This window comes from Chionomys nivalis, chromosome X, assembly GCF_950005125.1.
Source record: "Chionomys nivalis chromosome X, mChiNiv1.1, whole genome shotgun sequence".
Taxonomy (NCBI): Eukaryota; Metazoa; Chordata; class Mammalia; order Rodentia; family Cricetidae; genus Chionomys; species Chionomys nivalis.
The window spans coordinates 37,938,010-37,993,055 of record NC_080112.1 but is presented as its reverse complement, the minus strand read 5'-3'; the positions used below and the strand labels follow the sequence as shown (position 1 = coordinate 37,993,055).

Sequence of the window (55,046 nt, the reverse complement as noted above, 5' to 3'; positions counted from 1 at the left end):
GAGTTAATGTAAGAGTTTCTTGTTGCTACTACAGAGTGTAAGAGATAGGTCCTTGCAAGAAAGTGGAAGCTTGGCTGTGAATGTGTGCACTGTGGGATACACATCTCTATAATATAGACTTTTAGAGCTGGTCTCTTGTCTTTCAGGCAAGAGAACCCAAATCTACTTGCGTATGTCCTGCCAGGCTATCTAGTTCACCATCATTGCTCACTCATTGCTCACTAGGGTCAATGATGTATTCAATCATTCTGGCCCTATCCCTTACTACAATCCGACTCCACTTTGTTATGAACACACTGGCACTAGTTGTTCCATTTTCCTGACACATAGACTGATCACAGTAAACGTGATTCTTTGAAGGTGATTTGAAGCTTGTGAATTCCCCTCATTTGCAAAGTAGAAATTATATTTTCTTAGCATGGTAGTGTTTGAGGATAGGATATGCCAGTGTACATATAAACAAATAACTATGAATTTAAAATTTTGTTGTAGCCAGGATCTTACAAGCTGGCACAATGGTTTCTGTTCTACCACTATGTGGATTACTGTCTTAGTCAATGTTCTGTTGCTGTAAAGAGGTACCATGACCAAGACAAGTCTGATAATAAAAAACATTTAATTGGAGGTTTGCAGGTTCAGAGGTGTGTCCATTATCATCATGGTCTGGAGCATGGTGGCAGGTACACAGACTTGATGCTAGAGAAGTAGCTGAGAGCTACATGCTGATCCACAGGCAACAGACAGAGAAAGAGACTCTGGGCTTGGCATGGGTTCTTGAACACTCAAAGCCCACCCCCAGTGATGCTCTTCCTCCAACAAAGCTATACCTCCTAATTCTTTTAATTCTTTCAAATAGTGTCACTCCCTGGTGACTAAACATTCAAATATATGAGCCTATGAGGGCTTATTCTTATTCAGACCATCACAATTACCTTACTCTCTCATATGAAAATATTGTTTGGCTTCCTCTCTGCAAAGTTCTTATATGTAGAGCCATGGACACTGATGACACTGGGTTTGGGCTAGGTCCAGAGCAGAGGCGTGAAGGCATGAAGACTAAGTGTGTACATGGGAAGGAGGCTGGATACACATTAGGGCTAGCTAGCACTGCAAGGAATGTTTTTGCATTGTATACCCAGGATTTCCATGCTCATCTGGGAGCATGTGGTTTTTCTAGATGTGTATACTTATTGAGACTCTCTGGGCCTTTGTGTGTCAATGTGTTGCCTGTGTGTATAATGTGTGCTCAATATGTTCATGTATGTTACCCTGGGCTTGTGTGTCCATAAGTATAACTGGATATCTGTGTGTTCTACGATGTACATATACCCTGTGACTTTCCTTAATTTTTCTGTGTGTGTTATTTCCTGTTTCTTCAGACTCTCACCACCAAGGGCAAGGATATGTACACCACTCAAGCGTCTGCCTCTGTCTGTCTGGTGATGTTTACGCCATCCCCATGCTCTTTTCTTTGCGAGACACTGTGGATGCAGGAAACAGGTCTCGCCGGGAACACTGCAGTAAGGAGAATTTCTACTTTTATTGTCCCCTCTGAGTGTGCCTCTATCCCCACCCTCACTCCCAAAATGCCTTCACCAGTGAAAATCAACACGGCAAACGAATATCTGGGGAGGCTAACAGTGTAGGAAAGCGAGAGAGCCTAAGGATCAGAAAGAGACAGCTAAATGGATTGGGGTCGTAGGAAGGGAGCTTCCTTACTGTGGGTCCCGACCCTCCGGACAAGAACCCCACCCCCACTCCCCAAATTGCGCATCGCCTATCCGAGGGGGAGGGGTAGAGGATGCAGTGTGGCGCGTGCGCACTGTATGATTCAGCACCGCGGACAGAGGCTTCGCCCCCGCCACCGGCGAGCGCCAACACCTCCCCAGCACCGAGGGCGGGCTGACGTCACTCGCCAGCCCTCCCCAAACTCCCCTTCCCCACCGCCTTGGTCGCGTCCATGCCACCGTGGGTCCAGTCAGACCGCACCACGAGAGGCGCGAGATAGGGGGTTGCGGGCGCGACCATACGCGCTGCAGCGGCGGAGCCTCGGCGCTGCCTCAGTCTGCTGCGAGCAGCACAGAAGTCGCGTCGTGCCTGAGAGCGCCGTGCTCCTGGGCCCCTCGCGCTCCGCCTCCGCGGCCCACGGACCCACTGCCCCTGGGAACCCCTGCCCCAAACCGCCGCCATGAACTACCTGCGGCGCCGCCTGTCGGACAGCAACTTCATGGCCAATCTGCCGAATGGGTACATGACAGACCTGCAGCGCCCGCAGCCTCCTCCGCCACCTCCCTCGGCCGCCAGCCCCGGGGCCACGCCCGGTTCCACGAGCGCCACTGCCGAGAGGACCTCCACGACCGCACCAGTGCCCTCTCCAGCAGCCCCTAGTCCCGGGTCCTCGGGGGGCGGTGGCTTCTTCTCGTCACTGTCCAACGCAGTCAAACAGACCACAGCAGCTGCAGCCGCCACCTTCAGCGAGCAGGTGGGCGGCGGCTCTGGGGGCGCAGGCCGCGGGGGTGCCGCCGCTAGGGTGCTGCTAGTCATCGACGAGCCGCACACCGACTGGTAAGCCGCTGTTGCGCCTCCTCGAGGGCCTGGGTCCCCAGATGTTTCTACAGCGAATGAGCAATTATAGAGCGTCACTTGTGCGCCTGGTATCTGGCCCCTCACCCAATTACTTCCTTTTAATGATTTATGCTCAACTCTTCCTTTGTGCTCTGCTTTTACCGCCCCCAAACTAAAATGGGTATAAGGAGCAATTATATGTTGCCTAAACCTCTTCCCCAATTCTCATTCCAAAGACCTTTGGCTTCAATATATGCAGAAAGCCATTAAAGGTCAAATGTGCCCTACCTCTGCCCAACTCTTGCCTGGAAGCCCTCTTCCCTACTGAGTCTTATAAACATTTATTCAATACCTGCAGTATAGTCACTGAAGAACCTTTCCCTTGGGGTCTTTGCCTTTAATGACTTCTATCAGCATGTTTTGAGAGCATGATTCACTCCCTGTTGTCCTCACAGCCCTCTCTTCTAAGTGGATCTTGTGGACATATATTCTGTTGATACTGTGTCCCATTCCAGAAGGTTCCTCCAAAGACCTTTCAAACCGTCTAGAAACAGTAATTGAGTAGTGCCTGTTGTGTATTTCACCCCAGTTTCTCATCACAAGCTTTGCCTCTAAAGGATCCTGTGAACCTTGACTGAATGCTTCCTATGCATTCCAAGTGCAGGTGTGCGCTCTCAAGGGTCCTTCTCCGAACGGTCTAAGCTCTGAAGGGTGCGTTCCCTGAAGGCTCTAAGAGACATTAAATGCTTGGCGCGTACCATCCCTAAATGAATCATTTTCCAAGTGTGAATTCCGTGAGCATTTTCAAGCTTCTGTGTGTGATTCACTGCCAGTCTCTCCTCAATGACCTTTTCCTATCATGAACCTAGAAGACATTTATCGAGGGCTTCCTGTATCTCCTGTTCTCCAGACACTTTTTCAAAGGCATTTGGTGGATCCATTCAGTACTGATCAGTTCCCTAAAATGTGAGCCTTGTCTAAAAGTTCTTTCCTTTAGTATATTCAGCAAGCATCTGTTCAATGACAGCTATAAATCCCACTCCCCAACCTTTATCCAATGCATTTTTCTTCAGGGGCTTTCATGAGTATGTACTGAGCACCTTTTGCATGAACGAGCCAAAGATCTTTCCAAAAAAATTCTATGACAAGAGTTAATCCAATACTCAAATATCTAGAAGTTGCTGTGGGCACAATTTGGGTCACTTTTGCCAAAGGCTTTTTCTTTTCATCCTTCCTTAGGTTATTTATTGAGCACATGCTCTTCACCTTCTCCATAAAAATTTTCCTTGCATGAAAGGAGAACTGCTTGCCTAGATCAAGTTTCTGCACCCCCTTCCCCTTTCCATGGGGCTTTTTCTCCAAGGATCCGGTGCACACTTATCAAACAATTCTGCATTCATCCCTAACCTTCCTCACCAAAGATCATTAGTGAATAGTAAGTGAACACTAATTTCTTGTCCTCTCTGAGCTCAAGTCTGACGACCTTCCTCCAAGACCCTTTCCTCCAGTGGCTCCTAGAAGCATTTATGGAGATCTCCTGTGTGTTTATACCTGCTCCTCAGCTACCTTACCAGCAGCGAATGCAGTCAGCACCATGCAGTACCTGTTGTGTATATGGAGTACATTTTCTTTCATGACCCCTAGAAGAACCTGCCCTCAACCACAAAGCCTGTCCTCCATGTTTTCTTCCAAGTCTTCTTATTATATACCCAGAACCCAGTATATAAGGATTAACCCTTTCCCATTCACTTTAGTACCCCGTAGGATTCTCTCTCCCAACCTTAAACTCATACACCAAAAGACGGTTAATGTATTTAAACCAATCAACACTTACTGAGAACCAACTGTCTGAGTCATCCCCAGTCTCCTCTTTCAAGATCTCTGCAAGTTATTGCCACTGCCTTAAGAGCTCACTCTCCAGAGCTCTGTTTCAGTCAAAATTTATTGAGTTCCATCTGTTTACTAATTTGATCACCCCTCCCTCATAAGCCTTTATCATACCATCCTTTCTATTTAAGCCCTTTAATCCATTCTACAGATATATATTGTATACTTTCTATGCAACAGAATATGAGATGCATTTGTTAGGCACTTCTCTATACTAGGAAGAACCCTCCCTTGGCTCCCCTTTCTTCTAATCCCAAACACTAGCTTAATTTCCTATAACTTTCCCTACTTATCCCCATAAGCATTTAATGAGCACATATTGTATACTTTGAAGAACACATTTCCCCAGCTTGAAACCCAATTTCCCCCATTATTCTGACTAGATCTAGCCCCTGACACACATTATGTGAGCACCTTCCCAGCAGTCCTTCCCCTCACCCATCAATCCAGAAAGCACTTATTAATTTCTTGCTGCATTCTGTTCAGGTAACCACATTCTCATGGGTGCGGCAGGCTGCTCCACTTTTTCCCCAGCAACCCTTAGATGTGTATTGATCACAGTTCATGATGCTCCCCTAGGTACTGTCATTTTGGCTCCATTTGCTTTACTGAACTCAGCAAACATTAATGAGGCCTGTACTCCATACTGGTAGATGTTCCTTCTCTGCTCCAACCCTACAGACAACTATTTAATTGCTTTTTCCCCAGCTTTTCAATTGAATGTTGTTGTCCATTCCCCTTTCTATAATTGCAATCTAATATCTTCTATTTTTCTTCTAATCTCCAATAAACATTTATTGAGTACTTACTGAACTCAGCAAAAGACTAGTCCCCTTCCCTTTAGCATCCCAGAATCCCTCATTTAATCCAACAACTCCTTCAGTGTTTTTCCTCTAGGCGATTTGACAAATATTCATTTAGTGTCTGCTAGGTATGTAGTGACATTAATAAAAGGAGAGCGCCTAGGTATACCAGGCTCAATTTAGGAATAGAGGAATTTCAGACTAGCAGAGCCATAAAAGCTTCGAGGATTTGAGGTAGGAATATAAGAGGAGTTTGGCAATTTTACGATAAATGCATACCTATGTATAGCCTGGTGCCATCTCTCCAGTCTTTCTTCACCACTCTTCTTTCTTCCTGAGCCTCCATGCTTTGAAGTTGCATCCTTCAAGATGAGAGGATTTAATTTTTTAATGTTTTGAGGCATGGTCTCCCTATGTAGCCCAGACCGGCCTTAAACTTGTACCTCATAAGAGCTAGGTTTTACAGGCATCTGCCTCATCTCTCCTTTTTAGAGATAATTTGGTCCAGTGTTTTTCCATCTGTGGGTCACCTTCTGCCCATGACCAGCATTCTACTTTCTTCACAAAGCAAGATAAATGAAAATAGAGAACAGAGTAAGCAATTATCAAATAAGACTATTATTCCAATAATATATACAATATATTATGTATACTATATACTATATGTGATATAGATTACATATTGCATTGCTACCAAATGACTTTATACTGTATAATACATCTACAAGTATAGGATTTTCTTCACAAAATGCAATGAAATAGAACAGGAAATACAAAACTGCATTGCATATAGTGATTATTTGCCAAAACTTTTTTTGAGAACCTTGCTATGTAACAACTCAGGCTGGCTTCAAACTCATGGTCCTCCTGTCTTCATCTCCCAAGAAATGAATTTCTAATGTATAGGGCTATGACTGGTTGAAACTTTAATTTCAATTATATGTGTATGCTTATGTATATTCTACTATACATCCTAGAGACATGTATGATATATATTTTATGTGCTATATATTATATAAGGCATATCGGAATCCTGTTTGTCATAAAACATATGGGTCTTATATAATATATGTGTGTATATATAGCATGAGTTATGTAAATATGTATATAGTGGGTTATGTAAACTGTGTTTCTTATTATGGCTTCTTTTCTTAGATAGACTTCCCTGGAGACACACCCTTCACCTTCAGCTAGCACCTCTGTTGGGCTCAATGGCTTACTTGGTGGGTGATCCATTCCTTCATCTTTGAAGGATCCCTGAGCCTGTGTCCCCACACCTGACTCAGACTCTGGCTGCTTCCTTCCCTACTTACCATGAAAACTGAACAAGGAGTTCCAACAGATGCCAAAGTGGATGGCCTGGTGCGCCAAATCTGCTCCTTACTGCCCCCAATGTGTACAACAGCCCTATCTCCTCCTTCCTAGCAATCAATGTTACATTCTTCTGCTAGTGGCTTCTCTTTACTTATCAAAAGATACCTGAAGCACCCAGGTGGTGATCATAGCTTAGAGTTTAATGGGATTCTCGCTATGTCCCCTGGTAATAGTGTTTCCTGCCCCCCCCCCGGAGAACCAGGACCTCTAACCTTGCAGAACCCTGAAGGAACAGGAAGCACAGATTCCAAAAGTGGATCACTGGGATTGATGGTAAGCTGGGCTATTCCCCATTGTGACCTCTGACTTCCCAGACTCATGTGCTCTACCTATTAGAAGAATAGCATAAAGAAGGGTCATGGACTGAGGGTTTGCGCTACCTTTAGGAAGGTAATGCACATTCTTACATGGTGTGTTATGGAATCTCACTGGTTGGTTCCAAAGACATAAGCCACTTTTGCACCTCTTTGCCTTCCTTTACCTTGTTATGACATATGTACTTTCGTTTGCTGCAATGTTATATAGGATCCCAAGTATTCTTTAAACCCTTGGACAGCGGTGCTTGCTACTAGTCAGAAAATGAAAAGGCAAACTACACATGAAAATCACTAATCAAAACGGATCACTATTCTTTCCAACATAGAGGCCCAATGCAGTTAGCTTGTACCAAGTGGCTGGTTAGTCTTGAGGTATGGTGTCATATCAAAGATTCAGTGTTGATCTCTCTTGCTGGAAGACTGGAAGCTCCACATATAGCTTTTATCTCTGCTGCTGCTGCTGCTGCCATTTCATTCGTGCACTCATCTGCTTGCACTGGAATGGTTCATTAAAGGTTGGCTGACATCATCTGGCTGACTCATCCTTTCTACTTGGTTGCCTAGTACCACTGCTATGGTGGATGAAGCTTAGTGGGTGTTAGCACACAGTACAAAGATCTTCACTCCTCCCTTATTGCCCACTCCCATATGTTCACACAAAGATCAGATACCTCAGATCTCCTTGTCAAGATCTTCCAGTTATTTTTCTTCCTTTCCCCTGAACAACAAGACAAGCTACTCAACATTGTCCATAAATATATGACTTTATAAGTTGGTGTGTGTGGCCTCACTCAACTCATAATGAGCTGTTTTGGGCACACAGTCACTTGGTGTCCTGTGGTCAAGCATTCTGTCTTTGTCAGAGAGAAATACTGCAGTAGAATCTGTTCCTCAGATAGAATAAAATTTAGCCAGGCATGATGGGTGCACTTTCCTACAATCTGAAATTAGGAGGCTATGGTGAAAGGATCAGTAGTTTGATACCAGCCTGGGCTACATAGTAAGTCTCAAAACAAATGGGGCTACATACTAGCCTATCTCAAATACAACAGGCACAAAGGCATCTAAACCCCTACTACAGATGGCATGGCCTAGCTCCAGAACCCTGAGAGTCTCATACTCAGGCTTCCCATGGGCTCCACAATGCATCCACCTCCATTACTGACACTCCTGGTATCAGAGGACTTGCCAGGTCAAATGGCTTAAGTGGCAGGACTGTTTGTACCATATCCTAGATCTGCCACAAAGCCCTCTTATGCTCTTATCCCTACTCAGAGCTGGCAACTTTACATGTCACCTGAAATATGAGTCCAGATGTAGAATATGATGTTTCCAGAACTTGAAAGAAGTCTGCCTGATGTCTATTTTCACAGTAGAGGGTGTGAAATGCAAAGCTTTGCTCTATTCTGTGGAAGTGTTGTTCTGGCATACTTTTGGTCACTGAGTTCCTAAACCTATGGTTTCTCTCCTGTCCTCTATGTAACCTAGAACAACCTGGAACTCACTAGGTAAGCTAGGCTGGCCTTAAATTCGTCATCCTCCTGCTTTAGGCCTCTGACTGCTGTGCTACCATCCCTAATTCAGATCACATGTGTCTTATCAAAGCAATATGCTAACCATCTCATATTCATCTTGCATAATCAGTATGATGTAACTGATATAATGGTCCAATGTGATATTCTGTGGGATGTCCAGATGGTCCGGACTTCTTTGGACTATATTATAGTGTAGTTTGAGAGAAATAAAATAGCCCTCTGGAAAAAACATCAACAAATACTGTCAGAACCACATGAACTGTCTCTGGTCCTCTTTTCTAATCAGAATTAAAGAAGTACATTTGGCAAATTGATGGCTGCCCATCATACCTGATACGTTATTTTTTTTTCTTACATCTTTTTGAGACAGGGTTTTGTTAGAGGAGGTCGCTCATCCATTTCCGGCTGCCCTGCCCCAAAATATTCACACAGAAACTGTATCAATTACAACACTGCTTATGAAATAAGCTTATACGTATTTCTAGCTCACTCTTATAGCTTAAATTAACCCATCTCTATTACTTTATATTTTACCACGAGGCTCAAGGCTCATGGCCTACCAGCAAAGTTCAGGCTAGTGGTTTCGTCGTTCTCCTCTGGCGGCTCCAAAGCTTCTCCCTGACTCTACCTACTCTCTCTCTCTCTCTATATATATATATATATATATATATATATATATATATATATATATATATATATATATTCCAGCCTGGATATATTCTGTTAAGGTATTGGCCAAAAGCAGCTCTTCTTTATTAACCATTAAAACAATATACAGAAGGATTTCCCACACCAGGGTTTCCCTGTAGCTTTGAAGCCTGTCCTGGAATTAGTTCTCGTAGACCAGGCTAGCCTTGAACTCACAGAGATCCATCTGCCTCAGCCTCCCAAGTGCTGGGTTTAAAGGTGTGCACCACCACTGCCCAGCATCTGATACCTTATTAATCTATAATGATGATAACATGTCTGGTATGGTAACTGCAAACTGAGGTACAAATTGGTGACATTTTCAGCAGTCTACAAGAATTTTGTTCAGTCTCCTCAGAGACACAACTGGTTAACTAAATAGAGATATGATGAGACACGTACCCTTGCATCCTCTCCAGATCTTTCTGATTGGCCACATTTTCTACCATATCCTCCAGAATGTATACAACATTGCTTTTGATTTGCTGTTGTTTTTTTTTTTCTGTTTTTTTTTTTTTCCAGTGCTAGGGTTGAAACCCAGGACTTGCATATTAAGCAAGTGTTCTGCCACTGAGCTATAAACCCAGCCCTGATTTACAGCTTTGGTAGGTGCCATATTAGAGACTTCTATTTGGATTTCTCTGCAATATCTGTTATCCCACTGGATTCAGTCATGGAAATGAACAATAGGAAGTTTCTGGGTCCAGGGGACTTACTGTGAGCAGGATCTAGTTATTAGTCAATTTTCCAGGGTAGTAATTGGGAGTGAATCTTGAGCAGGGTAGGCAATGACTAAGGTACCTACTTCATTCAAGGCCTTGTGCATCATCCGCATCAGAGGGAGGTTTCTATGTAGTCAGAGTGAGTAGACTACTTCTGCCAGTATAGTGGATTCAGGCAGGTCTGTAAGTTCAGGGTATTTAACTGAATCTATCGATGAATCCTTGTCCCAAGCCTTAGTGTACCACTCCTGTCCTATCCACTATACTTAAATCCTGAGCCGGGTCCTCCCTTCTGGCTGCTCTCTGGCTGCAGATTACGGTTTCTTTTAAAAGAGTCAGGGGGCATCCTCTGCCTTTCATATTTTGCCTTGAATTGGCAGTTATTCACTGTATCAGATTTGTCTGCAGTTAACCAGTGCCATTTAACAAACAGTTACCCCAATATGATTATCATTTTCCTCACATCTGTCAAGGATATTTCACCAGATGCTTCACTTTTCTCCACCAGATTCCCATTGTAGTCCACCATCAGGAAAAGTCACTGCTTCTTCCATACACCAGTGGGTTCATTGTGTCACTTTTCATTACTCAAGAAAAAAAATAACATTTTTAATCTTTTGCCATTGTGACACCTCCAATGTCATAGACCTGCCAGATAATATGGAATCCTCCTTACAGTAAAACTGGGCTTGCTAAAATGGAAATTGTATGACTGCAGTATATTATGGCCTATCTGTACTACATCTCCTAACTAAGGATGTTTGCTTCCAACAGGGTGCTGAATGACCCAGCTATAGAATCCTGTTAAGAGTCTTCTTCTGGCCAAGCATGGTGGTGCACACCTTTAATCCCAGCACTCAAGAGGTAGAGGCAGGCAGTTCAAGGCCAGCCTGGTCTACAAAGTTAGTTCCAGGACAGCCAGAGTTGCTACATAGAGAAACCTTGTCTTGGCGGGGAGAAAGTCTTGGGCTGGAGAGATGGCTCAGAGGTTGAGACCACTGGCTGTTCTTCCAGAGGTCCTGAGTTCAATTCCCAGCAACCACATGGTGCCTCCCAGGTACCTATAATGAAATCTGGTGCCCTCTTCTGGCATCCAGGCATACATGCAGGCAGAATACCGTATATGTAATAAATAAATAAATGAATCAAAAAAAAAAGTCTTCTAGTTTGACTCCTACCTATCTTAGGCCACCATCAGGTCAGAGATGTTCCTAGGGGGTGCTCTGGAGTTGAGATGTCCCTTCAGAGTCAGCCCAGAATGAAGCAAAAAGACTAGTCTTAGTTAGGGTTATCATTGCTATCATGAAACACCATGACTAAAAGCAAATTAGGAAGGAGGAGGTTTATTTGGCTTACATTTCCATATTGTAGTCATGGCAAGAATTCAAAGAGGGCAGACTATGGAGGAATGCTGCTTACTGACTTGTTCCCTAAAGCTTGTTTGGTCTTCTTCCTTCCTCCCTTCTTCCTTCCCTCCCTCCTTCCCCTTCCCTCCCTCCCTCCCTTCCTTCTTTCCTTCTTTCTTTATTTAATTAATTAATTCTTTCTTTCTATTTTTTTAACTTTTAAGCATTTTTTTAATAGTCAAATGCAGTGGTCTAGTTCCTTTCAGCTCCTTTACTGCAATACCAGTTCAACCTTCTCTGCCTTCTTGTCTGTGATGTATCTGCTACAGTAAACCTCAAACTTCACATTCTCCTCCTCCTTCTTGTTTGTTTGTTTGGTTGGTTTTTGAGACAGGGTATCTCTGTGTAATAGCCCTGGCTGTCCTGGAACTCACTTTGTAGACCATGCTGGCCTCAAACTCACAGAGATCCACCTGCCTCTGCCTCCCGAGTGCTGGGATTAAAGACATGTGCCACCACTACCAGGCCTCCTTGTTCTTCTTGATATTGATGATTTTTTTCATCCTTTTTCTGGGATGCGAGCAGAAAGTTCTTGAATTCCTCAATTTTCCGAGGCATGGGAACAGGCTCTCAGCACTGTTGACCATGCTCAAAATAAAAAAAAAAAGTGGCAGAACCAGAGTACACAAAAACTAGCCTGCTTTCTTAGAGAACCCAGGACCACTAGCCCAGTGGTAGCACTCTCAACAGTGGACTGGGCCATCCTACACCAATCACTAATTTAAAAAATGCCCTACAAGTTTACTTTCAGCCCAGTCTTATGAAGACATTTTCTCAATTGAAGCTCCCTCCTCTATGATGACTTTAGTTTGTGTCAAGTTGACATAAAACTAGCCAGCACACCTTCATACCCGCTTTGAGACCAGAAATAGGCCAGGTTAAGCTCAAGAAATTCAGTGCTGCTGGGCATAATGACTCATACCTTTAATCCAAGCACTTGGGAGACAGGCAAGGAGGGAGGGAGGAAGGGAAGGAGAGAGGAAGGAAGGAAGGAAGGAAGGAAGGAAGGAAGGAAGGAAGGAAGGAAGGAAGGAAGGAAGGAAATTGTGTGTTATCTTGGCCAAGGCAGTTGCCTTCAACAAAAGACAATTTTCAGTGGAGACAAAGCCATGTGCTGTTAAAAGAACCAAGACTTGTTGGCTCCAAAGAGGAGGCTGATCAAATCACTACAGTAACCCCTATGCTTATTGTCAAAAAAAAAAAAAAAGAAATACCCTGATACCGACACAGAAAGAGACAGAGAGAGACAGAGACACAGATGGAGGGGGACAGAGAGATCAAAAGAGAGAGATAATACAGAGAAAAAGGAAAAGGAAACAACTGTTATTGAGTCCTTCACACCAATGGTGCCAAAAGGACCCATTTGTGCAGTGTATAGGTGTCAGAGTTGTTGACTGTGTACATGCTAGTGACCAGTGTCCCTAGGAATGGCTCTTCCTTTCATCAGCCTTCCATGAAAATCCTGACCTATCTGGGTCAGGCAGTGGTGGTGCACGCCTTTAATCCCAGCAGAGGTCAGCGGATCTCTATGAGTGTGAGGCCAGCCAGGTCTACAGAGTGAGTTCCTGAACAGCCAGGGCTACACAGAGAAACCCTGTCTCAAAAAAGAAGAGGAGGAGGAGGAGGAGGAGGAGGGGGAGGGGAGGGGGAGGGGGAGGGGGAGAGGGAGAGGGAGAGGGAGAGGGAGAAGGAGAAGAAGAAGAAGAAGAAGAAGAAGAAGAAGAAGAAGAAGAAGAAGAAGAAGAAGAAGAAGAAGAAGAAGAAGAAGAAGAAGAAGAAGAAGAAGAAGAAGAAGAAGAAGAAGAAGAAGAAGAAGAAGAAGAAGGAAGGAAGAAGAAACCAGAAGCCTGCCTGAGAGAAGAGAGAAGAGTCTGCTAGAAGTTGAGCTTATCTGGGTGGGGCTAGAGACAATGACAAAGCAATTTGTGATGTGCCTGCTGCTGCTGCTCTTACTCATCCACAGTCACATTCCTCCCTTCCCCATCATTGCTGGCTACAGCTTCTTTACAACCAGCTGCAGCCTGCACCTCTCGATTGGCTGCTCCTGTTCAGATGCAACTGTTCACCCATAGCTGTTGGGTCCCCCACAGTAGATGACATTCATGATCAAGGTGCTGTTTCATAGTAAAGGAGAGAACAGAGAGACACTTTGGGCCCCTGAAGACACAAGCACCAAAACACACACAGGAAATGAAACATAACACACCACAGGCAAATATCATGTATTTATGCTCTCTGAGGTTTTTGGTCATTTAAAGACACCCCCCCCCCATGCAGTTCAAAGTCTATTACAAATGACACAACACCGTTCATTTTCCAAAGCTTTTACTGGAACATTTACAACAGTAATGTCATGAGACATTATAATCATATTTTGGGACATGCCTGCTTTCTATAGTTTAAGAACACAGCTCCCCCCCCACAAAAAAGAACACAGTTCCCAACATCTTTTACATACTTTCAAAGAGATTACAATAGACTTCATTGTTCACAAAGTATTGTCAGTTTATTTTTGGAAACTATTACAATTTTAAAGTATTATGTGTTTTCTGTACCATCACTGAAAGGAAAAGGGTTCAAGGGACCAGCCTAGATATGGTCTTCATGTCTGAGTTCCAAACTTGATAGATGTACCCTTCTGTATTTCTCTCCAGGGCAAAATACTTCAAAGGGAAGAAGATCCATGGAGAAATTGACATTAAAGTAGAGCAAGTAAGTTGAGCAGATGGGCTTGGAACTCCACTGTCTGTGCCTCACTTACATGATGAGGGCGATTCACTGATTTTGTGTGTGTGTGTGTGTGTGTGTGTGTGTGTCTTTTCCAGGCTGAATTCTCTGATCTCAATCTTGTGGCTCATGCCAATGGTGGATTCTCTGTGGACATGGAAGTTCTTCGAAATGGGGTCAAAGTTGTGAGGTGAGTATGAAAAAGACACACTGGTGTTATTGTAAAAGGTATAAAGGACTCTCCTGTGGGAGAGTCACTAACTCCTTATGCATCTTCAGTGAACAAAATTTTGGGTGTAGCATGTGGTGGTAGGGTCTAAATAGCCAAGGAAATAGCAGACCACAAGGAAACTTTTCAATTATTCATTCAACAAACGTTTATTAGCATCTACTTCATGCTAGGTACTGTCCTCAGCACTTGACACTCAACTGATATTTATTTAGCACCTACTGTATGCCAAGAGCTCTTCTACATGCCGAGTGACCTAGTGGTGAACAAAACAAAACACCCCACAAAAATATAAAACCCTTCTGCCCTTAACTTGTTCTATAAACAGATAATAAGAAAATGTAAAATCACAAAGCAAAGCCAAGAACAGTAAAGCAGATGTAAGGCTTTTCGGAAATAATGGGATTTGAATTTTGGATAGGGTGGCCAGGTAACATAAGAAACAGTTGAGAACTTCAAGAAGAAGGTGAAGGGAAGATCCCTGTAGGCATACTGGGAAAAATATTGCAGACAAAGGAAAGAGTTCACATATCCCCTGAGGCTACAATCTATTCTGAGCAGCATACTTGGAAGACAACTGGGAATCTGAGAGACTGTGACCAGGGAGATGCCAGAGCTTAGTGGGTAGAGTTGCAAGCTGACCTTCAGCAAATAGAAAAGTTTGAAAAGAAATCAATCACCAGATGGGGAAAGGGTGGAAACAATGCTCTAGACAGAAGGATCAGCTTGTGCTAATGGGCAGAGGAAAGAAAACACTTTGAAATGTCCAGAAGCTATGGATACTTAGTATTTAGAAGAGTAGGGGAGTCCTGGCTTGTAGGGGAGTCCCTACCCACTCAACATTTCCTATCCCTGTCCCTAACCCAGGTCTCTGAAGCCAGATTTTGTGCTGATCCGCCAGCATGCCTTCAGCATGGCACGCAATGGAGACTACCGCAGTTTGGTCATTGGGCTGCAGTATGCTGGAATCCCCAGTGTTAACTCTTTGCATTCTATCTACAACTTCTGTGACAAACCCTGGGTGGTAAGTTACAAGAAAAGTGCTACTGGAGATGGAATTGCTTGTATGTACATGTGGGAATCTGGAGCCACTCTCTTTTGAAATGTGAACATATTTAAAAGCTTAATATGTGAGTTAGCTTTACATCACTGTAACAAATACCTGAGATAATCAACTTGCAAAAAATATGGTTTATTTTAGCTCAGTTTTCTTCTTGGAAGGCAGAGGCAGGTGGATCTCTGTGAGTTCGAGACAAGCCTGGTCTACAAGAGCTAGTTCCAGGACAGGCTCCAAAACCACGGAGAAACCCTGTCTCGAAAAACAAAACAAAACAAAACAAAACAAAACAAAAAAAAAAAAAAAAAAAGAATGATTGATTATGTATACAGTGTTCTACCTGCCCACCAGAAGAGGGCACCAGATCTCATTATAGATGGCTATGAGCCATCATGTGATTGCTGGGAATTGAACTCAGGACCTCTGGAAGAGCAGACAATGCTCTTACCCTCTGAGCCATCTCTCCAGTCCCTTTAGCTCAGGTTTCAGGGTTATAATCCATGATATATTAGCCCTGTTGCTTTGGGCAAGTCAGAGCATCATGGCAGAAGTGCACAGTGGAACAAACCTACCTTTCTTGTGGCCTAGAAGTAAAAAACAAGAGAGAGAAAGAGGAAGAAACCATGGAGTTATAATCCCCCTTGAAAGTACCCCCAACAATAACCTAAAACATCTTAGGTCACACCTATTATAGTTTCCAGCCCCCACAACAGTATCACTCTGGGCAATAAAGTTTTAACACATGAACCTTGAGGATATTCCAGATCCAAACTAGCACTTTGGGTCCCCATTTAGAGACTCCCCTGATGTAAGAAACTCACTGATCTATGTCTCCTGGTTTTCATAGTTTGCCCAGATGGTTCGACTACACAAGAAGCTTGGAACAGAGGAATTCCCTCTGATTGATCAGACTTTCTACCCCAATCACAAAGAGATGGTAAGCCTGGGAGAATAGAGTGGGAAAGAGTCAGAATTACTGCAATATTTCCAATGGATGTATTGGTAATATGATATCTCAGTGTTATAGGTAGAAACTGTAGAGCACTGGGTCTCAACCTGTAGGTCGTGACCCCTTTGGAAGTCACATATCAGATATCCTGCATATCGGATGTTTACATTACAACTCATAGCAGTAGCAAAGTTACAGTTATGAAGTAGCAATGAAATAATTTTATGGTTATGGGTCACCACAACATGAGGAACTGGATTAAAGGGTTGCAGATTAGGAAGGTTGAAAACCTCTAGTGTAGAAGAATGAAGTTGCTTTGTGATTAAGTCTGTTATACAGGTTGAGCAGCCTTTATCCATAATTCTTGGAAATCATAAATGTTTCAGATTTCAAAGTTTGGTGGGATTTTGAAATATTTGTGTCTGTATAAGGTATTTTGAATATGGGACTCAAGTCTCAAAAATTTATTTATTTTTATTTTATGTACATGTGTGATTTGCCTGTATGTGTGTCTGTGCACCACATTCATGTAGTGCCCACAGAGACCAGAGAAGGGTGTCAACTGTCCTGAAATTGGAGTTACAAACAGTTATGAGCTGCCATGTGGGTGCTAGAAACTGAACCTCAGTCCTCTCTAATCTTTGAGCCATCTCTCCAGCCTAGGACCTGTTAATTCTGGAATTCACAAGAGAAAAACCAGTTCTACTATTTTGAGCCAAATTTGAAGCAACATTTAACTAAATACAGCCAATGATGAACTTTGGTCAGGACCACCCTTTGGAATTCCCAGCTGAGTGGCCATGAGACACAGGTTGTAGGGGCTTTAAGGACAAACCTATACGGCCACCGTATTTTCCCATGTGGCTTGACTATTATTTTCCAAGAACTACAACTCCCAGCATCCCAGGAAGTCATCTGGTCCTTGAGCAGGTGGGGCTTACAGGTTAACTTTAACTTTGGGTTTTAGGGACCCAAGTCTAAACATGAAATTAGTGTTTCACATATACCTTATTCACATAACTCAAAGTCACTCTTATATAATATTTTAGTAAGCTTAGTTTTAGTTTTTATTTTTTATTTTTGACTGCTACTTGTCACATGAGGTCACATGTAGAGCTTGATACTTATGAAGCATATGGTGGCACTCAAAAGATTTCAGAATTGAGAATGTTTCAAATTTTAGATTTTTGATGAGGGATGTTCAACAGAAACCACAAATTCCTAAAATTATAAATATTAATTTATTGATTCCAATATTTATTAAATCCTATTTTATATTGTTCACTCTTACCATATTAAATATGTATTTCTACTGTGAGTTAGCAGAATTAACATAATAAATCAGATTACATTCCATGTAGAAATCAAATAATTGTTACTAACAGTGTGAACTAGTCCTCCTGATAGAAATGTTACCCATATTTAAACTAGAATTGACAATAAAAAATTTTCAATAGCAATATTATAAATTACTTACAAATAGAAATTGAATCATTGTTTATTATCATAAAATATAATCATTCTTCATACAAATGATCATGAATAGTACAAATTGCTGTAATTTATATACATTGTGGGTACCAGTATTATAAATTAAATTGAAATTTTTACTAGAAATCAAATAATCAGCCAGATGTGGTGGTATGGGTCTATAATCCCAGCACTTAGGTGGCAGAGGCAGGAGAATTATGAGTTTGAGGCCAGCCTGGCTACATAGAAATCAAATAATCATTGCTAGAATCATCAAAGAGTATATGTTACTGTATCACATACAAATAGGAAGTGTCTGTTTTGAAATAGATTCAAATAGAAACTATCATTACTAATATCTGATATAGCAACTAATATTATAATTTATTGCAATTGTAACAAAATAAGGTTATCAGTATGCATGATTAGTATTTATGTTGGAAATAAATCAAATTGTTAATATTTCAGTGACTATTATAGTTATTGATATTTACCTTATGGTTACTATAAATTGTAAATACTGTGGTTATGAGTCAAATTTTAGTTACAAATAGAAATTGAATTGTTAGCAATCCAATCTAAGTTTAGAACTAATTGCTAATATTTTCCAATGCTACAAATTATATTTACTTACATAAATAAAAATTACCAATTTTATGACTCAAATTATAATTAAATATCAGTGGTAATCTAGCATTATTAATGTATTACTAATATTGCAAGTAGTATGGTTGCTCATAAAAATTAACAGTATATGAATTAGGTTTATTTATAGATCAAACTATTACGTGTTTGTTTTGTTGTTGTTGTTGTTGTTTGGTTTTCAAGACAGGGTTTCTCTGTGTAACAGTCCTGGTTGTCCTGGAACTCTCTCCATAGACCAGATTTGTAACATGGGGACCTGCTTGTTGGGGTTTCTGTCCTGCCCGATTCCCACAGTCGTTAGGTCCCAAAGAATCATACAGAGGTCTGCATAAGTTATAAAACTGATTGGCCCATTAGCTCAGGCTTCTTATTAACTCTTATAACTTATATTAGCCCTTTATTCTTGTCTATGTTAGCCACATGGCTTGGTACCTTTTCTCAGCAGAGCAGGTCACATCTTTCTTCTTCAGTGTCTGGACAGGATTGGGTAGAAAACTTCCTTCTTCCCAGAATACTCATTGCCCTGCCTCTACTTCCTATCTGGTTGTCCCGCCTATACTTCCTGCCTGGCTACTGGCCAATCAGTGTTTATTTAAAACATAATTGACAGAATACAGAATTGTCCCGCACCACAGATTAACGTCAAACTCACAGAGATCTGCCTGCCTCTGCCTCTGCCTCTCAAGTGTTGGGACTAAAGATGCCCTGCCAAAATTTTAGTTTTGTTTTTCTTTTACATGTAAAGGAAAACATTTCATTGGGGTTGGCTTACAGTTTAGAGGTTTAATCCATTATTGCCATGGAAGAAAGCATGGCAGCATGCAAGCAGACATGGTGCTGGAAAAGGATTTGAGAATTCCACATCTGGATCCACAGGCAACAGGAAATGACAGTCCAAACCATTAGTTTTAAGAAAATCTAATTTGTTTATCACCATTATTATTTATTCCACATCCTTTGAAAACCAGTTCAGTAAAATGCCATTATGAGCCTGAACTCCATAGCTGGAATTTCTGTATGGAAATCCTAGCACTACAAAGGATTATCTATTAACACAAGAGATTTTATTTTAAATGTTATGCACCTCAGTTTATTCATCAGTAAAATGCAAATGATATTTCTTGCATTATAGAATTGGTGTGATAGTTAAATTGCCTAATAAATGTAAAATAGTTAAACCTGGTGTATCTTAAGTGCTCATTGTGTTGGTAGAAGTTCTTTTTCTATTCCTAGATTTTTATCATGAAAGGGTGTTGGACTTGTCAAGTGCTTTTGATGTTTTCTTGACATGATCATATAACTTTTGTTCTCTATTCCATGAATATATTATATTACATTAATTGATTTTTCATGTAAGTTGATTGTTTCATAAATGTGTTTATGATGTGTCTGGGTATAAAAAAATTGCATTACTGGGCAAAGCTCACTTGGTAATAGTGTAAATCCATTTGGAATTCAGACAGAATATTGTTAAATATTATGATATCTGCGTTCTTAAGGAGTACTGACCTATTATTTTCTTTTTTAATATAGTTTCGGTATATATTGACAGTATTCTATTCCCTTTTGTTTTGGAGGGAAATGATGTTATTTATTATTTAAATAAATATTTAGTAGAATTCATCAGGAAGACACCTAGTGCAAGGCATTTTTTTCTGTATTTTATTATAATGGGTTATATAAGGCCATTTTCATGCAAGTATATGTTATACTTTGAGCAATCTTATAACTGATTACCCTCCCCTTTACTTTTCTCCCCTTCCGTTAGTTCCCCAGACAATTTTGATTCTACTTTCATGTCATTTACATATATACATATATACATATACATACATGTGTGTGTGTATATATATGCATCTATAAAAAAATCTAGGGCCCACAGAGAAAGCATATGATACTTGTCTTTCTGAAACTGATGTAGTTCCATTAATATGACTGTCTCTAGTTGCATTCATTTTCCTGAAGATGACATAACTTCATTTTCCTTTATGGCTAAAATTTTTTTTATTTCGTGTATAACCACATGTTTATATGCCTCTGTTGAAGGATACCTGTGTTGGTTCCATAATTTAGCTATTGTGAAAAATGCTGTGGTAACTTTTGGATAAATGCCCAGGCATAATGTAGCCAGGTCTGCTTGGAGATAGGTCTATTTTAGTTTTCTAAGATCTTAACATAAGACCCAAAACTCTAAAACTGATAGAAAAGGAAGAAAAAAATATTTTGTTATTGGCATAGACATGCACTTTCTAAATAGGACTCTGGTCACTCAAGAAGTTAATGTCAGCAGTTGACAAATGGAACTTCATGAGGAAACAGTTAATCAAGACAGTCTTCAGAATAGAAGAAAATTCTTACTAGCTGACCAAGAATTGATATACACAATATACAAGGAACTCAGTAATCTAAATATGTCATAAACTCAAATAGCCTGATCAGTAGGTAAATTAATGAAATAAGCAGGCAGTTCTCAAAAGATAAAGTAAAAAACAACAATAAACATGAAAAAATTCAACATTACCAGCCATCAGAAAAATGCAAACCTAAGTTCTCTGCAAGAGCAGCGAGTGCTCTTATCTGCTGAGCCATCTCTCCACCCCCATTCTGCCTTTTAAATACAGTGTTTATTTTCATTTAATGTAATTGCTAATAAGTTAGAATATATGTTTGCATTTTTTCTTTTTCTTTTTTGTTTTTGTTTTTTGAGATAGGGTTTCTCTATGTATCTCTGGCTGTCTTGGAACTCACTCTGTAAATCAGGCTGGCCTCAACTCAGAGATTCTCCTGCTTCTACCTCCCTGAATGCTTGGATTAAAGGTGTGTGCCACCACCACCCAGTTTATTTATTTTTCTTTAAGACAGTATCTCACTTTACACTCCAGTATAGCCTTGACCTCACAATGTAGCTCAGACAGGTCTTAAATATAATCCTTTTGCCTTGGCCTCCTAGGATTAAAGGCATATTTCACCATGCCAAGCCAAATTTGGGTACTTTTGGAGGTACTAGGATTTAAACTCATGGCCTTGTGCATGCTATGTCAATGTTTACCACTGAGATATTCTGTCTCCTTCTTTTATTCTTTTTGTTGTTGTTGTTGTTGTATTCTTGAGACAGGGTTTCTCTGTGTAGCCCTGAGTGTCCTAAAACTAGCTCTGTAAACCAGGCTGGCCTGGAACTCACAGAGATCCGCCTGCCTCTGCCTCCCGAGTGCTGGGATTAAAGGTGTGTGCCACCACACCCACCTCTTCTTTTATTCTTATGTTTTCAATTTTGATTTTTTTCAATATTTTCTTTTTCAAACATGTAGTTATTCATTGATAATTTTATTTTCAATATTTTCTTGAAAAGCACTTTAATTGTCCTGTTTCTTTCCTGATTAATAAAAGTATTGCTTTTATGTATAGCATGAACAAGGCCCTGGGTTCAATTCATAGATAGATAGATAGATAGATAGATAGATAGATAGATAGATAGATAGATAGATAGATAAAATTTTCATGGATTCCCTAAAGATTATAATTGATTTATCTCTAATTGAAATTAATTTCAGTAGCATTTTTTTCCTCTGTACAGTTTCATTGCTTTATTCTCTTGTTCCTTTTGCTCTTATTGGCATACAAATAACATATTTACCAATTGTGTGCAAAAGACTGTAAATGTAATTATATCTTATATAGTTGCCTTTTCAGTCAGGGAAGAAAAAAGTATATCAAGCCAAAGCATTCATACCATTGTTTGTATTTACCTGTAGAGACAGGCCAGGTAGAACATGCCTGAAAATCAAACATTTGGAGGTAGAAGTAGTAGGGTCAGGAGTTCAAGGCCAGCCTCAGCTATGTAGAGTTCAAAGGGCTACAGAATACTATCTCAAAAAATGTTTACATGCATATGTGCATACATAAAACACCTGTGTGGTTACCATTACAGTTGTTCTTTATCTCTTTATGAAGATTCAAGTTGCTAGAGTGTCATTTCATTTGAAGTTTTTTTTTTCTCTATTGGTTTTGCGAGATAGGGTTTCTCTGTGTAGCCCTTGGTGTCCTGGAACTCGCTCTATAGACCAGGCTGGCCTCGAACTCATAGATTCACGTGCCTCTGCCTCCTGAGTGCTGGGGTTAAAGGTGTGTGCCACCATTACCCAGCCAAGAACCTGGTTTTCTTTTTTTAATGGCAAAAATACATACATGTATGTATTTAAAATCATTTCTGTATAGACTTTGACTAGTAAGTCCACTATCTCTGTTTAAGTTAAAATCATGTCCCTGTGGTTATGCCACATTTTCTTGTTTCTTTGCATAACTCATAAATTTTTGTTGAAACTGTCCATCTTAATCATATATTATTAAGAACTCAAGAATCATGTCTTATTTCCCCCACCGTGAGTTTATTTCTGTTGTTTTTAAATGACTTTCATGAACTAATTCTTTTAAAGTTTTATCATGTGCAGCCACAGAAACCTCTACTCCATTAATGATCAGCTCTTTATTGAGCAGATTTTCTTTTCTTTTTCCTTTTGAGACAGAGTGTTTCTGTGTAACCCCAAATTGACCTGGAACTCATACAAATTTCCTGCCTCATTCTCCAAATACTGGGATTACAGGTACATAGCCCCACAGCTGCCTAGATGATGTTTAAACATCAACACCTTGTTGATGAGCTTGGTGTGCATGTTGGGGCATGTCTTTAATGCTCTGGCGGGCTATTTACACCTTCACTTCTGTTTGTGTAGAGCTTCAAGGTCAGCCAATTCTCTTGGAATGGGACTTTGGAGAATTCTAGCCCTGTTCTATCTCATCTAGTGGTTGCTCTAATGTGAAAAGGCAAAATTGCAATAATTTAGTGATTCTTTTTTTATTCTCTAATACTCCTGACTGCAATCTCCCCTTCCTTCACTCCTTTCAGTTCCTCCCCCACCTTCCCTCTCCCCCAGATCCACTCCTCTTCCCTTTCCCTTCAGAAAAAAAGCAGGCCTCTCCAATTTAATGATTCTAATTGGCTTTAAATTCAATTCTAAAGTCAAACAATACCTTATTCCATATAGTATAATAAATATTCTGATGAGCTGAACAAGGGAGATTATTTTTATAGATATTAAAACCAAAGAAATCAGAAACAAAAGGCAAACAGATTAGTCATTTCAAATTTACTCTTTGCAAGCTGGGAATAGGGAGATAGAACCATAGAAAAATAATTGGTTAAGATAAGGTTACTTCATGTAGTCCAATGGTAGATAACTTGCCAAGCATGAACAAGCCCCTCTCTCAGTACCAACTCAGATCAAAAAGTCTCCATTTCAACTCCCATCACCAACATAGGTTACTGTGCTTCTAATTTTAGCTTACAATAGCAAATTCTGTTCCCCAAACCATAGTGACTAGAATTTTGGACTACATCCCTGTTATTTGTTGAGACAGGGTCTCACTAAGTAGCTCAAGCTCACCTGAAACTCCAAATCACTTTAGCCTCTCTTTTAGTTTCTTTTTTTTTTTTTTTTGTTATTTTCAATTATGTGTGTGTGCATGTCTGTGAATGGATACATATACATTGGGGCAGGTGCCTGCAGAGGCCAGAGTAATAAGATCCTCCTGGAACTGGAATTAGAGGTAGTTGTGAGCCACCTAATGTGGGTGCTGGTAATAAAACCCAGGTCCCCTGGAAGAACAGTATATTCCCTTAACCATGGAACCATTTTTCTGACTCCCTTAATCTCTTTCTTTTTTTTTTTTTTTTTTTTTTTTTTTTTTTTTTTTTTTTTTTTTTCGAGACAGGGTTTCTCTGTGGCTTTGGAGCCTGTCCTGGAACTAGCTTTGTAGACCAGGCTGGTCTCGAACTCACAGAGATCCGCCTGCCTCTGCCTCCCGAGTGCTGGGATTAAAGGCGTGCGCCACCATCGCCCGGCTCTCCCTTAATCTCTTAACTGTTAGAATTACAGGTACGGGTCACCTCAACCGACTACAAGTCTTCTTTTCTTAAAAAGCATTTGCTTTTATTTTTATTGCAAGTGTGTATTCATGTGTGTTTGTATATGTGATATATGAACACTTTAGAGGGTGCATATGGAGACCAGAGAAGGGCATTGACTACTGTCCTCTATTATTCTTCACCTTATTTCTGGAAGAAAACTTGGAAATCCTGATTTTCAGCTAGGTTGTCAGTCAGCAAGTCCCAACAATCCTCCTGTCTCTCCTCCACTGGTGCTGGGCTTACAGGTATGTGCATGATTATGCCTGCCTTGTTTAGTGGGTGCTGAGATCTGAACAACAGTCTTCAGGACTGTACAGTAAGTGCTCTTAACTACTGAGCCATCTCCCTAACCCCCCTGAACTCCCAATCTTCTTTGAACAAAACAAAACAAACAAAACAAAACAAAAAAAAAAAAACAGGTATAGTGGTGTGTGTCTTTAATGACAGCACCTGGAAGATGGAGGCAAGAGGATCAGAAGTTCCAGACAAGCCTGGGCTGCATGAGACCCTGTCTCCATAAGACAAAACATAACAAACAACTATCTCAGACTTAAATTGCATGTGATGGTACATACCTATAAGCTGAGCACTCTGGAGACAAAAGGATTAAGAATTGGAGGCCTTGCCCCTTTCAGTGGAGACAGAAGTAGACGGAAAATGGGGTAGATGGGAGGTGGGGGGGGACTGTAGTCAGTATGTAAAATAAATGAAAAATGTTAATTAAATAAAATGAAAAGAAAAAAATAATTGGAGGCCAGTCTTGGCTACATATAGACACTCTTTTCACTCTCCTATCTAGAGAGAGTTGTGCTGTAATCCTTATCTTTTGTGGAGCTTCATTATTATAAAAAGTGGAAAGGCTGTGACTTACATAAATCAACTTCTCTAGGCTTGTGATGTAACTCAGTGTAGAGCACTTGCAAAGCATGTCCCAGGCCCTGGGTTAAATACCCAGTAAATCACACAAACAACACACAAATTGACTTCCTCATCTGCCACTGGGTAATGGGGAAAGCTGGTTCACCATATGGGGTATATGTTGAGAGATATTCTAGTAGGGGTATTTTCCATCTGGACACGCCTAAGATCAGTTGGGGGGAGTCAATAGGAGAAGTATGTATGGATATATGGTTTTTTTATGAATGGAAGGATTTCTATCCAAACTACTTATAAGTATCATTGGTGATATGTGTGAGTGACCAGATTGGAAGCTTATTGAGGGGACAGGGGGAAGATATGAATGGAGATGTTTATCATTCCTAACTGAAATAGGGAGATATGCTAGTAGGTCACAATTGGCGAATGAGAAAATTTGCCAACAAAGATTGTCTGTTAGACAGATAGTCATGAATATTTGTCAACAAGGGAGGTAATTTTAAAGAAAGATATTTGGGGCTGGGGCCTGTCAGCAGGCAATAGATTGCTGCTGGGTAAATAGAGATAGTTGTCCTTTTTTTAACTAATGGGGAGATGTCTAAGAAATAGGAATAAAAGATTATTTCTTAGTGAAGTATTTGTGACAGAGAGGATTGTCTCCATGAGGAGAAGGAACTAATCAAAGGAAGAATTTACAAGGGCTTGGAAATTGTCAGCTCTATCCATGCTGCACTGGCGCTGTTGCAATTGTTACCAGAGCATCATCCAACAAGACCCATGGGTTGGTAAACTGTGCAGAGATAAACCACTCTGGAGACAGTTTCAGGGAACAGCATCTGCTTTATTGTAGGTGAGCAACCACATGTATAGTGGAAACCTATTGGCTATGATTGGTTAGCATATTACCTTGGATTGGATAGTGAGCACTCATAACATCAGGGTTTCTATGCAGAAGAAGCACATAAAAGGAGATATGAAGAGTGCAGACATGTCCGCAGGCCAGCTACTGGCTACTCATGCTACTTCAGAATTCAGTGTTCTGACTTCTGGGAATATTCTGCTCTGGTGTGCTATGTTTCTTACTTAGAAGCACAGTGTGCCAGGTAGGCTGCCTGCATTTTCTCCTACACACTAGATCTGGGAACAGGTCCTACCTGCACGGTGGACAGGTTGGGGAAAGAAAGGCTCTTGAAACTAAGTTTCATCCTTCCCCTGTCACCTTCTACTTCCTTCCAAGAACTGAAATGTTCAGAACTCTAGGGAACAGGTCCTGAAGTCAGGGAGTCACACTGGTGTTCAAGGAACTGGTTCTAGAGTCTGATGACTGAATAAAAGCTCCAAAAATCTTTCCGGCATCTTAAGTAATGTCAACAAATTACCAGGGCCAAAACAGGCCCTCAATGTCTCCCTTGCAGTTATACCCATCATCAGTCTCTATGCAGACATTGTTTGCTACAGCAGACATTCCCTACTCAAGTGAACAAGTTCCATGTGCTCAAAATCTGCCTGTTCTAGGTTGGATATAGTGATACCTGCCTGTATTCCCAGGGTTAAGGGGGCTGAGGTAAGAGGATCATGAGTTCAAAGCCAGCTTAGGCTACATAAAAAGTTCCAGGCTAGTCTGAGCAAAATAGGAGATACTGTCTTTTTAAAAAACTCTGGGGGCTGGAAAGATGGCTCAGCGGTGAAGAGCACTGACTGCTCTTCCAGAGGACCCAGGTTCAGTTCCTAATACCCACATGACAACTAACAACTGTTTGTAACTCCAAGATCTGACACCCTCACATAGATATACATGCAGACAAAACACAAATGCACATAAAAATAATTTTTTTAAATTCTGCCCATCCTGATATATAAAGTATAACTTGGGCATGTCAGAAACTCCCAGCAATGTAAAAACTGCAAGACAGAACCATAGAAGATTTAGGGGGCCACATGCAGTGACTTAGAACATCCTGCAGATGCAAACTTTGATATTTTGTTTTGCAAGTTAGAACAATGAACTGCACCCCAATCCAACAACCCAAGACATGTATTAATTCTTTCTCTCTCTCTCTCTCTCTCTCTCTCTCTCTCTCTCTCTCTCTCTCTCTCTCTGTGTGTGTGTGTGTGTGTGTGTGTGTGTGTGTGTGTGTGTGTGTGAAAGGATCACCTTATGTAGCCCAGGCTGGCTTTAAACTTATGATCTTCCTGACTAAGCCATCCAAGTGCTAGGATTGCAAGCAGGGCACCATGCATAACTGTTCTTGTTTATAGGAGTAGTGGGGTCGTCTGATGGGAGGGGATTTGATGGTCCTTTTGTTCACCAAAGACGCATTGGAATTGTTTGTATTTTTTGTTTGTTTGTATAAGCAAATTCATGTCAACACAGTATTTCAATGTTCTCTTGAGTGTCTCAATCTGAAATTCTGATTCCAGAGTCAGAATCTTTGTACTACGGGTCAGGACCCTGGGGCTGGAAGAGATTAGACAAACCAAGGCCTATCTGTGGGAACTGGAAGTCCTAGAGAGAGGTTTGTTGTGTTTCCCATTCAAATTTTACAGAGAAAGATGACCAAGAAATTCAAGAGTCAGTCCAGACTCTTGAATTTTTTTGTTGTTGTTGTTTTTGGAGACAGAGTTTCTCTGTGTAGTTTTGACTATCTTGGAACTGTCTCTGTAGACCAGGATGGCCTTTATTCCTTTTTTTTCTTTTTTGCTAGAGATTGAACCTGGGGTTTTGTACATGCTAAGCAGCTGCTCTACCAAGCTACATTTCTAACCTCCAAACTCGAATTTCAAATCTTTTCCTTTTTATTGGTCCATGGATGCTCCCACCAAGTTATCAGTGTCTTGAGTTTGTTCCCAGACACTAGACAGAAATAGTGCTGCTGTGTGGTAGTTCTTTATTCACCATCTAAGAGCAGGAAAGATGGAGGGAAGGTGAACAGTGTACTGGCTTCAGCTTCCACTGTGGGTAGACTTCGGGTCATCTAGGCCCCCAGGAATTGCCAGGTACACAACCCTGGATTCCGTGGCAGGCAGGCAAAGTTACGGCTCTGGGAGCCCTTCTCAGAGCCCATGAGAATCTGATCTGTCCACAAGCAATGAGTGTCACTCTCCAGTTTGCAAGGAATGGTCGAACAGGGAAACACCTGGAAGAGGGGAGAAAGGTCCATCTCTGAGGGCTTGTCCTTCCCCTGCTCCCTCTCTATGTAGAGCGTTCTACTCTCCCTCCAGCAACACAGAACTTCTAGGAAGGTTTGACATTGCCCCGCCTGTGTTTAGACCCAAGAACAGCTTCTCCCATTTGGAGAACAGAAAGCCAGTGTTCTGGAATGGTGGGTAGGGAACTATTACTTGAAGCCACGCAGGCAGGTCTCCTGAGGAAATGTCCCACAGGGCAAAGATAGTGGTCGGGAACAGTTGGCATGCAGGGAGATTAAGCATAAGAGTAGGAAGCAGGGCTCTTAGGTTGTGATGGGGGTCAGAGGATATTTGGTGCCATCAGGGAACAGTTTTGAAATAGCCAGGTTGACATGTCCCTGTGGATATGGAAAACAGCACTTTGAATTCTTGCAGAACATGCCTGGGAAGACAAACCCAATCCTGGGAGGTCAGAAACAGACGGCGATATTCCAGAATAGTCACAAACGAAAAGTTATTGAGATAGAGAAGGTTCGGGGAACATGCAGTCCCAAGATAACAGAACAACTAGAATTTCCAAAAGAGCAGTTCCAGGTTTGGGACAATGGCAAGAGAAACCAAAGATAGTGCTTGGGTTTGAGAGAACAGTAAGAAGAAGGAAATGGAAACAATCCAAGAATTATCTCCAGGAGGAGAGCTGGATTCAGGAACTTACTGTGCACACCCCACAGCCAGCACTATAGGTCTTTGAGAAGGCCTTTTGCTGAGCAGCGTTCAGGCTATTCCAGGGAACCAAGAAGCTGCAGGCACTGATGTGCAAATTCCCGTTCCTTAAGCGTCCTGTCAGGGAAAGGAGAAACCAATAGGTTTTTGATTGGTTGGGTGGTGACGGGAGGGATCACTTGATTAGCATTAGGTTACAAACCTTCCCGCCCCCTCCGTCCTCCCACCATCCGACACCCGCTCCCCCCCCAACCCCCACCCCCCGCCATTTCAACTAGGCTCGTTCCCTTTAGAGCCTTGCTCCTCCCAGTTGCCAGGAAGCGTCTGAGGATGAAGGGGTGTGGACCAAGGCGAAGGGGCGGGGCCTCACCCGCGATGAGAAACTCCTCGCTGCGGTTCTGGGACTTGTGGACATATCCACAGAGGCTCTCCAGGGCCGGGGTGTAGGCGAACCGGAAATCTGCAGCATTCCCCACAGCCTCGAATCCTTTGAGCATCTGCCCATGAGTGGAAAAAAGTGTATCTTTTATTGATATAATCCTCCCACTCCACTCTCTCTTAACCTGATGTCATATATCTAAATCACAAGATTACGGGAAACGTCCACACCAACCAAAGGCTAGATGGTTGTATTTTGAGGGGGAGGAAGAGGTTAGGTAAGGCTAGGGAGGGAGGAAAGGGAAATACCTTAGTCATCTTAATCTCATAACGCTGGAATAAAGTGGTCGTGTTGATTTCTGGGGATCTCATGAATTTAGCCCTTATGACTAGAGGAAAAGAAGGGGAAAATAAGGAGTCAAGTGGGCAGCATAAACCCATAACAACAATGCATATGTACAGCATAATTCTAATAGAGACAGCACACTTACTGGCTTCCACATCTGTTGATTCATCTATTCTTTGTCTACTCTTACAGGCGCTGTTTTAACCCCTATTCATATATCCATCTGTTGGCTTACTTAACAAATATTTTTGGAGTGCCTGATTTATGCCAGCCACCATCCACGGTGTTAGGGACACAACAGTGACCCAAACACAGAAATCCATTTCCTTCTGGTGCTCACATTAAAGCCAGGAGGAGATAACTAAGATTAAGTAGCTAGGCATGGTGGCACAGACCTGTAACCCCAGTTTTGTCAGGCTGATGAAGGAGGATGGATCATTACAGCGTTAGTTCAAGACCAGTCTAGACAATTTATTGAGACCCTGTTTTAAAAGGATTGGGTTTGAACCTCACTTATATGCCTAGCATATGAGAGGTCCCCTGGTATGGAGGGAAAGGTACATGGATTGCTAGAGGCTAATAAGTATGATGGAGAATTAGGGTAGTGAGGAGGCTGACAAATATTCTTTGCTTGACCATAATTTCCTCAGGCTCATTAACCTACTTCCAAGCTTATAGCAGTTTCCTCTTAAAAATCCAGTTGTAGGCCGAGCGACAGTGGCACACGCCTTTAATCCCAGCACTCGGGAGGCAGAGGCAGGCGGATCTCTGTGAGTTAGAGACCAGCCTGGTCTACAGAGTGAGTTCCGAGACAGCCAGGGCTACACAAAGAAACCCTGTCTCAAAAAAGAAAAAGGAAGGAAGGGAGGGAGGGAGGGAGGGAGGGAGGGAGGGAGGGAGGGAGGGAGGGAGGGGGAAAGGGAAAGGGAGGAAGAAAGAAAAGAAAGGAAAAGAAAAATACGGCTGTAGGAAAGTCTACTAAATTAGTTTATAGTGAAAACAGCCATCGTCATCTGATTCTCCTCAATGTATGATGGGGCTCCTCATCTTCCACTGGCCTCCAGGTGATTACACTGGCCAGTTTCTAGCATGAGTTCTGAACTGGATGTGGTGGCACAGGCCTGTAATCTCAGCACTTGCAAGGCTGAGTGACGAGGATAAAGGGTTCAAGGTCAGACTGGGTTATGTAGTGAGACCAGGTCTCAAAAAAGTGAGCTTATGGGCTGGAGAGATGTCTTAGTGGTTAAGAGCACTTGCTGCTCTTCTAGAGGACCCAAGTTTGATTCCCAGCTCACAACCACATGTAACTCCAGCTCCAGGGGATCTTCTGCCTTCTGAACTCCACAGGTACTCACACCACACACACACATATACATGTATGTGTATATATATATTTTTTTCATATATACACACATACACATAAATATATTTTTTAAATGGGCTTAGCCTGAATCCTCTTACTCCTTGCCTATATTTCTCAGTGATTTACCACTCACCAACCCTTAAACTGTTCCTCAGTCATAGAGTTCCATTTGTCCATGATATGTTGAGAGTTAAGCCAATCTCTCTCCTTGACTGCAAAATCTGATTGCCATGGTCCTGAATAAAATCTGCCTTTCTGTGCCCTAAGAAGTATTATTTAACAGGGGATCAGAAAGAGTACGTGGCAGTGATTAAAATTTAAATGAAGTAGACAAGCACCTCAATAAAATGACTTCTGAGGTAGCCACCTATGTGGATAACTGCACCTGGGAGGGAGCAGCCAACACAAAGGTTGGCTTAGGCCTAAGGATGTTAATATGGCCAAAGCAGACCTATGCAAGGATAAGTATAACTGTTCTGAGAGAACTGCCATCCTGATCCCTACTGGACTAAGACAGACAGAAAGGGGGCCAGACTCACCAAGGTCCGAGTTGCAGAAGGCTGTCTGTGGGTGGGGTGGGGCACAGCTACAGGCCTTACTGGAGGCTATCAGTGATAGCAACAAGAGGACGCCAGAGGCCAGAGATGCAAAGGGAGCCATAGTGGTATCTGCTGGGAGAGACAAGGTGTTAGCTGATCCCCAGTCCAACTGTTCTGTTTACCCATTGATCCTAGGGAGATTAGGGGCTCTTCAGGATAGAGAAGCCTGGGAAGCTTAAGTGGGTTGAGAAACCTGGAGTTTAGGGGCTTAAAATAGTTGGGAAAGTTTCAAGTTTTATTGAGTTCCAGTGATTTAGAAGACAGTGAGTTGGAAGATAATGAGTTGTGGCAGTTGATGAATCAGAGAGCTGAGAAGTTTGAGAACTGAATGGAGTTGAAGAAGTCTGGAGACTGTCATTTGTGGAGTGAAGAATTTGGAGTTTAGGAAACTGGAAAAGAAAGAGGGAGGTTGGGAGTTGAGAGCTATTAAGATATAATGGGCAGGGGCATTTGGAGATATTGAGGGTTTTAGAGGAGGTTTGAGATTTTAGGAAGCTGGGGGAAATTTGGGGGGGGTTAGGAGTCTGGGGGAATTTGGAAGCTTAAAATAACGGGACTGCTGAGGAATTTGAAGGAAGAAGAATTTTTGAAGTTCCGGAAGCTAAGCATAGCAGAGTTTGAGGGCAAGAGGAGTTAAGGGAGCTGTAGGGGTTTGGGGAGACAATGAACAAATTCAGGGGAGTAGGCAAGTTGGGAGGTCTGTAAGGTATTAGAGTCTTGGGGGTTCGGAGCACTTGGGGATGAATGCCAGGGGCATGACGGAGTCTGAAGAGTCCGGCTTGGGACCCTCATTCCAGACATCCTTCCCTTATATTCTCCCGTGGCCAAATAGGGATCCTGATACCTGCCAGCCAGGTTCAGTGGCTAGTCTGGCAGGGAATTGGATGGGCCTGGTGGCCGCACCAACACAAGCTCCAGGCAAGCCCCAGTCCTGCCAGGATACCCGATTCCCTCTTACCTCTGGTGTCTCTCTAGAAGCCGGATCTGCGGCGATGGCGGCAGGGACTGAGCGGTGAAGAATAAATGTCCATGTGAGGGGCGGAGTTGGCGCGGAAATCACAGCCTCCAGGCTTCCTGGACACATTACTCATCCACCCACCGCAGGAATGGAAGCCTAGGGGCGGGCTGTAGGACCGGCCTAAAGATACTCCCTGCACTGCCAGCCAGCCCACTACACCCCTTCCCCCAGCACCACGTCACTCGCATTCCTCCCTGGCGGCCTTGAAGGGCAGAGAGGAAGGGCAGTTCAAGCCCCTAGAGCCCTGTGCCTCTCCAGTTTCCCACATCCCCTAAACTTCCTATGGCTGAAGCCAATGACTTCATTCTCACACCTTACTATACACCTATTATATAACAAGAAGGGCTTTCCTAGTGGACCTGGCGTTCTGGTGAGGGGGTATCGGGGGAGACAAACTAGAAAAGCAGTTGAGGGATGAAATGGGAGAAGAGGCACAAATACATAGTGGGGAAATTGATACACTGAGAATGTCTGTGACTTATTCAAGACGGCAGTTAAGTGTTTCAGAACTGGGAGAGGAACTGAGGTGGCGTGCAGACATAGCTTAGGTGGTAACCTTTCCCAAAAAGCTTGTGGTTGCACACACCAGTGAGAGCAGAGACCCTGTCTTAAACAGAAACAAAATCAAACAGGCAAATAGCTGAAGTGAAGAGCTTTGCCAGGCTCACAGGACAAAACTGGAATTTAAATCTGGACTTCTTGACCCTGGGCTTCTTGACCCTTAACTCAGGCAGAGCACAATTTTGGCAAGAAGGGAGTGGTGTGGTGAGCATGGGGGGGGGGGGGGTAAGGGTGTGGATGATGGTGAAAGAAGCCAGTGAGTCAGTAGAAAACCTATCCTCACCCCATCCTGCCCGGCTCCTTCCCCACCAACCAGCCCACATCCCTGGTGGGAGTGGGATGAGGCAACTGCTTCCCATCAGCTTTCTGATGATGCAGGAATATTCCCTGGGGTTTTGTGGAAGGGTTCTGTGGGATGATTAACACCCTCAATTAATACAGGGAGGATAGACCAATAATAATGACAATGGCTTTAATCACAACAGGCAAGCGGATCCTGAGAGTTTGAGGGCAGCCTGGTCTACACAGTGAGTTCCAGGACAGCCTGGAACATACATAGTGAGACCCTGTCACACACAAAAAACGATGACGATAGTGATGATAGCAGCTACTTTTTGAGCATTTACTGTATACTAGTACTAAAACCTTTGTGTAAATTTACTTTAGCTAATTACATTTTGGAGGGGGTGTGTTTCCAAGACAGGGCTTCTCTGTAGCTCTGGAGCCTGTCCTGGAACTAGTTCTTGTTGACCAGGCTAGCCTTGAATGCTAATTAAATTTCATTTACTTAGATTAGCTCAAAAACCACAGCATACAAAAACCTACCACCAGCACTTAACAGAGTATTTACTCACTGTATACAAAACACTGTTTTAAAAGGTTTTTTTTACATTTATTTAGTGTGTGTGCGTGTGTGTGTGTGTGCGCGCGCGTGTGCACGCACATACACACACATGTAGCTGTACTCATACCATGGCATGGTTGTATTGTTCAGAGGACAACTTGCAGGAGCCAGTCCTCTCTTTCCCTGTGGGTTCTGGGACTCAAACTCAGGTTGTCAAGGAGGCAGCAAGCACCTTTATCTGCTGGACCATATTGCCAGCCCAGGATTTTTGTTTCTTCATTTGCTATTGTCCTCCTTGTTCTTTAATGTTAATTAATGAAGAGGTGTTAAATCAATAACAACAATAATAGTAACCAGCACTTTAAAGATTCAGGTTTACTGTATGTGTGTACTAAGATTTTTTCCTCTGAGATGATTGACTTGTTCCTTCCCAACATGTTTGTGAGTTATGATTCATATTTTCACTATTTAATGAGAAAATAGAGATAGGAAGGGGCCAAATGGCCTGTCCAGGAATGATAGTGAAGAAATTACTGTGGTGGGGAAGTAGGGATACAAAGAAAGGAAGAAAGGGAAGGAAACCAAAATTTTCAACCTTCTGATTGTGAAAGTGAGGAGTGAAAGTAGATGAGACAGGACACTGAGTAACTAGGTGGCGGGACTGAGGAGAAGTAAAGACAGGGAAAGTCCGGTCTCTCCTCCTCTATGACCCTGCTTCTGACGCCAGCTCCTTAACTAGGAAACCTGAGTCAGCACAGTTTTGCTAGCTGTTTACATGTGAGGATTCAGTTTGATGTGCAGGCTTGAAATGGAGTTGGGTGGACATCACAGAGGGGTGTTTGGCCTGTAACTATCTGTGGAACTGGATGGGTGTGAGGTTCCCATAGGGATCTACTGGCGTGTGCAAATACCTGATGATCCCTAGAAAGTATGAAGTGCTTGGTCTTGATTATACCCTTTGTACAGATCAGGAAACCAAGGCCCAGAAAGACAATATCTACCTGGGATCTCACATAGCCTTAGGAAGAAGATCAATATAGCAGGCTACAGCTCTCCAGGAAATCCCAAACCCCCTATATACACATATGACAGATACACACATACACACACAGCACTGTGTTCAAGCTCAGGAACAGAAGAAGCAAAGCTGCTTTTTAAAAGGATCTGGAAAGTTCAGCAGATAGAAGTAGGTATGCTTGTGTGTGCACAGCTTTCTGGTGTGTCTGTGCCTCTGTGAGTGGCATGTGTCCTTTAATGTATTCCATGTCCCTTCCTGAGAGTCAAGCATATATTCGAGTGTATTGCTTCTGAGAGTTGAAGGTTGCTAATATTCTCTGTGTGATGAATAGATGCCTAAATGGAAGGTCTCTCCCTCGTCACACACAACACATATCTTGGCATTGTTTCCTTGGCCTGATGCCTGGATGACACCCTCACCACCATCCCCCTTTCCAAAACCATGCCACTCATGACGACACACGTTTGGGAAATGAGGAAGGAAGAGGTTGTAGAGGGAGGGAGAGACATAAAGGTCAATCAGTCATTCTTACACTATGAGCTTCCTGTGCCTGTTGGGAACTGCCACTGCCCAAGGAGCCCCTCTAAGAATACTATCTCTAACCTGTCAGTAGGAGGCAGGGGCTCTGACATTACACATAGGGTATGATGGGGTTAGGGTCCTCCAATCTGGCCCTTTCTACCTAGCCAAGGGTACAGGGAGACTTAACATGCATCTTTGCCTAAAACATACTTGCCTGAATTTGTGTCCATGGTCAGGAGTGGTGTCTGTGTGTCTGATTTTCTGTACGTTTGTATTGTAAATATGAAAAAATAAGTTGTGCTTCTAGATATATTTTTCATGGATCCAGGAATGTGATTAGGTCTGAGTTACAGGGATTTAGTTATGGGAATGCTTAGAAGTGCATACACCTTTTATATGTTGTATTGATCCTTCTGTTCGTTTGGACATGCCAGGGAGTACTGCATATGTCCATTTATTGTGTGCCTTTGGAGTTGTACATGTTTCTATACTGAGCGACTCTGTTATGTGTCCTTCTGTTATGTAGGTATAAGCAAGGGGAGGGAGTTCATGTGTATGCTCCAAGGTGCTGATTGTGGGTCTTAAGTGTGGAGTACACGCTTCTTAGGAGTGTTGGTAGTTGTCCCATGCTAAGAGCACCCTGATTGGATCTCTGCGAAGCCCCAGCACTGGATGTGATTTAAGTCTTTCTCAATAGATGTGGACACCTCTGGCTTTGGCTGACTAATCTGAGTTCTGAAGGGGTGTGTGTGTGTGTGTGTGTGTGTGTACATAAAAATAAAGCTTACATGCAAGGCTTGGCTGAAGACATTGCTGCATGCTAACTACCACACCTTCATACATGCACTTACTCCAATATCTATCTATTCATTATAAAAACAAACTTTCTCTTTTCTGGGAAATTCCCTTACCCTCATCTAAAGCCTCTGCGTGGGAAAACAGATATGGAAACGCCTAGGGCTTAGGGAGTGGAGTAAGTGACTGGCATGCAGGGCTCTGTATTCAATTCTGGGTTCACAGTTGCTGTGAAACTATTTAGTGCAGTTCCGCCTGTCTTTGACTAACTGTTTCTGGGGTAAAAAATGGCAACCAGTGTGACTTATACTCTATGGGTCACTAACTCTTGGAGGTCAGCACTATTGCTCTGACCATGCCTCTTCTGCCTTCATCTTCATCAGCTCAGCAGCACAACATACCCCGTGGTCGTGAAGATGGGCCACGCACACTCTGGGATGGGCAAGGTAAGTCCCAGCAGGGCACACATGCCTGTCTGTATAGTGCATGCTCTGGCACTGTATATAGTTAAATGTGCATCTGTGTACTCAATGCAAAACAATAATTCTGTTTGATGATGTTTTCTGGGATGTCTTTATCTAATTGAATTTTATATTTTCATATTCAACTGATTTTTCTCAGCCTATATTTCTCTCATGCAACCAGCCAATTTTATATGTTTCATTACTGTACTAGTGTACCAAGCATTTGGCTGTGTATATATAAGCATGGCTCTGTGATGAACACACATCATCTTTTATACTCCAGGCTCTTGGGGCCCAGGTATGCTTTCTATCCAGCTGATTTGTCTGTGTGTATGTAGCAAGCAGATTTGTAATTTGTAAATTCGAGTTGCCTCAGCTTCTTTGTTTGTATATTACTTGTACAACTGAGTTTTTGTATCTATGTACAGTTCTTTTTAAAGATTTATTGAGATATAATTCCACACTTCATTCAGCTCCCCTGTTTAAAGTGAATAATTTGGGTTGAGGATGTAGCACAGTGGTAGAGTGCTTACTTAGCACGTGAAAGGCCCTGTGTTTGGTCCCCAGCACTGCAAAAAGAAGAAGTGTTTTCAAGCATATTCAGAGTTGTATACAAGCAATTTTATGTTTGTGTGTACATGTATGAAACAGGATACCCATAGTTATGCATGAGTACCTTGGCATATCCACTTTATATTTGTCTACACATCCCTCCAGATACATCCACTCCTTATACTCCCTTAATCTCACACCTATGCCCACAGGTCAAGGTAGACAACCAACATGACTTCCAGGACATTGCAAGTGTTGTGGCATTGACTAAGACGTATGCCACTGCTGAGCCCTTCATTGATGCCAAATATGATGTGCGTGTCCAGAAGATTGGGCAGAACTACAAGGCCTACATGTGAGTGGAGAGATAGGGGCCTTCGAGGGGCCCTGCCCCATGCATCTCCAGCCCCACTAATCCTCTTCCCCTTCCCCCCAGGAGGACATCAGTGTCAGGGAACTGGAAGACCAACACAGGCTCAGCCATGCTTGAGCAAATTGCCATGTCTGACAGGTGAGATATAATTGAGGAGTGGGATGGAGGGTGGAATGGAATCCCCTGAGCATGGCAATGACAAGCTGTCCTGTCCCTTGTCTTGGCAGGTACAAGTTGTGGGTAGACACATGCTCAGAGATTTTTGGGGGACTTGACATCTGCGCAGTGGAAGCGCTGCATGGCAAAGATGGAAGGGACCACATTATTGAGGTGGGAACACCCAGGGATTGGTGGGGCACAGAAGGAAGAGTGGGTGCATGGAAATGGCAATCTAAACTGTAAAGCATTTTGACTCAAAGTCCTTAGTGAACGATGGTGTAAACTGGAAAGTACTGTGTAAACTTGGTGGGACTTCCCTAGCAAATGGCAATGTTAAAACTGTGGACATCCTTGGTGAATGGTCACATCTGCTAAGATATAAGGTGCTCTGTGAATAGAGATAGCTTGGTAAATGGCAAAGCACTTAGTTAGCCTTTAAAGTGTCCTTAGAACCACAGTGAAGCACTTTGTAAAAGAAAAAGTGCCCAGTAAACGATAAAGCTGGAACCAGCGAGCATCTTCTGTAAAGGACAAGCAGTACATATTTATGCTTTGTGAGCCATGCAGTTACCCTCAGTTCTACAAAAACAGCCACAAGCAAGATGAAAAATTAGTGTAGTTGTGCTTATGGATACAACATATGTGTTTATAACCAAAACTTTTAAATACACTGAATTTCAATTTCCTATCTTTTGCATATGTGAAAAAAAAGTTCCCCCACCCACTGAAAGACATCAGAGGCTGAGTGCAGTGAGAAACTATAATCCCAGCACTTGGAAGGCTGAGGCAGGAGATGAAGAGTTTGAGGGTAGCCTGGACTACACAGTAAGACACTGTCTCAAAAAGAAAAAAATGAAAAAGGATCTGGCTTGGTACGTGCCTGTAATCCTGGCACCTTGGGAGGGTGAGGCAGGATCACATCTGGGATTTTGGAGCTAGACTGGTGGATTTTAGGATTGCCTGTGTAGTTGCAGTTCTGCCTTCTTTGAAAAAGAAGGAAAAGATATTGAACTTACACTAGCTCATGAGCAATACAGAAACATATAGCAGACCACATTTGACCCACAGACCCTGATATACAGAGCCACCTCTAATGTGCTACCCCTAAAGCTGTCCAGGGCTCTGGAATAGACTGACTTTCCTTACAGTGTCCAATCAGTGCCCCTTAGAAACCAGACAGAGCTCTCTTCTTTGCAGTCACCATGCTTTTTGCCAAGCGAAAATGTGTTGACACTGTGGCCTCACATGCACTTCCTGCCTCTCCCCACACTGAATCTCTTTTCCTCCTCCAGGTGGTGGGCTCCTCCATGCCACTCATTGGTGATCATCAGGATGAAGACAAGCAGCTCATCGTGGAACTTGTGGTCAACAAGATGGCTCAGGCTCTGCCTCGGCAGCGGCAGCGGGATGCCTCCCCTGGCAGGGGCTCCCACAGCCAGGTCAGGCCCTTGCATTGAGCTAGAGGGAAGGAGGCCAGCCTTTGATCAAGCTGGTGCCATTAAGGAGGTATCAGCAGATTAATGTCACCTTTATGCATATGTGGCCTCGATAAATTGTTATGACCTTGCCATCCTTAAGAGTCTCCTGAACAAGTATGGGGTCCCCTCAACTGGCCACAAATGGAGCAACACCCAGCACACTGGGAATCCATGTCATTTTTGATTGGTTACTGCTCCCACTGGCTGGTAACTATTTTTAATCTCCACTCTGCCACAGGCTCCATCCCCAGGAGCCCTACCCTTGGGCCGCCAGACCTCCCAGCAGCCTGCAGGACCTCCTGCTCAGCAACGACCCCCACCCCAGGGTAAGTGAGGGCAGGCCTGCTAGGTCCCTACCCTCCCAAGCAGCCTCACCTCTCTTGCTCACTCACTCTCACTTGCTATTCTCTTTTTCTCTTCTTAGGGGGCCCTCCACAGCCAGGCCCAGGACCTCAGCGCCAGGGACCTCCACTGCAGCAGCGTCCACCCCCACAGGGCCAGCAACATCTTTCTGGGCTTGGACCCCCAGCTGGCAGCCCTCTGCCCCAGCGCCTACCAAGTCCCACTGCTGCGCCTCAGCAGTCCCTGTCTCAGGCCACACCGATGACCCAGGGTCAAGGCCGCCAGTCCCGGCCAGTGGCAGGAGGCCCTGGGGCACCTCCAGCCACCCGCCCGCCTGCTTCCCCATCTCCACAGCGTCAGGCGGGGCCCCCACAGGCTACCCGTCAGGCATCTATCTCTGCTCCAGCTCCACCGAAGGGTTCAGGAGCCCCACCCGGAGGGCAGCAGCGCCAGGGCCCTCCCCAGAAACCCCCAGGCCCTGCTGGTCCTACTCGTCAGGCCAGCCAGGCAGGTCCGGGACCTCGCACCGGGCCACCCACCACGCAGCAGCCCCGGTCCAGCGGCCCAGGTCCTGCTGGACGTCCCACCAAGCCACAGCTGGCCCAGAAACCCAGCCAGGATGTGCCGCCACCCATCACCGCTGCTGGTGGAGGACCCCCGCACCCCCAGCTCAAGTAAGGGGACCTCTATAGCAGCCTTGGCTGTTCACAGAGGGTGCTGGCACCAGTAGGTCATCCCCAGATCCCAAGGAAAACCAGGTCTCATCTGCCTGGGAACTCTTGCCAGACTGGGCCACCCCGCCTTCCTCCACCCCAGCCCCCCCCCTCCCCTACACACGTTTGTTTCAATTCCACCAGTTGGGGGAAGACTCCCAACATCTCAACTTCCAGTTCAGGTTCCTCCACACAGGCCCTGGGAAAGTCCCCTTTCCAGGCCCTTGACCCATCCCAGTAGCCTGACTGACCCACTTCCAGTACCTCCTGGCCCAGCTGATCTCCCAGTATCACCCTCCTCCCAACCATCCCTGAAGTCCCTCAGGCAAATTTGTAGCCTTGCATCATTTCACTCTTTTCAGCATCTCCTCAAACTTTACCTAATAGTCTAAGCTCCTTTCTGGTTCATTCTCAAATCCTTCTGGCACGTCAAATTCTCCCAGATCATCACTTCTGCTTCTTCTGGTCCATTCTATCCCCTAAGCCCTTGCCCCACCCATTTGTTCACGCTTGCCCCAAACCAGCCTGTCCTTGACTGAGGCCCCTCCTAGACTCCTTACCTTTTGACTAGAAACTTCCCTCTCATCCTTCGTGTCAAACTAGCCAAGAATTGGGCCAAGGACTCTTCCCATTAAAGCCATACCACTTTATCTTGTTCCTAAATCTTCCCAGCTCCCTGGCCCCAGCTTCACCTGTTCCTAGAGTTCTCCCAGCCTTTTTGGGGGGAGTGTTTTTTTGTTTATTTTGTTTTGAGACAGGGTTTCTCTGTAGTTTTGGAGCCTGTCCTGGAACTAGCTCTTGTAGTCCAGGCTGGTCTAGAACTCACAGAGATTCGCCTGCCTCTGCCTCCCGAGTGCTGGGATTAAAGGCTTGCGCCACCACTGCCTGATACAGAGTTCTTCCACCCTTGAGAAACCATCAGGGTCCAGGCCCAGGCTTGGGGGTGGGAAGGTCACAGGCACAGCCCCAGGATCAGAGGGGCAGGGCTGGGGCTGGGCCTGGGGTAACATTGTGTTTCTCTCCCTTCCTCTCTTTCCTCTTCCCCCCTTCCTCCCATGCCTCCACCTTGTCTCTCTCTAGCAAATCCCAGTCTCTGACCAATGCCTTCAACCTTCCAGAGCCAGCCCCGCCCAGGCCCAGCCTTAGCCAGGATGAGGTGAAAGCTGAGACCATCCGCAGCCTGAGGAAGTCTTTCGCCAGCCTCTTCTCCGACTGACACCCTACTCTGAGAACCCCTAAATCCCTAGACAACCCTCTCTGGGTCCTGAGTCCATTTCACACTTTTGGAATCTCCAAATCCCCCGAAAACCCCTCTTCTGGCTCTCCAGCATCCCACTTCTCATTCCTCAAGATGCCAGTGGCCCTTCAGAAACCTGGTCCTAGATGCAGTTCTCACATTTGGGAACCCTAAGGCCATTTAGAATCCTGTTCCTAGTCACTTCCAGATATGTCCTAAAATCTCCAAATTCCTGAAGACCTATACTTCTGGTACCCCCTAAAAGGAGATTTCCTCCCTGGAAGTCCCTCAATACCAGAACACCGTTTCTGGCCTAATCCATCAAATCCTCTCCTGGAGCTCCGAAATTCCTGGAAAACCCTAATCTACTCTTGGTCCTGAATCCCTCCAGCACGCCTTGCTCAAAAGTTTCCAATTCCTCAAGAATCCCCTACCTTTAAACCCCTTCCATAGATCATCTCTCTGGAGATTCACATCTTCAAATGTCACCTGCCATCTACCACCTGGTCCCTCAAGGACTTCCTTCACCCATTCCCCTCAACCCCATACAACACACTGGAAGTTCTTTCCACTTCTAGGACCCCTCAGTTCCCTCTTCCAGAAACCCCCTCCTCAATTTCCTGCCTCTGACAGCTGTCTTTAAATATGCAAACTCCACCCATCCTCTCAGAATCCTTTGCACAAGGAAGGCCAGTGATCTCCCACTCCCCCACCTTTGCCAGTGTCTATCTGTGTCTGTGACTGACTTGGCCTCCTCTTGTGCCATGCTTGGCATATGTGGTCCTTGTTCGTGCCGCCTGTGGTAATTTGTGCAGTGGCGCTGTTTGTGTGGTCCGCACTTTCCTCCAACCTCCACTTCTTGCCTGGACTTGCCCCACCCCTTAGCGGCTCTGAACCCCAAGAGAAGAGTTGGGAAGCAAAATAAACAAGCAAAGGCCCAGCAGAATTCTGTGCTTCTTGGTAAAGAGGACAGTCCTTGAATAGGGGGAAAAAAGGGAAATTTCCAAATCCACATGGGGCGCTGGGAACCCCAAAATCCAGTGAAGACACATCAAGCATAAACTTTAGAAAGAGGTTCTGAGTGGAATCCTTACCATGAATTCCAGCCGTTGGAGATGAAACAGCTCTCCAAATCAGAAATATCCCCAAAGCCAAGAGGAAACCAAATTATGGAGGAAGCAGGGGATCTCAATTTTGGGGGGTCCCCCAAATTTCCCAGAGTGTGGGATAGGGAATCCTGAGGCAGTATCAAGGCAGAGGCAGAACAATGACTGGCCGGTAAGAAGGGATGCCTTGGCATGGCAGGTTGAAATTGGCTCCCTGTTGGCTGGGAGTGGGGTCTAAGGCACAAGGCGGGCTGCGCTGAGAAGGCAGGCAGGCAACTCATCAGCCTGGGTACGGTGCAAGGAGGGTTCGGAGGCACTCCGCTCAATCTTGGGGAGTGACCGCTGCAGTAGCTCGATCGTGGCCAGGATCTGGGAGCAGGTGAAGATGAGGAGGGGTGTCCAGAGTTCCAAAGACAACCCCAACATCCCCAATCCCAAGCCTTCAACATGGTTCATATTCACATCTGCCTCTATCTCTGTATCCTCCTCTATCTCATAGTACATCTCCCCAAGGCATCCAGCCCTCCAACCCAGCCCACCTGGGGAAATAAAGGTCGCTCTTCCCGCTGGAACTTGAGGCAGTCAGACAGCAGGCGCCTCATGGCCTTGGGACAATTACTGAAGATTTTGCTGAGGTCCGGAGACAGATAGCCGCGGCCCACCATAAAAATGATCTGGTGTGGGAGGAATGGGTTGATTTTGGATTTGAGGCCCAAGGAACTATGAATCTCAAGAGATATGGGAGGTTAATTTTTGAGGGGCCCAGAGAAGTCTGGGTCACTGAGGACTTGGGAAGATTTTTCTGCTGCTGGAACTGAGGGCTTTAAATTCAGGGTGCCAAAGATTCTAAGAATGTATGGAACAGAACAACAGGAGTCCAGAGTTTACAGGGGCTTAAGAGCCTGGAAAATAGCATTGCTTCTTGGGGAAACTTCCATTTCTGTAAGGATCTGGGGGTATAAATGACTATAAGACTATGTAGACTCAATGCTCAAATACTTGGAATCTGGAGCCTAGAGAATCCTGGTATCTAAGAGCATAGAAAGTTCTAGGCCTTGAATTTAGAGAACTGTGAGAATCCAAGACCTAGAGTGTTATGGATGCTAAGACCCCAAACCCTGGGTGACTATGGATATTTGAGAAGCACAAAAGAATTGAGTGTTGGGCACTTGGGGTATTTTAGGCATCCACAGTTGGAGACTGTAAATACTGAGGGGTTCAGAGGGTTTCTGGATGTTTGGGAGTCTAAGGGTATTCTGATAGAAAGTCAAAGGACTCTGGATTTTAAGGGTTCTGGTTCAGGGGATTGTGCATGTAACAGGGAGGACAGGAGTTATGATGTGACATCTAGGAGATTCTAGGGCTCTCAATCCGGAAAACCCTAGACTTGGGGGAAAACTATTAACATTACTGGTATGTACAAAGGATGGAGGGGACCTGGACTGAGGGTAAGTTGGGCTCACCTGGTCACGGCTGCCAATGTGGCTGTAGGGCAGTGAGCCGGTCATAAGCTCATACAGCACAACCCCGTAGGCATAGACATCTGACTGGAAGCTGTAGGGGTTTGGGTCCTGCATACGGATCACCTCAGCTGCCTGGCAGGGGAGGGGAACCATGAGAGTCAAGTACCAGATCCTGCTAGTCACACTGAGGACAGCTTAGAGCTACCCACTTGAGGTGAAACATAGGCAGTCCAGATACCCATGTCTGGCACAAGCATTCCCACTCTGTCCCACGTGTCCCAGTCCAGAAGACCCTATCTCCCATTGCTCTCCAGCTAGCCTGGCCCAACTTACCATCCATAACACAGACCCTGAGGGCTGCTCTAAGGGCTGGGCCCCACTCCACCGTGTCTTCACCGTAGCCAGGCCGAAGTCACCAATCTTGACTGTGAGCCCCTCATGTAGGAAGATATCCAGCAAGGTCAAGGACCATTACAGGGAATCCCAATAGCTATGCCTCTCACCTTGACTGGGAAGTTCTCAGAACTCCTGTGCTGGTGAGTCATGTCTCTAACCAGAAGCCACTCCATTTCATACTACCCACAATTAATGGGACCCCACTTAGTCCCATTGTGAGTCAAGACCAAGAAGCCCCTTGGACGATACATAAAGCTGTCATGCCTGGGACAGTGACCATGAGCTCCCTATAATGTCCTCTACAACTGCTACATCTCATACCCTGACCCAACAGTATGTGAATCAACCATCTCCGAAACAAAGGTCCTTCATTTAAAGGCCCTTCACCAGCCATAATCTCTGCTACCTGGCAAGAAACCATGGGATACAAGTCCTTCCTTTTTCACCTCCAGAATCTTACTCCAATAACTATTTCACCCTGATTAATACCCACCCCAGTCCCAGGCAGGCCAGGTAGATACTGTTTGACTTGAGATCTCGGTGGATGATGTTCTTGGCGTGGAGGTAGCTGTGGAGAAGGAAGTGGGTAGTGAATTGGCTAGAGACTACTTCATCTCTCCCTCCCTCTTCCCCCACCCTCTTAGGATATGAGGCTCACTCCATGCCCTGGGCAGTCTGCCGGGCCACATCAATGAGCTGGACCATGTCAAAGCGCGTGTCAGCCACATGTAGGTGGTGGTATAGGCTGGAACCCTCACACCATTGCGTGATGATAGCAAACCCCGGCCGGGTCATAAAACCCATGAACAGCAAAATGTTGACATGTCGTGTCTTCCTGTAGGCAGGGAGGATAGGTTGGGGAAAGGGGTCAGGAAATAGAACAAGTGTCTATTTACTCAGCAACAGGAAAAGCAATGGCAGTTGCTTTCTCTGTCATTAACTTTACCTTGTCTTTAAGGGTGCTCAGGGTCAGAATGTTGTCAGATCCTAATTTGTGAGACTTGGTAGACTGATTCTCTACTGGGGGCTGGGAGGATTTGGATGTCCTGACCTTCTTCAACAAAATTCTATTTTATTTTATTATTTTATTCTGTTTTTGAAACAGGGTCTCATGCTGTATACCAGCTAGCCTGGAGCTCACTAAGTAGCCTGGGCAGGCCTCAAACTCTCAGCAATCTTCCTGCCGCAACCTCACAAGCACTGGGATCATGGGCATGAGCCACCACACCCAGCAGTGGCTATTTTACAGATGACAAAATGAGAGGCCGACCTTCTTTATTAATACTGATTAATACAGGGTCAAGACATGGAGGCATGTGTGATATGGGTGGATAACAGGTCTATTAATCACTTTGAGAGCTTAGAGGTAAAGAATCTGTCATCTGGAACCATGTTAGAACCCAAGTTCAGTTTCAACCTTTACCAGTTATTCATTGTACAACCTTGGAGAGGACATCTAACCTCTTTGGTCCTCTTGTTCCCAAACTACACTACTGTTATCATTATAGCAGCTGCTTTAGAAGGATGTCACAAAGGGTGAGGAAATGACCTATACAGTCCTTAAAACTGAGCTGAATGAACAGTGAACCCTAAAAACCAGTTTGTTTCTGAGTACCTGAGTCTACCTCACATAAACTATCATGTACAAATCCTTTTGTCACAGTTTATGAGAAAACCCACATTCTTTTATATAAATATTAACCATTGTTAGAATACACAAATGCAAACAGCAGAAATGACACTTAGATCATAGAAGACAATAGAGCACCAGGACAGTCCCTTCTTGTTTTGATACCTGAGATGGAACCCAGAGCCCTTCATGCTAAGCACATGCTCTACCACTGAGTTCTGCAACACAAGGGTTGTTTTTGGGTTTTGAAACAGGGTTTCATGTATCTCAGACTAGCTTCAAATTTCTGATTCTCATGACTCAGTCTAGTAAGTGCTAGGAGTATGGTCACGTACTACCACACAAAAACACAGCTAAACAGATGGAAAAACAAAACACAAGACAACTTTTTTTGAGACAAGGTTTCAGCACATTATCTTGGGACTGTTTGAACATTCTGTCTAGTTGTGTATATGCAGGCACATATGGATGTGTTAGTGCATATGTGTGCACATACATGTGGAGGCCAGAGGACAACCTAGGGTGTCATTTTCAGGAACTGTTCACTTTATTTATTTTATCACCTTGCTTTATGAGGCTGAGATTTTTCACTGTTAGGGCTTGACAATTAGTCTAGACTGGCTAGCTGATGAGTCCCTGGGATCCCCCATCTCTGCTTCTCTACTGCTGAGACTGTAACCCTGTGCTGCCATACCCGGCCTTTTATATGTGTGCTAGAGCTCAAACTCAGGTCTTGATGCTTACAGCTTACATGGTAAGTACTTTACTGAGTTACCACCCCAACTCAGTCTCAAACTGTTGATCCTCCTGCTTCAACCTCCTGAGAGCTGAGATTCCAGGCATGCACCATCCTACCCAGTTTAACATGGGAACCCTTGTATGTGTGTGTGTGCATGTGCGTGTGTCAAAGTCAGGTATATTCCTCAATCACTCTCCATATTGTTTTGGAATTGGTATACATACATGATTGTGCATTCACCTGTGCATGTGCATAGGTATGGAGGAGAGAGGTTGATTTGGGGTGTCTCCCTTGACTGCTCTCCACCTCATTTTTTGAGACAGACTCTCTCACTGAACCTAGACTTCAGTAATTGGCTAGACTGGCAGCCCCAGTGATCCCCTCTGGTCTCTTCCTTCCAAGTACTAGGATTATAGGTGTGCACCACTACTGCACCTAGCTTTTTACTTTTTATGTGAGTGTTTGAAATCCAAACTCAAGTGCTTACATGGCAAACACTTTACCGACCGAGCCGTCTCCCCAGCTGAAGATTCCTTTCTTCGTGTCTATATCTGTGTATACAGAGCATGTTTGCTACAGTGTGCAGTGTGGAGGCCAGAGGACAGCTTCCAAGAGTCAGTTCTCTCCTTCTACCTTATATGTCCCAGGGACAGAACTCTGGTTGTCAAGCTTGGTCCTTGAGTCACCTTACCAGCCCAAAGATCCTTCATAGTGATAAGTCAATGAATAAAACATAGAGTAAAAATTATTGCATATTCAAATCATCAAAATTTACAGAGATAAGATGAGATGAAAGTAAAAGTTTTCTTATTGTGGCAGCCATTTGTGTCCATTTGATAGAGGGGGAAAGCCCATGTAAGCATCCTCAGGATTGTCAGAAAGTATACATTCATGATGGCAAGAAATACAGCTCACCAGTAGAACATTCTGTTTAGTATGGGGAAGCCCTGAGCTACACACACATACACACACACGAAAAAAACAACTATACAGTCTTGCTTATGTAAAATAGAGGCACACAGTACTATGTTACATAATAACTGTAGTGGCTAAAAGAGTGCCACCTTGGGTTCCTCAGTGTGGATAAATTATATATAGTGTTGCTTATACCTTAATTACAGCATTTATAATAACTAAACAATTGGACTATGACTATGATTATAATTAACAATATTGTTCTTTGTATCAAAGCATTATTATAATTAACAACAAGCCCACAACACAATAAAGTAATTAGCATGAATGATTCAGCAAAAAAGATAGGAAGGATGTGGGCATTCTTGGAGCTAGAATTACATAAAATCTTCTTCACGAATTAATGATCATGAAAATTGACTATGGTCAGTCCCAGTTCATAGGCAGTAAATAACAACGTTAATCCAAAGAAACATCATTATCACCACAGGTTCTCTGAATAGGCCCATTGCTCAGAAGGGAGAGGGACAGCTCAGAGAGAAACCAACATCGCACAAGTGTACAGACATGGAAAAAGTACCCCAGCACGGCTTTTTCCCACAGAAACACTAAACACCACCTGCCACTATCCCATCCCACGCACACACATACCAACCTCACCTGAGCACTTGCATCTCATTCTTGAAGGCCTGGGCCTGTTCAGCAGTAGGTTGGGCCACCTTGAGCACTTTCACAGCTACATCACCATGCCAACGACCCCGAAACACAGTGCCAAAAGAGCCTGTCCCGATCCTCTTCAACAGCTGTACCTCACTGGGTGGCACCTCCCAGTAATAGCCTGAGTCCCGGTACCCAAGGTTTTTCTGTGGGTCAGACAGGCAGCATCAGAGGGACCTACCCACAACCGTCAATCATGGCACTTGGACTGTGGTGGCCCCCAAGGATTTCCTATGGCATACCACTTTTTTCTTTTCATCTGCCAAGGACTTCCGCTCTCGCTGCTCCGAAGGTGACTTGGAATGTGGGGATTTCCTCCCCGAGGACACACTAGCTGGGCTAGGGCTACCCCGGGGAGCTCCATCACCACTTCTACCAGCAGCTGTGGTTGTACAGAATATTATGAGTGAAGTCAAGTGGGGCGGTGGGGCAGAGAGAGTTCAGGGTACAGCAAGGGGTAGGGAGTTCTCTCACCATCGGTGCTGAAGCTCTGAGCAGTGAACTGGAAAGAGGTGAGAGCAGTAGTCAAAGTGGGGATGTGGCAACAGTAATGGCTCAGGGCAATGCTCTGTTGCTCCCCACCATTGTCTCCTTGGCACCCACCTGCATGAGGCTGGAGTCCATGGGAGCTGTGGTGCTGACCATGTGGACGTTAGGAGTAGATGTGGAGCGGATGCGCTGCAGTGGGGGATTGGCAGGGGCAGGGAAGGAGAAGTGCTCCAGGTCACGGGGCTGGGTGCAAGGGCTGATAGATAAAAAGCTGTGAAATCAATGCAAAAGGAAGCAGAAAGCAAGCCCAACCGTACCACCATGAATGTGCACTTAGCTCATACATTTACACGTCTATCGGTTATACCAGTTCAAGAAACATTTACTGAGTGCCTCCTATGAGCCAGATTCCACTTTAAACTGAGAAGATCAAACTGTGGATACCATAAAGAAGAAGCCCTTGCTCTTGTAGGGTTATTCTAGTAGAGGTACAAGAATATATATATATATATATATATATATATATATATATATATAGTATTTATATATAGTGATAGACAAAGGAGAAAATGAAGTAAGGAAGTAGATAGAAAGTGTCCCTGAGGGAGTCAGGAGTGGGTTCTCAGAAAGAATGACATTGGGGAAAAGGTCTAAAGGAAGGACAATGAAGGACAAAGATAGCTGGAGAAAGGGTAAGATACGATTTTTTATTACATATCATAATGACATGTATTTTTCAAATATTTGTTTTATAATAATATGCATTACCTATATTAAAATGGCAATGTCTAAATATACATTATCATATTATGTAATGCATCTTGTACATATAATATAAAGAATACACATATTTCATGCTACAAAATTTTTTTTTGCTGTTTTGAGACAGTCTCATGTAACTCAGGCTGGCCTTGAACTTGCTAGCCTTGAACTTGCTAATCAGTAGAGGATGGCCTTGAACTATTTATCCTCTTGCCTCTATATCCCATGAATTACCACACCTTATACAAAAGTATTTTTCTGTTCCTTTCACCATCCTGAGATTAAATTCATGGGTAATCAACACACATATACTCATGATTACAAATAACAATAATAATAATACATTAACTTTACTTTTTATGTATTATATAAAACTATAGGGTATCATTCTATCGAACATAAGAGAAATAAAAGTGCTTTCTGATACATTAATACATATTTCAAAGAGAATAGACTTGAGTGTGGTTATACTGGAAGAAATGAACAAACTAGTTAGATGTATAGACACACACACATATATATATTTGTAATTAATAAGAATTGTTATTTACTCTGTACCAGATCATGCTCTAAGCATTGCGCATATATCAACTCTTAATCCTCTTCAGAACCCACTATGGTGAAGTATCATTCCCCTCTTCCCAGTTGAAAAAACTGAAACCCAATGTGACTGGGTGCCTTACCAATAGTCCCATGCCTTACTCAGACTTGTAAGTGCTCAATAAATAGTTATGAAGCAAACAAATGAATAAAAGTATGATCTATGAGGGTCCTCTGATCCTTTTCTCACTGGCCCCCAGCCTTTCAAATAAGACATCCCTACCTTGGACCCTGGGGGTTTAGCAGCTCATTCACAGAGATATTTGAGGGAACCTCTTGCTGCCTGGAGCTTCCAGACAAATCTTGGATGCTGTGGTAGAACCTTAAGGACATAAAGGTGTAAAACAAAAAGGCTGTGAGTAGAGGTCCGCTGTCCATAAGCCCTTGTACCTGGGCTTCTATCCTCCCCATTCCTCAAGCTACCCCAGGCTAGGCTTACTGTCGGCAGTTGGTACTCATGTCAACGCAAACTGTGGGGACCTTGGAGGAACAATGCTGGTGGAACTTGTAGCCACAGGTTTGGCAGCGGAAACCATGGAACAGAAACTTAAGGCAGAAGTCACAAAAGGCCAAGCTGAAGAATGTCTTCCGTACCTGCAGCCACAAAGCAGGATAAGTTCAGGCCTGACTGAGGGCCCTCCCTGTCAACACTGTGGCCTCCCCCACCACCCCTGTTGCACTTACAAAATTGTGCATGGTCAGTGGCACATCTTCTAGGACTTCCACAATGAGCTCTTCACCATCCAGGGGTGCAATGGCTGTGTCCCAGGCAGTGACTGTCTTTCTTCTGCAAGGAATACGAGAGAGAATGAATAGGATGGTGAACTAGAGCCATGGAGACAGGGAAGTTCCAAAAGTTCCTCTTAACCCCATCCATGAACTACTACTCTCTGGCATGTTAATTCTCACTAAGTGAGTCACTATTAGTCTGGAGAGATATCTCAGCAGTTAAGAGGGCCTGGGTTCAAGTCCCAGTACTCACATGGCAGCTCACAGTTCTCGGGGATCTAGAACTTTCTGGTCTCTACAGGCATCAGGAACACACGCCATGCACATGGACACATGCAGTCAAAACACTCATACACATAAAAAAGGTAAAATTTCTAAAGGAAATGTCACTGTTCTCATTCCCACTTTAGAAGTTAGGAAACAGGCTCAAGGAAAAAGTGATTTGCCCAATGCTAGGACCCCAGATATGTCCACCACTCCCAAATTCAATCCATGATCTTAACCATGAGGTAAGAGGCAAATAAAACTAAATCTCAGAAGTATGAAGCCAGCACCTAAGAAAGGAGCTGATAAGACATTGAAATAACAGATAAAACGCAAAATAAGAACTACATCCAAAAAGTTAAGGAACCAAAGAACACAGGAATAAAAAGAAAGCCAATGAAGATCAATTCCACAGTGCATGGGGAAAATGACAAAAGAAACAGCTGATGAGTTCAGGAAATTGTGAAAGAACAAAACAGATGAACTCTGGAAGGTGACAGAGTGAGGACTTGGGGGCTGAGTAGATAATGAGTTGCAGAACCTCCAGTCAATGAATGAATGAAGTGAAACAAAAGATGTTACTTCAACTAGTGGAAGACTCCAAGACTAAAAAGGACTAAGATGATGTTGAAGAAGGGCGGTGTGGGAACCCAATGGATGCCATAGGGTTTCCATACTTACCCTTTGATGAGTCTGTAGACCACGCAGCAATCTTGATTGAGACCCCGCACCTTGAGGGCCTTGTCCAAAGAGTCATAGACACTCATGCCATCCCGGACAGTCACCTATGTGTGTATGTGTACACAGTTTGGAGTCTTCAGTACCCAATAAGTGCCCTATCCAATTATTCCATCCCTCTGCAGTAGCCATTTCCTACCCCTTGTTACCCTTCTGATCCCAGATTTACAATTGGGACCATCTGGAATCCATGCCAGTTTTGTCTTGGTGACTCACCACTGTGCGTTGCTTGTTAGGCAGGTACACTTTGACAGTGCCAACTGCCCGAGCTGGCTCAGCCCCACTAGCAGGAGGGCCTCGTGGTGGTTCCATGGAACCTGCTTTTGTCAAGATGGGCTGAGGTAGGACTGGGCTGGTTCCATAGGGTTCCTAGAAGGCCAAGGAAAATTCAGAGGTCTGGTAATGAGAGCTTGAAAGCAGAGTGGCAGAGGACAAATAAAATTCCATCTCCAAGCTCCCACTGCTCCCTGCAGCCCAATAATGCTAACATCTGATGCTTACCCTTCTCTGCTCGGAATCTCCTATTGCTTATCTCATAGGTGAGTGCCAAGATCTCAGACTCACTGCAGTGCACACTGTCCTGGAGGGCACAGTACACAAAATTCTTCTGGAGACTAATGGGGAAGTCAGTATGTACTGCACTGGAGAACAAAGGTTCAGATACATAATGGGAATGAACAGGCTGTCCTGGCTCTTAATGGAGAACGGGGTAATCAGATAGTATAGTAAAAGGAGTTACAGACAGGGAATGGAAAAATTAACTATCATCAGATCTTGTCTTTAGTTTGGAGGAAATGGAGACTGTACCATGATCTTAAAAGGAACTGTGAGTATCCCAGAGCACTGAGCTGTAAGGCTGATGGTAGAATAAAGGCACTGTCAGCTAATAGGTCACCAGACTCTGTGACGAATTCACAAAGAGGGACACCAACCACTATGCTGAAGAGAAATGTAATAGGAGTAACTAGGGACTATGTAAGGCAGGTGGATAATAGACCGAATTACACATTAAGCCAAATGCAAATGGTAATGATGGCTCACCAGAAAGCGCTGTTAAAGGAAAAGGAAAAAGAACACCAGGTAAGGCAAATGGAGGTAAGGTTGGGGAAGAGGTCTCTAAAAGCTCTCCCTGATAACTACTGAAAGGTCAGAAATAGTGCGTTACTGGTGTAAACGCAGTGGGAAATCATGGAAGGAGGTTGCGGCGATCCTCAGACATTTCCCTAAGAGGGGTAAGCTATTAAGGACAATAAGGAACCATGGAAGAGAGCTGCACCTCCTGGACTTGGTGTGGAAATCAGACACTTGGAGGGATTTGAGTTCATCTTGGAATCTCGCACCTAAATCCTAGACCCCATACCCCATTTGGCCCGGTCCCGCCCTCCCGAAGGACTTAAGGTTCTGCGCAGGCGCATTGCCACTAGCAGCAGGCGAAACCACAGCAGCCTGTCCACTCCCGCGGTAGATGTTGGTCTCGCCCCCGGTCAAACCACTCCATTGGTTCCGGGTGGGGGTGTTGAGATTCAGATGGAAGCTTCTTGGAGCTTAGCTTTCGGTCCGGACTTCCTGCCCGGATCCGGCGGCAGCTCCAAAACCCAAACCCTACCGGGCCTGCCCTCACCTGTCACACCGCTACCACCACCACCGCCTCCATCTTGGGCCTGTCTTCTTGTTTCCTCTCACAATCCGCCGCCACCGTCCTTCGGCTTTTTGCTATTGGCTCTCCAGGACTCAGCCCTCCGTTCTTATTGGAGTAAAATTACGCCCATCAAAACAGGACCAGCGGAATGTGGGTCGTGTTCCGGATTAGGAGGGGTGGCCCCAAATGGTAGTCTCTAGGGCAAATTTGCCTGTCCTGATTGGTGCGCAGGCGCAGTCAGAACAACAACTGAGTGTTAGGGACTTTAACCCTAACAGTGCTGCAGAATAAAGAAGCTTGTCCTTTTTTGGTATGAGTGTGACGAGAACGACTCTATTTTAGTTTTGTATTTTCTGATCATTTGTGGCTGATCTTATGGGTTTAAGAATACGAGCAAGAGAAACCCTTAAATGCAATTTGGAGCCAGTGTTGTAAGCACATTTTTAAGAATTTATATATGTCTTAGTTTGACTATCTTAAAACGGGGTGGACTCAGACTAAATGATGTTCACTGTTTACCAGCTCTAGGAAACTGTCATAACGTTTCCTAAGTAGCGGAACCGTGCTGGAGGTCTGGCTGTGGGGAGGGAGGCTTCCTCTAGGAAAAAGGTTGAGGAGGAATTTGAAAGACAGTCCACAGGTGGCTAGATGAAGAAGGAAGTGTGGCGCTGGAATGCAACACTGTGACAGCCATTTGTGGACATATTTTAGAATGAATATAGTTTTTAAATTGAACTTTCCCTGGCATAAAAATCAGAAAAAGGACACACATGGGGACACACACACACATTCTTTTTCTTGGAACATTTCCTTCAGAAAACTTTTATTTTCTCTCTTCATTTGAGATATATGTAAATCTTTTTTAAAAGCCTAGTACGGTTCTGGTGATGTAGCTCAACAGTAGAATGAACCACAAAGCCCTGCGTTAAATCCTCAGCACCCTTTAAAAATAGACTAGGTTGGTCTCTTGTCAGTTTTATAACCACAGAAAATTTTCCTTTTGGGCCTTAAATGGTTTTCAAATGTAACAA

The 55,046-nt window shown here is 43.9% G+C and overlaps 3 protein-coding genes across 8 annotated transcripts; 1 reads left to right on the top strand and 2 right to left on the bottom strand.

Moving 5' to 3' along the window:
* Window positions 1-1,940: 1,940 nt before the first annotated feature.
* Window positions 1,941-42,750, top strand: Syn1 (synapsin I). Of its 2 annotated transcripts, none has more exons than XM_057760194.1 (13): window positions 1,941-2,565; window positions 13,951-14,008; window positions 14,122-14,213; window positions 15,120-15,276; window positions 16,157-16,246; window positions 36,894-36,956; window positions 37,739-37,881; window positions 37,963-38,037; window positions 38,127-38,229; window positions 39,351-39,497; window positions 39,775-39,862; window positions 39,961-40,552; window positions 41,672-42,750. In XM_057760194.1, the coding sequence occupies exons 1-13, from the start codon at window positions 2,189-2,191 to the stop codon at window positions 41,805-41,807; spliced, it is 2,121 nt and encodes a 706-aa protein (XP_057616177.1). In that variant the 5' UTR covers window positions 1,941-2,188; the 3' UTR covers window positions 41,808-42,750. The 2 variants fall into 2 exon arrangements, with proteins under 2 accessions (XP_057616177.1, XP_057616178.1); XM_057760195.1 differs by having other exon boundaries at window positions 41,710-42,749.
* On the bottom strand, window positions 28,086-32,796 carry Timp1 (TIMP metallopeptidase inhibitor 1). Of its 2 annotated transcripts, none has more exons than XM_057760211.1 (6): window positions 32,711-32,796; window positions 31,693-31,821; window positions 29,754-29,833; window positions 29,437-29,563; window positions 29,059-29,183; window positions 28,086-28,351 (listed from the first exon to the last, which is right to left on the bottom strand). In XM_057760211.1, exons 2-6 carry the CDS (start codon window positions 31,811-31,813, stop codon window positions 28,190-28,192), a joined length of 615 nt encoding a protein of 204 aa, XP_057616194.1. In that variant the 5' UTR covers window positions 31,814-31,821; window positions 32,711-32,796; the 3' UTR covers window positions 28,086-28,189. The 2 variants fall into 2 exon arrangements, with proteins under 2 accessions (XP_057616194.1, XP_057616195.1); XM_057760212.1 differs by having other exon boundaries at window positions 31,693-31,824; window positions 32,711-32,794.
* Window positions 42,751-42,871: 121 nt separating the features above from the next.
* On the bottom strand, window positions 42,872-54,096 carry Araf (A-Raf proto-oncogene, serine/threonine kinase). Of its 4 annotated transcripts, none has more exons than XM_057760205.1 (17): window positions 53,998-54,043; window positions 52,878-53,017; window positions 52,593-52,745; window positions 52,320-52,423; window positions 51,330-51,432; window positions 51,085-51,239; window positions 50,869-50,976; window positions 49,398-49,539; window positions 49,269-49,296; window positions 49,037-49,176; window positions 48,738-48,940; window positions 45,452-45,628; window positions 45,315-45,361; window positions 44,731-44,849; window positions 44,398-44,529; window positions 43,474-43,608; window positions 42,872-43,303 (listed from the first exon to the last, which is right to left on the bottom strand). In XM_057760205.1, exons 3-17 carry the CDS (start codon window positions 52,686-52,688, stop codon window positions 43,169-43,171), a joined length of 1,824 nt encoding a protein of 607 aa, XP_057616188.1. In that variant the 5' UTR covers window positions 52,689-52,745; window positions 52,878-53,017; window positions 53,998-54,043; the 3' UTR covers window positions 42,872-43,168. The 4 variants fall into 4 exon arrangements, with proteins under 4 accessions (XP_057616188.1, XP_057616189.1, XP_057616187.1 ...); XM_057760206.1 differs by having other exon boundaries at window positions 52,878-52,956; window positions 53,998-54,036; XM_057760204.1 differs by lacking the exon at window positions 52,878-53,017 and having other exon boundaries at window positions 53,998-54,096.
* Window positions 54,097-55,046: the final 950 nt, after the last annotated feature.

Excerpts from the sequence above, each read along its gene's own strand:
- Syn1 (XM_057760194.1), top strand. The coding sequence starts at position 2,189 with ATGAACTACCTGCGGCGCCGCCTGTCGGACAGCAACTTCATGGCCAAT. Across the intron at positions 16,247-36,893 it reads ACCCCAATCACAAAGAGATG|CTCAGCAGCACAACATACCC; the intron begins GTAAGCCTGGGA and ends CATCTTCATCAG. Across the intron at positions 38,230-39,350 it reads GAAGGGACCACATTATTGAG|GTGGTGGGCTCCTCCATGCC; the intron begins GTGGGAACACCC and ends TTCCTCCTCCAG.
- Timp1 (XM_057760211.1), bottom strand. The coding sequence starts at position 31,813 with ATGGCTCCCTTTGCATCTCTGGCCTCTGGCGTCCTCTTGTTGCTATCA. Across the intron at positions 29,564-29,753 it reads ATGAGATTAAGATGACTAAG|ATGCTCAAAGGATTCGAGGC; the intron begins GTATTTCCCTTT and ends ACTCATGGGCAG. Across the intron at positions 29,184-29,436 it reads CGAGGAGTTTCTCATCGCGG|GACGCTTAAGGAACGGGAAT; the intron begins GTGAGGCCCCGC and ends TTTCCCTGACAG.
- Araf (XM_057760204.1), bottom strand. The coding sequence starts at position 52,688 with ATGGAACCACCACGAGGCCCTCCTGCTAGTGGGGCTGAGCCAGCTCGG. Across the intron at positions 49,297-49,397 it reads TGGACTCCAGCCTCATGCAG|TTCACTGCTCAGAGCTTCAG; the intron begins GTGGGTGCCAAG and ends ACCTCTTTCCAG. Across the intron at positions 45,629-48,737 it reads AATGAGATGCAAGTGCTCAG|GAAGACACGACATGTCAACA; the intron begins GTGAGGTTGGTA and ends CCCTGCCTACAG.